Here is a 71766-nt window from a genome sequence, read left to right as displayed (position 1 = left end):
TTATAATAAAACTGTGGTTTTTAATGAAGCCATGTTGAAATGACTTCTTCCATGCTATTTCCAGAATAAAGAAAAACAGGCTTTGCCTGAGGGTTGAAGAGGAATCTCTGAGCTCAACATAAGGAGTAAGTATGAGTCCCTCTTTAAAAGATGGTTAGAAAGCTATGAAAACAGTTGTGTGAACATTCTGTGGAAGGCCTGCTTTGTAGGGAAGAAGGCTGGATTGTGGCTTCTGAGTCTATGCCAACTCTAAAATTCTATGCCTTCCTCATTCCCAACACTATCCCAACCTGACATGGTCAAGAAAAGCCAACTGCATTTTGTAATCAATGCATTTGTGGAGCTTAAGTCCTCTGTCCTCTCCTGCCTCTGAGTTGATCAGTTCACTATGTACATTGTATTTGTGGGCACTTTTGTGTACATGAGTGTCTGTGCATTTGAAAAGTTATCCACACATAAAATTTTAACCATTCCAGTTTAGTTTTAGACCATCATGGTAATATTACCAGTGGGAAAAATGAAGAGAGTAAGGAAAAAATAAAATAGTAATAAGTTGTGGGTAGGTGAATACAATGTTTAACATTTTAGAATGAAATATGAACAAAGCACAGTTCTAGTGTTTTCACAAATACTAACCCAGACAGCCTCGCTTTGAGGAACATTACTAGTTTTACAGAATGTACAGAGAACCTGACGTACAAACAGGTTATATAACTGCCCAAGGACACTTTACTTCCCACTACTTAGCTAGGATTTCACACCAAGCTCTGAGTCCAGAATCCTTGCACTTAAGCATTATGCTCAACTTAACTGACATCCTACCACATAAAGACTTCACAATCGTTAATTAAATGAAATTTCCATTTTTATATTGAGAAAAACTGTATCTCTGTATCAGACTACTTGGTAATCACAGTTCCTTCTTCATGATTATAAAATTTTCAAGTTCTACTAAAATGCTTGTAACAGTGATATACTGTAGGTAATTTTCCTTATTTTACTGTAACTGCAACAAATAAATTTAGTATTCTTTGGCTCCAAACACACTATGAATATAAAGTACTCTAGCCAAAGTCCATGTTCTAACATTATATGCATAAAAAATTTATAAGCCAAAAATTAAAACTAAAAAATATTGTAGGTTAATTCACTCATTATTCCATATATTTAATAATATGATAAAGTATACAGAAATAGTGAAATTTATGTATTATTTATTATTTTTCTGTATTATTTCAGAAGTTAAGTCAGATTTTACCTACAGAGTTCTGAAGAGACCAGAGAATTGATCCATATGATTGGTAAATTCCAAGGGGTAAACAACTCACTGATTGTTTAATGAACAGATTTTCATTCAAGTTACCTATCTTGCTAATCCTGCTGAATAGCCCAGTGAGTAGGAGCTAACATAGGTTTTTGATATGTATATGTGGTAACCAAATGTTTCTGGAATAGGCTCTTTTTAACTCTGTTACAAATTCTAAGGCTATTTAAGTGGTATAATAGCAGTCATAAAAGGTGCTCAAAGCAACACATAGCCTCTGTACATGTAAATAATTGTTAATAAAAGAGACAAATTTTTTCCTGGGACCAAACAAGAGCAGTATAGTGAGGAACACCAAAATTGATACAGAAATATCAATGTCTGCATGGCTGAATGGGAGTGAAAATATGAGGAAGAGGTTGGTGGTGATGGTGATGATAATGGCTGGAATACAGACATTTGGACATAAATGTGGAAAGTGATTCTGCTACCAAATGGTGCAGCTTATCCCAGCATAATAGGTTATTTAACTTTTTACCTCAAACTCCTCTCCTTTGATAAGGGAAAAATTTGTCATGTCAAGTGACCTAATGTCATAATTTGAAGAAGGAACAGCACTAAACATATCCTACTCTTAAATTATGTAATTAACTTTATGGATTTATTGCTTACCCAAAGTACAGAGAATCATAGGTGTCATAGCATATTAAGCCTTTTCAATTATTTACAATTCAGTGTGATTGGGTTTATCATATTATTTTTAGAACCACTCTGGTGATGAGTGAACATGCAGAAGCTATATTCACTGAATATAAGGGTGTTAAAAGAAATGTTCCAAAGGGAGAGAGCACACAAACAAGTGAATTTGGGACACTCATGGCAAACATCAGAGATCGTATTTCTACCTAAGGTGATGTTATTTTTTTTTTTTAATTACCAGGGTACTGTCTTCTAGACCTTCATGAGGAGTCATGAACAAAAACAATGGAAGTTCCATGACAGACTTCATCCTGCTGGGGTTTTCTGATCGGCCCCAATTAGAACACATCATCTCTGGGGTTGTCTTCATCTTCTATATTGTGACTCTGGTAGGAAACACAACCATCATCCTTGTATCTAACCTAGACAGCCAGCTCCATACTCCTATGTATTTCTTCCTATCCAATTTGTCTTTTCTGGACCTCTGTTATGCAACTAGCATTATCCCACAGATGCTGGTAAATCTATGGGGTCCAACAAAGTCTATTACCTACGGAGGGTGTGTGCTCCAATTCTTCTTTGCCCTTGACTTGGGAGCCACAGAATGTCTTCTCTTGGCCGTGATGGCCTATGATCGCTATGCCGCTGTCTGTCAACCTCTTCACTACACCGTAATAATGCACCCTCAGCTTTGCCAAAAGATGGTCCTTGTCGCCTGGTTAGGTGGTCTTGGCAGTGCCTTAATTCTTTGCTCCTTGACTCTGAAACTGCCAAGATGTGGGCACCGGGAGGTGGACAATTTTTTCTGTGAGATGCCAGCATTGCTCAAGATGGCTTGTGTCTACTCAAAAGTAATTGAGGTCGTTGTCTATGCTCTTGGAGTGATATTTCTTCTAGTACCTCTATTACTAATTCTAATCTCATACGCAGTTATCACTCAAGCTGTCATGAGGATCAAGTCAACAGCAAGGTGGAGTAGGGTCCTTAATACCTGTGGTTCCCACCTCACAGTAGTAACTCTGTTTTATGGAACACTCATTTATATGTACATGAAGCCACAGAATAGCACATCCCAAGATGAGGGGAAGTTCTTTACACTCTTTTACACAATTGTTACACCTACCCTTAACCCTCTGATCTACACTTTAAGAAACAAAGATGTAAAGAGTGCAGTAAACAGAATACTGTGTGCAGAAAAATGGTCAGCAAAGTCATGAGTTAGATGGATGAGAGTTAAAGAAATAACACTGACCTTTACCAAGAGAAGATGTAGCGATTCATTTATGTAAAGAGCATTTACTAGGTGTTTGCCATGTACCAAGAATTGTTGTAGGTAGTGACTTTCTAAAGAAGTAGGAAGCACAAAGAATTATAAGGAGATAGAGATGCAGTTTCATAAAGAAACTTCAATTTATACACTTAAAAGCCTTCAAGACGAATCAGGAACTACAGATAAGTAAACATAGAATTACGAAAAGTGGTTTAGTTTAGTAATAGATGCATGTACAAGATATTAAGAAAATATTTCACATGGAATTTTATTTTAATGTACGATTACAATGGACACTAATTTCTTCTTACCAGACTTACCACTTTATGCGAAATAATGTCCTCTTCATCCACCTGATATGTCATCAGGGATTTTGTGGTGCAGATCAACTCCCCACTATTATTCACCCAACTTCTGCCTCAATTTTTAATTGTTACAGAGCCATCATGTGGCATATCACATTTCTTAGACTGGCCTCCACTAACACAATGCCAAGAAATTCTGAGTAGCTCTATGCTGGAGAAAAAAACACTCCACTTCTTTACAAGTTGACCATTTCCAAGAGTGGAAATCCTCTTCATGTGAGAGTCCTCACATTACCATGCCCTTGCACCTTGTGATATGGTGGTGGAGTTAGCTGTCATCCACCTGGGGTATTTGGGTGGGGTACATGAGTTGTAAGGGTTAAAGGTATTTTCTCTCCCATCCTTAAACCTTCTAGTTCCCAGGTTTCCACAGTGAAAACATTATTTGAAGTTGTGATACTTTTGGGAATAACACTAAAATCACCAGTTTCATAGGTCTTGGTAAAAATAAAAATCTGAGAGAGGATGATGATACCAAAACATAGGAAGGCACAGAGAAAATATAAACTTCATAGTATTGTAAGGAATTTGAGAGGAGAACATATAGAATAGTGACAGTCTGGTCACTGGAAATGAATACCAACTTTTCTTTGTGAGAAAAGCTCATCCCAGTCTTGATAAACAAGTAATTTGTCATTTAAAAATCTCTTACTCAACTTTGCACTCAGTTGATATCTTGGCTCATGAGAAACATCATTACAAATCTCATATATCTGTCCTTTGAATTCCCTCCAAAACCTGCCCTTGTCACTACACTGGCATTATCTAATTTTTTTATTTGTTTGTATGTTTGTTTGATAAAAAGACATTGGTGAGCTTTTCAACACCATAGAAACTCTTATTCATATGAGATTTTGCTGTGTCTATAGTGGCTTATGATAAAATTACATATTGAGTATCTGTACAATTATTAAATGAATGAATCATTTTTAAATAAAATATATGAAAATTATATTATTCTACAGAAAATGATAAATGTATATGATAAATATATTTGATAAATGATAAATGATATGATATGATATGATATGATAAATAATAATGAATGCTGGAGCAACATCTTTAGGCTTTAATGTTTAGGACATTTTGCAACACCTAAGACCTAGGAGAAGGAAAAGATAGGATAATTTTTTCTTTTAAGTGCATACATTTATGGAATCCTTATAAGTGTGTATCAGGACATGAGGAAAACAGGAGAAATATAAGAAAACTTTCTCTTTATCTCATAACCTAGAAATGATGACTGCTAACTTTATAGTAGATTCCCTTTAATTTATTCCCATCCACACAAAAATTTGGGTCACACTAAGGACCTGACTTACTTACCAGTGTATGCATTCACATCACATATGTTACTCCCAAGGAAGAAAACCTTGGCTTCCAGAGAAGTGGAGAAACTCATAGCAAATACACTGATGGGTAGCCCTCCAAAAAGCCACAGTACATGAATAGACACAGAGTGTAACTGTGATGTGAAAACGTCACTGGGAGGGAGTTGCTGACAATGGCAAAAAGATTGAAAACCAATGTCTCAGTGTCATAGCACGTGCTTGTCCCTGACTGCAAAGATGACTGCGATCTCCCCTGGCCCAAATCGACTGAAAAGGCAGCATACCCAGGCTCTAGCACCTCAGGAAGGTATGAATGGTCTTCTAGGTTAGTGGCTGACACCTTGGATCCAAGGATAGCCTCCATTAATCAGGTTTAAATGCTGGAGATTCCCTGGAACTACAGAAAAATTTGACAACACCATGTGTTACCACAAATTTGGGGAAACAGTCATCTTACTCTTTCTGTATTAGTTATCTACTGCCTCATAAATATTGCTTTTAGAAACTAACGGGACTGCTACAAATGATACACATAGGTTGAAAATCTCAACCCCACCAGTCTAAGTCTAAAAAGGTTGTAAAACTAACAGTGTTCGTAATTCTATTGGCAGCAAACTTGTCCTAATTATATGAAGCTACTTCTACTCTTTGCTTTCAGTTCTGTTAAACAACGGCAGATCTGTGTCAAAAGAAAACAACTCCTTTTTGCTTTTTAGGGATACTTTTCAGAATATTATTAGCTACTTGTCATTTTTCAGAAACAGCAGCCACTTCTTAAGGAGGACACTCATTACTATCACTCCTTCATAAATCCGTACATTTTCTTTGGAGCTGAGGATTCAAGAGAAACTAGACTCTGCTTTAGGTTGCAGTGATAACATGAAAGGAAATACTCCCCGAGAGTAACTTAACTTTCACCTATTTCCTCTATGATGTTAAGCGCACATTTATAGCAGCCGTGTGAAAACTATGGGTCATGTTTTACCCCCTTGTTTGCCAACTAAAATATCAAAAGAAAACTTTCTGTCCGTTGTGTCATTGTATCTTACTGGGAAGAAATGTTCCATGAACTCTGAGTACAAATATATGGCCTATTGCTTTTCTTCGTTATCACTGTTTTCCAATGTGTTCATCAGTCGCCAATTGCAGCTTTAGCAGGACGTCCAGTGTTTCCATTTTGGGCTCCCCTTCCCCAGGTATAATCTCAAATTTTCTAATCTTCAGAGTACTTGCCTATCAGTGTGCTTGCCAACCAGTAAATACTCTATATTAACTGCACTACTGCCATTTCTGCTTCAAGCCACAGGTCCCATGCTACCTTTTGGGGGATGATGCCACAGGTGCCAAGGCACTACTGGGGGCTGATGGTCCTTCAGGCATAAACCCTGACCATCCCTATCATAAGGAGGACCAGTATTCCAGACTTCTGCCCCAGCCTCGCTGGGCCTTCCAAGGAGGCACACTCCCCTGCCCTCTTCTGCATGAGAAATGGGTCCCTGTGAGCCCTGCCTTCAGTCTTTGAATTGGCCTACACCACAAAATGCTCAAGGCCTATGTGACAAGCCCACAGCTCACATCATAGTCAATGGTGGATGTCCACCCTCACCACCTCTGTTCAACACAGTATTAGAAGTCAGAGCCAGAGCACCTAGGCAAGAAAAAGAAATACAGGCAAGCAAATAAGGAAGGAAGAAATAAAACTGTCTGCATATGCTGATGACATGATATCATATATAGAAAATCCTAAAGATTCCACCATAAAAGTGAGCTAGTGAACAATTCTTTAAAGTTGCAGGGTACAAAATCAATAAACAAAAATACATCATTTTTATAGAACAATTGCAAACTACTAGAAATGGAAATTAAGAATACTAACCTCATTTACCATCACCTCAAAGAGAATAAAATATCTAGGAATAAATTTCACCAAGGATGTGAAAGTCCTGTACACTGAAAAGTATAAGATTGATGCAAAAAGCTGAAGACACATAAATAAATGGAAAGGCATTTCATGCTTATTAATTGGAAGAATATTTTTAAAGTGTACATACTACCTAAAGCCAGCTACAGATTCAATACAATCTCTATAAAAAATCCAATTTTAGAAATAAAAAACAACCCTAACACTTGCATGGAACCACAAAAGAACCTGTATTGCACAAATAATCTTGAAATAACAGCAAAGTTGAAGTCATCATATTTCTTGATTTTATACCATATTAGAAAGCCATATTAATCAAAGGCATGTGGCTATAAATATAAACATATAGATCAATGGAACAAAGAGAAATCCTAGATTTAAATAATATCATACATATACAATTAATTTGATTATATTTAATAAAATATTAATATAATCAAATATTACTCATCCATGAATACGGACATCTGCTATTGTGACAACACGAATGAACTTTGAGGGCATTATGCTAAATGAGATAAGTCAGAGACAGACAAATACTACATGATATCACTATATGTGGAATATTTAAAAAAAATCAAACTTCTTGAAACAAAGTAGGGAAAATGGTTGACAGGGGCTGGGGTGGTGGGGCAATAGGGAAAGGTTGGTACAATGGCACAAACGTCAGCTAGAAGATGAATAAGGCATGAGGATCTCATGTAAAACAGTGACTACAGTTTCTAACACTGTATTTAATAATTGAAATCTGCTGACAGAGTAGAACTGAAATGTTCTCACCAAACCACAAAGATAAATATGTGAGGTTATGGATGTGTAAATTAACTAGATGGGAGAGGGTACACTTTCACAATGTATACAAATATCAAATCACCATGATGTACACATTAAATATCTTATAACTTTATGTCTCAGGTATACCTCAAGGATTAATTTTTTTTAAAAAAGCAAAGATAATGCAGAGATAGGGGAGAGTGATTGAAAGTGCTAGTTTAGAAGGGGTGGTCCAGGAGGGCTTTTGAGCAGAGAACTGAATAGAGCCAGGGGGTCAGTGCCAGGACATGTACGGGGAAGAGGGTTCCCAGGAAGCTTCAAGGGATAAGTTTGATGTGTTGGCTGAATAGTTAAAAACCATGCAGAGCAAGTGGAAGAATCCTAGAAAACCCTCTGGCAGCAGCAGCAGCAGCAGCAGCAGCAGCAGCAGCACGAAAATAGCTATCCATAAGAAGACCCATAGTTGATATGACTTTTATTCTAAAAGTGATAATTCAGTAAAAAAAAAATGCTGTAAATGAGGTGCAAAATAAACTAGAGGCGGTGACAGCAAGGATTGAAGAGGCAGAGGGGAGAATAAGTGAAATAGGAGATAAACTTAGGGAAAGAGATGAAGCTGTGAAAAAGAGATAAAAAAAATTCTAGACCAGCAGGGGAGAATTAGAGAACTAAGTGATTCAATGAAAGATTATAATATACATATCAAAGGAGTTCCAGAAGAAGAAGAGAGAGAGAAAGGGGTGGAGGGTGTATTTGAATAAATCATAGCTGAGAACTTCCTCGATCTGGGGAAGGAAAGAGGCATTGAAATCCACAAGAACAGAGAACTCCCTTCAGACATAACAGAAATTGATCTTCTGCATGACACATCATAGTGAAACTGGAAAAATACAAAGATAAAGAGAGAATTTTGAAAGCAGCTAGGGACAAATGGGCCTTAACCTACAAGGGTAGACACATAAGGGTAGTGGCAGACCTATCTACTGAAACTTGACAGGCCAGAAAGGGATGGCGGGAAATCTTCAATATGATGAGCAGGAAAAATATGCAGTCAAGGATCCTTTATCCAGCGAGCCTGTCATTCAAAATACAAGGAGAGATAAAAGTTTTCCCAGACACACAAAAACTAAAGGAGTTCATCAACACTAAACCAGCCCTACAAGAGATCCTAAGGGGGATTCTGTGAGTTGAGTGTTGCAAAGACCACAAAGGACCAGAGATATCACTACAAGCATGAAACCTAAAGATATCAAAATGACTCTAAACCCATATCTTTCAATAATAACACTGAATGTAAATGGACTAAATGCTACAATCCAAAGAAATAGGGTATCAGAATGGATACAAACAAACAAACAAACAAGACCCATCTATTTGCTATCTACAAGAGACCCATTTTAGACCTGAGGACACCTTCAGATTGAAAGTGAGGGAATGGACAACAATCTGTCATGCTACTGGAAGTCAAAAGAAAGCTGGAGTAGCCATACTTATAACAGACAAACTATATTTTAAACTGAAAACTGTAACAAGAGATGAAGAAGGGCATTATATCATAATTATGATATCTATCCAACAAGAAGAGCTAACAATTATAAATGTTTATGTCTCCAATTGGATGGTACTCATATTTATAAATCAATTAATCACAAATAAAAGCAATTTTATTGGTAAGAATGTGGTAAATGCAGGGAACTTTAATACTCCACTTTCAACAATGGACAGATCATCTAGAGAGAAAATCAATAAATAAACAACAGCCCTGAATGATACACTGGGTCAGACTGACTTGACAGATATATTCAGAGATTTTAATCCTAAAGCAACAGAATACACATCTTCTCTAGTGCACATGGAACATTTTCCAAGTAAGACTACATACTGGGTCACAAAACATCCCTCAATAAATATAAAACAATTGAGATCACACCATGCACGTTTTCAGATCATAATGCTATGAAACTTGAAATCAACCACAGGAAAAGGTTTGGAAAACCTCCAAAGGCAAAACATCCTTAAATAATGAATGGATCAACCAAGAAACTAAAGAAGAAATCTAAAAATATGTGAAAACAAATGAAAATGAAAAGACAACAATCCAAACCCTTTGGGATGTAGGAAACGCAGTCCTAAGAGGAAAATACATTGCAATCCAGGCCTATCTCAAGAAACAAGAAAAATCCCAAATGCAAAATCTAACAGCACACCTAAAGAACTAGAAGAAGAACAGCAAGGAAACCCCAAGGCCAGTAGAAGAAGAGAAATAATATAGATCAGAACATAAATAAACAGTATAGAATCAAAACGAAAGAAAAAAGAAGGAAGGAAGGAAGGAAGGAAGGAAGGAAGGAAGGAAGGAAAGAAGGAAGGAAGGAAGGAAGGAAAGAAAGAAAAAGAAAAAGCAGTAGAACAGATCAATGAAACTAAGAGCTGGTTTTTGATAAAATAAACAAATTTATAAACCCCTAGCCAGATATCTCAGAAAGAAAAGAGAGAGGACCCAAATATATAAAATCACAAACGAGCAAAGGAGAGACTAGAAAGACCAGAGGACCAGAGAACACCACCAGAAACCCCAACTCTACAATAAACATAATGACAATAAATTCATGTCCTTCAGTACTCTAAAAATCAATGGACTAAATTCTCTAATCAAAAGACAAAGGGTAACAGAATGGATAAGAAAACAAGATCCATCTATATGCTGTTTACAAGACACCCACTTTAGACATAAAAACACTTCAGATTGAATGTAAGGGGATGGAGAACCATCTATCATGCTAATGGTCAACAAAAGAAAGCCAGAGTAGCCATACTTATATCAGACGATCTAGACTTTAAAATAAAGACAGTAACAAGAGATGAAGAAGGGCATTATATCATAATTAAGGGGTTATCTACCAAGAAGGCATAACAATTGTAAACATTATTCTCCAAATGTGAAAGAAGCCAAATATATAAATCAATTAATCACAAACATAAAGAAACTCATTGATAATAATACCATAATAGTAGGAGATTCAACACCCCACTTCCATCAAAGAATAGATCATCTAAACAGAAAATCACAAGAAAACAATTGCCTTGAATGACACAGTGGACCATGTGGACTTAACAGATATATTCAGAACATTTCATCCTAAAGCAGAATATACATTCTTCTCCACTGTACATGAAATGTTCTCCAGAATAGACCATATACTGGGACACAAATCAGCCCGAATAAGTACAAAATGATCGAGATCATACCGTGCATATTTTCAGACCACAATGCTATGACACTGAAAATCAACCAGAAGAAAAAATTTGGAAAGGAAACAAATACTTGGAGACTGAAGAAATTAAAAATATATGGAAGCCAATGAAAATGGTAACATCACAACCCAAAACCTCTGGGACGAAGCAAAGGCGGTCATAAGAGGAAAGTATATAGCAATCCAGGACTTCCTAAAGAAGGAAGATCTCAGATACACAACCTAACCTTACGCTTTAAGGAGCTGGAAAAAGAACAGAAAATAGAATGCCAAACCAGCAGAGGACAGGAAATAATAAAGATTAGAGCAGAAATAAATGCTACCAAAACCAAAAAACAAAACAAAATAGAACAGATCAATGAAACCGGAAGCTGGTTATTTGAAAGAATTAACAAAATACATAAACCACTAGGCAGTTTGATCAAAAAGAAAAAGAAAACAAACCAAATAAATAAAATCAAGAATGAAAGAGGAGAGATCACAACCAAAACAGCAGAAATGAAAACAATCATAAGAGAATATTATGAGCAATTATATGCCAATACAATAGGCAATCTTAAAGAAATGGACAAATTCCTAGAAATATATACACTACCAAAACTGAAATAGGAAGATATAGAAAATTTGAACAGACCCATAATGAATAAGGAAATAGGATTAGTAATCAAAAATCTGCCAAAAAAAAAAAAAGAGTCCAGGGCCACATGGCTTTCCAGGGGAATTCTACCAAAAATTTTAAGGAAGAGTTACCACCCATTCTCTTGAAGGTGTTCCAAAAAATAGAAATGGAAGGAAAACTTCCAAACTCTAAGAAGCCAGCATTACCTTGATTCCAAAACCAGACAGAGCCCCCACTAAGAAGGAGAACTATAGACCAATTTTCCTGATGATCATGGATGAAAAATCCTCAACAAGATATTAGCCAACAGGATCCAACAATACATTAAAAATATTATTCACCATGACCAAGAGGGATTTATACCTGGGATGCAGGGCTGGTTCAATATCCACAACACAATCAATGTGATTATCCCAACAATAAAATAAAGGACAAGAACTACATGATCCTTACAACAGATGCAGAGTAAGCATTTGACAGCATACTTTCTTGATTAAAACCCTCAAGAAAGTAGGGATAGAAGGAGCATACCTTGAGATCATAAAAGCCATATATGAATGACCCAACACTAATATCATCCTCAATGGGGAAAATCTGAAAGCTTTTCCCCTAAGGTCAGGAACCAGACAGGGATGTCCACTCTCACCACTGTTATTCAACATAGTATTGGAAATCTTCGCCTCTGTAATCAGACAACACAAAGAAATAAAAGGCATCCAAATCAGCCTGGAGGAGGTCAAACATTCACTCTTCACAGATGGCATGATAATCTATAAGGAAAACCCTAAAGATTCCACTAAAAAACTGCTAGAACTTATTCATGAATTCAACAAAGTTACACGATATAAAATCAATGCACAGAAATAATTTGCATTTATATACACCAACAATGAAGTGACAGAAAGAGAAACCAAAGAATCGATCCCATTTATAGTTGCACACACACACAAAAAAAACATAAAATACCTAGGAATAAATCTAACAAAAGAGGTGAAAAATCTATACACTGAAAACTATAGAAAGCTTATGAAAGAAATTGAAGAAGACACAAAAAAATGGAAAAAGATTCCATGCTCCTGGATAGAAAGAACAAATATTATGAAAATGTCAATACTACCCAATGCAATCTACATATTGAATGAAATCCCTATCAAAATAACACCAGCATTCTTCACAGAGCTAAAATAATCCTAAAATTTGTATGGAATCAGAAAAGCCCCTGAATAGCCAAAGCAATCTTGAAAAAGAAAATGAAAGCAGGGGGCATCACCATACCAGATTTCAAGCTATACTGTATTACAATGTTATAATAATGAAGACAGTGAATTTTCCGTTTGAAGATGGTGGTGTAAGAGGATGCTGGGTTCACCGCTTCCTGCTGATCACTTAGATTCAACCCATATCTGCCTAAATAACCCAGAAAACTGCCAGAAGACAAGCAGAACGGACTCTCCAGAACCAAGCATAGACAAAGGCCCACAGAAGAGGGTAGGATGGGTGGAGAGGCGGTGCACATTACACGGACTGGCAGGAGGGAGCCAGGGCAGTGGAGGGGCAGCCTGCCCAGCAAGGCAGAGCCCCAGAGTCTGGTTTGCAAAAGTGGAGGGACTGGACTCCGTGAGTTCTGACAGCTAGTGGAACTTAACACCTGGAATGTTAAAAGTGAACATCTCTGCTCTTGGAGAATGTGGAGCGGGAGAGGACACCGGGAGGGAGAGTTTTTGAGCCCCGAGATACAGAGCTCAGCTCAGCAGGGAACAAAGGTGCTGGCAAGTGCCATCTCCCTCTCCCATCCTCCAGCAAAATCCCAAAGGGAAACAGTTTCTGTCACCGAACTTGCTTGAACCTCGCAAATACCCAACATCGTGCTTCTGTGGATCCATTCTTCTGATGGGTCTGCCTCCCTCCTAGTGCTGCAGGGCCCTTCCCACAGGGGACCACCAATGGCAAAGGGAGCTAAGCATGCCCCTTCCAGCCCTGTGTACCTTGCTGATCTACCCTGGCTAAAACCCAGATAACATTGAAGCAGCACCACAAATCTGGCAGTGTGCAAATAGCCCAGACAGGGGCCACCCCACTCCACAGTGAGTCCTGCCCCTGGAAGAAGGGAAGATAAGGTACACACCAGTCTGACTGTGGCCCCAGTGGTGGGCTGGGGACAGTCATCAGGTCTGACTGTGGCCCTGCCCACCAACACAAGTTACTCTGGACAGTACAGGGAAAGTGCCCTGCAGTTGGGAGCCACCCCAGGGAATACCCAAAATGATGAAATGGAAGAATTCTCCTCTAAAAAAATTCCAGGAAGTAGCGACAGCTAACGAATTGATCAAAAATGATTTAAGCAATATAACGGGACAAGAATTTAGAATAATAGTCATAAAATTAATCGCTGGGCTTGAAAAATGTATAGAGGAGAGCAGAGAATCTATTGATACAGAGATCAAGGAAATAGGATATAGTCATGAGGAGCTAAAAAATGCTATAAATGAGGTGCAAAATAAAGTGGAGGCGACCACAGCTCGGATTGAACAGGCAGAGGAGAGAATAGGTGAATTAGAAGATAAAATTATGGAAAAACAGGAAGATGATAAAAAGAGAAATGAAAAATAATCCAGGAGTATGAGGGTAGAATTAGAGAATTATGTGATACAATCAAATGGAACAATATCCTTATAATAGGGATTCAAAGGAGGAAAAGAGAGAGAAAGGGGCTGAAGGTGGACTTGAACAAATCATAGTTGAGAACTTCCCTGATCTGGGGAAGGAAAAAGACATTGAAATCCAAGAGGCACAAAAAACTCCCTTCAGATGTAACTTGAATCAATCTTCTGCACGACATATCATAGTGAAACTGGCAAAATACAAGGATAAAGAGAAAATTCTGAAAGCATCTAGGGATAAACATGCTCTAACATATAAAGGGAGACCAATAAGAATAGTGATGGATCTATCTCCTGAAATTTGGCAGGCCAGAAAAAATGGCAGGAAATCTTCAATGTGATTAACAGAAAAAATATGCAGCCGAAAATCCTTTATCCAGCAAGCCTATCATTCAAAATACAAGGAGAGATAAAGGTCTTCCCAAACAAACAGGAACTGAAGGAATTCATCACCACTAAACCAGGCCTAAAAGAGATCCTAAGGGGGATTCTGTGAGTGAAATGTTTCAAGGACCACAAAGTACCAGAGACATCACTACAAGCATGAAACCTACGGACATCACAATGACTCTAAACCCATATCTTTCTATAATAACACTGAATGTAAATGGACTAAATGCACCAACCAGAAGACATAGGGTATCAGAATGGATAAAAAAATGAGACCCATCTATTTGCTATCTACAAGAGATTCATTTAAGACCTGAGGACGCCTTCAGATTGAGAGTGAGGGGATGGAGAACTATCTATCATGTTACTGGAAGTCAAAAGAAAGCTGGAGTAGCCATACTTATATCAGACAAACTAGACTTTAAATTAAAGGCTGTATCAAGAGAAAAGAAGGGCATTAGATAATCATTAGAGGGTCTATCCATCAGGAAGAGCTAACAATTATAAATGTCTATGCACTGAATACGGGAGCCCCCAAATATATAAAACAGTTAATCACAAACATAAGCAACCTTATTGATAAGAATGTGGTAATTGCAGGGGACTTTCATACTCCACTTACAACAATGGATAGATCATCTAGACACGGGATCAATACAGAAACAAGGCCCCTGAATGATACATTGGATCAGATGGACTTGACAGATATATTTAGAACTCTTCATCCCAAAGCAACAGAATATACTTTCTTCTCGAGTGCACATGGAACATTCTCCAAGATAGATCATATACTGGGCCACAAAACAGCCCTTCATAAGTATACAAGAATTGAAGTCATACCATGCATACTTTCAGACCACAATGCTATGAAGCTTGAAATCAACCACAGGAAAAAGTCTGGAAAACCTCCAAAAGCATGGAGGTTAAAGAACACCCTACTAAAGAATGAGTGGGTCAACCAGGCAATTAGAGAAGAAATCAAAAAATATATGGAAACAAACGAAAATGAAAATACAACAATCCAAACGCTTTAGGATGCAGCGAAGGCAGTCCTGAGAGGAAAATACATTGCAATCCAGGCCTATCTCAAGAAACAAGAAAAATCCCAAATACAAAATCTAACAGCACATCTAAAGGAAATAGAAGCAGAACAGCAAAGACACCCCAAACCCAGCAGAAGAAGAGAAATATTAAGGATCAGAGCAGAAATAAGCAATATAGAATCTAAAAAAACTGTAGAGCAGATCAATGAAACCAAGAGTTGGTTTTTTGAAAAAATAAACAAAATTGATAAACCTCTAGCCAGGCTTCTCAAAAAGAAAAGGAAGAGGACCCAAATAGATAAAATCATGAATGAAAATGGAATTACTACAACCAATCCCTCAGAAATACAAGCAATTATCAGGGAATACTATGAAAAATTATATACCAACAAATTGGACAACCTGGAAGAAATGGACAAATTCCTAAGCACCCACACACTTCCAAAACTCAAACAGGAAGAAACAGAAAACTTGAACAGATCCATAACCAGCAAAGAAATTCAATCAGTTATCAAAAATTTTCCAACAAATAAGAGTCCAGGACCAGATGGCTTCCCTGGGGAATTCTATCAGACATTTAAAGCAGAGATAATACTTATCCTTCTCAAGTGTTCCAAAAAATAGAAGGAAAGGAAAAGTTCCAGACTCATCCTATGAAGCCAGCATTACTTTGATTCTCAAACCAGACAGAGACCCAGCAAAAAGAGAGAACTACAGGCCAATATTCCTGATGAATATCAATGCAAAAATTCTCAACAAGATACTAGCCAATCGAATTCAACAGCATATAAAAAGAATTATTCACCATGATCAAGTGGGATTCATTCCTGGGCTACAGGGCTGGTTCAACATTTGCAAATCAATCAATGTGATACATCACATTAATAAAAGAAAAGAAAAAAACCATATGATCCTTTCAATTGTTGCAGAAAAACATGTGACAAAATTCAACAACGTTTCGTAATAAAAAACCCTCAAGAAAGTGGGGATAGAAGGAACATACTTAAACATCATAAAAGCCATTTATGAAAAACCCACAGCTAATATCATCCTCAGTGGGGAAAAACTGAGAGCTTTCTTCCTGAGATCAGGAACACGACAGGGATATCCACTCTCACTGCTGTTGTTTAACATAGTGTTGGAAATTCTGGCATCAGCAATCAGACAACAAAGGAAATCAAAGACATAAAATTGGCAAAGATGAAGTCAAGCTTTCACTTTTTGCAGATGACATATTATACATAGAAAACCCGATAGACAACATAAAGTCTACTAGAACTGATACATGAATTCAGCAAAGTCATAGGATACAAAATCAATGAACAGAAATCAGTTGCATTTTTATACATAATAATAAAGCAAGAAAAACAAATACATAAACAGACCTCATTCACAATTGCACCAAGAATCATAAAATACCTAGGAATAAACCTAACCAAAGATGTAAAAGATCTGTATGCTGAAAAATATAGAAAGCTTATGAAGGAAATTGAAGAATATGGAAAGAAATGGAAAAACATTCCATGCTCATGGATTGGAAGAATAAATATCGTCAAAATGTCAATACCACCCAAAGCTATCTACACATTCAATGCAATCCCAATCAAAATTGCACCAGCAGTCTTCTCAAATCTAGAACAAGCAATCCTAAAATTTGTATGGAACCACAAAAGACCCCAAATAGCCAAAGTAATATTGGAGAAGAAGCCCAAAGTGGGAGGCATCACAATCCCAGACTTTAGCTTCTACTACAAAGATGTAATCATCAAGACAGCATGATATTGGCACAAAAAACATAGACCAATGGAATAGAATAGAAACCCCAGAACTAGACCCACAACAGTATGGCCAAGTAATCTTTGACAAAGCAGGAAAGAATATCTAATGGAAAAAAGACAGTCTCTTTAACAAACGGTGCTGGCAGAACTAGACAGCAACATGCAGAAGAATAAAACTAGACCACTTTCTTACACCATTCACAAAAATAAACTCAAAATGGATGAAGGACCTGAATGTGAGACAGGAAACATTCAAAACCCCAGAGGAGAAAGCAGGAAAGAACCTCTCTGACCTCAGCTGCAGCAATTTTTTACTTGACTCATCTCCAAAGGCAAGGGAATTAAAAGCAAAAATGAACTATTGGGACCTCATGAAGATAAAACGCTTCTGCACTACAAAGGAAACAATCAACAAAACTAAAAGGCAACCAACGGAATGGGAAAAGATATTTGCAAATGACATATCGGGCAAAGGGCTAGTATCCAAAATCAATAAAGAAGTCACCAAACGCCATACCTGAAAAACAAAAAATCCAGTGAAGAAATGGGCAGGAAACGTGAATAGTCACTTTTCTAAAGAAGACTTCCAGATGGCCAACAGGCACATGAAAAGATGCTCAACGTCGCTCCTCATCAGGGAAATACAAATCGAAACCACACTCAGATAGTACCCCACGTCAGTCAGAGTGGCTAAAATTAACAAATCAGGAGACTATAGATGCTGGAGAGGATGTGGAGAAACGGGAACCCTCTTGCACTGTTGGTGGGAATGCAAATTGGTGCAGCCACTCTGGAAAGCAGTGTGGAGCTTTCTCAAAAAATTAAAAATAGATCTACCCTATGACCCAGCAATAGTACTGCTAGGAATTTACCTAAGGGATACAGGAGTGCTGATGCATAGGGGCACTTGTACCCCAATGTTTATAGCAGCACTTTCAACAATAGCCAAATTATGGAAAGGGCCTAAATGTCCATCAACTGATGAATGGATAAAGAAATTGTGGTTTATATACACAATGGAATACTACATGGCAATGAGAAAGAATGAAATACGGCATTTTGTAGCAACGTGGATGGAAATGGAGAGTGTGATGCTAAGTGAAATAAGCCATGCAGAGAAAGACAGATACCATATGTTTTCACTCCTGTGTGGATCCTGAGAAACTTAACAGAAGACCATAGGGGGAGGGGAAGAAAAAAAAGAGGTTAAAGAGGGAGAGAGCCAAAGCATAAGAGACTGTTAAAAACTGAGAACAAACTGAGGGTTGATTGGGGGGAGGGAGGGAGGGGAGGGTGGGCGATGGGTATTGAGGAGGGCACCTTTTGGGATGAGCACTGGGTGTTGTATGGAAACCAATTTGACAATTTCAAATTAAGAAGAAAAGATGCTCAAAATCACTTATCATCAGGGAAATGCAAATCAAAACCATGATGAGATACCACCCCACACCTGTCAGAATGGCTAAAATTAACCACTGAGGCAGCAATAAATGTTGGTGAGGATGTGGAGAAAGGGGAACCCTCTTGCACTGTTGGTGGGAATGCAAACTGGTGCAGGCACTCTGAGGAACAGTACATACATTCCTCAAAAAGTTACAAATAGAACTACACAACAATTAAGCAATTGCTCTGCCTGGTATTTACCCAAAGGATAAAAAAATACAGATTTGAAGGGGCACAGGCACCCCAGTATTTACAGCAGCATTATCAACACTAGCCAACTATGTAAACAGCCCAAGTGTCTGTCAACTAATGAATGGAGAAAGAAGTGATATCTATATATAATGGAATATTACTCAGGAATCAAAAAGAAAGAAATCTTGTTATTTGCAACGACATGGATGGAGCTAGAGAGTATAATGCTAAGTGAAATAAGCCAGTCTATGAAAGACAAATACCATATGATTTCATTCATATGTGGAATTTAAGAAACAAAAAAAAATGAATTTAAGGGGGGGAAAAAGAGAGGAAAACCAAGAAGCAGCCTCTTAACTATAGAGACCAACCTATTGGTTACCAGGGGGAGGTGGTGGGAAGGATGGATGAAATAGGAAAAGGGGATTAAGAAGACAATGATCCTGGGGCACCTGGGTGGCTCAATCGGTTAAGCGTCCCACTTCAGCTCAGGTCGTGACCTCACAGTTTGTGAGTTCGAGCCCCGCATCAGGCTCTGTGCTGCCAGCTCACAGCCTGGAGCCTGCTTCAGATTCTGTGTCTCCCTCTCTCTCTGACCCTCCTCCATTCACACTCTGTCTCTGTCTCTCTCTCGAGAATAAGTAAACATTAAAAGAAATTTAAAAAAAAAAGAATACAATGATCCCGCAGAGTGCTTAGTAATGTACAGAATTATTGAATTACTATATTATACACCTGAAATGCATATAAGAGTATATGCCAACTGTGCTGGTTTAATATTTAATGAAAAAGAAACTCTTATAATATAAATGATTATATTCTCTATATATGATTTTATAATTCATAAAATGCGTTATACACAAAATAAAAATAAGTGAAAATAAATATAGTAAAATCCTAGCAAGTGATTTTAGGGTATATCTAAGCTGGTGCTCAATCCAATTTCAGTTTTCTTTATTTTTCCAAAATCTTAGGTGGGCACATATTAAATTATTAATTGGAGAAATCAACTTATCCTCAAAATCTATTCTGTTGCAACCCCCCATCATTTCTACTAGCTCTGCCCTGGTGGATTCATGCCAACCTTAAACTTCAAGATGAAAATTTACATGTGTTGAATTTGTTTGATACAATTATTTAAGCTGCATATCCCTAGCAGGTGTAGTCTAAACACCTGCATACAAATTTCAAGGAACAATAGGAACACTTCTTCCCATAAACACTAAGTGTGGGCTCACTCTTTGACCATGAGACCATTTAACGGAATTTGGGCTATAAGTTCTTTTAGCCTTGTGCTATCCTGAGTAAACATCTCTAAACTCATTATTCGTGGTTTAAGTTTCATGCCTAGCATCTTCCCCCTAGCCTTAACATTTGTGAACCACCTGTGTGCCTGTGTTACCCTGCCAGTGCAGTTGGGAATAGAGTTCATTATTTCCTCTCTGGACACAATGACCAATTAAACTGGAGGGACCCTGGAATCCCTAGGGCCAAGATAGAGGACAAGGCAATGTGGGAATAGGTAGCCCTTTCTTAAAGGGCTCTGCTGATGTTGTAGATATCTATGAAATCAGCTTCCCACTGTAAACTCTGCTAGGAATGTGGTGAGCAGAGCCAGTGTCAATCAAACATATACCCCAGTGACTGAACACATACTATAATCTATTTTTATTTCATCCTAAGGAATGTTCTCTGTTCATTGTGCAGCCCAGGTTCCGTGCTAATATCATTCCAATCTGTGGGGAACAGGTCATTGAATAAGAATGTCACAAGGGTTGACAGCTTAAAGAGGCTCTGCATTTATCAACCTTCTCTGAAACATGCACACAGAAAGACAGGGGTATCTCTCTGACACTTGGAAGGAAGGTGAGTGTCGAGTGCAGCAGGACTCTAAGTGATGTCCCTTGCTCACTTCACCCATGTCCTTGTCTCTGGCTAAGTAATCACTGTTCAGTTTGTTTCCTAGGAATCTTAAAATAGATGTCACCTATTTTCAGTGATTCAAACAACCTTGGTTATCATTTCATCCTTCAGAATGCACCTTTGACCATCTTTTTTTTTTTAATTTTTTTTTCAATGTTTTTATTTATTTTTGGGACAGAGAGAGACAGAGCATGAACGGGGGAGGGGCAGAGAGAGAGGGAGACACAGAATCGGAAACAGGCTCCAGGCTCCGAGCCATCAGCCCAGAGCCCGACGCGGGGCTCGAACTCACGGACCGCGAGATCGTGACCTGGCTGAAGTCGGACGCTTAACCGACTGCGCCACCCAGGCGCCCCTAGAATGCACCTTTGGCCATCTTATCTCCATGCATTAGAACTGTCAGTAGGATGTTTTTAAGCGAAAGAAAGAAAGAAAGAAAGAAAGAAAGAAAGAAAGAAAGAAAGAAAGAAAGAAAGAAAGAAAGAAAGAAAGAAAGAAAGAATTAGTGGCATTTAAGGTTTCTCTTGATTACTGCAGGATATATGAATAGGAAAGAGGTAAGATGACCGCAAAATGAATGTGTGCTTGTCAAGAGGTGAGTCCATTTTTCTGATAACAGAAAAGAGAAATTGGAATGAGCAGATCACAATGACATATGACACGTGGGTAGAGCAGAACACGTGAAAATTGGAGAAAATACAGCTGCTGAGTAGAGTCCTCTTATGGCCCATACCCTTCAGGTAAGCCAGTACCTGCTATTAACCATTGACTTGACTTCCATTTACTGGAAACCATGTTCTCAGTATTATGGTAGAAGCAAAGAAAAAGTGACATATATGTTTAATAATTTCACATTATAAAATTATGAACTTACAATAAGCATTGGCACAACCAACAGTAATTTGGTTGTCTGTTCTTCTGCTATCCTCACCAAGCCGAGACAATGGCCCATCATGACGTTAATGATTAGTGTTAATGATGGATTTCAGTGATACTCCAAGTGATGAGAAACTCACACTCAGTGAAGCTTGCTGTCCCCAGCACCGTCCTGACTTCTGACGTGTGGACTGCCTCATTTGACTTCACAGGACCTCTTACTATCAGTAGAGCGATTTGTTCTAAATGGGGCGCAAGGATGTTCACACTGCACTCATAATCACACAGCTCAGAATAAATGCAGGCAGGTGGTACATCCAGAGACTGTGTTCTTAACAGCTAACTTTTAAAGGTGATTTTTTTCTAACTTTACCAAATGATTAGACATGTGACATTTCCTGGTTATTTTTATTTCTGTTTCTTATTGATAGAAAAATCATATATCTTTTCTCTTTTTAAATTTGCTTTATTTTTTTTCTTCCTCAATTGCTCACTTAAGTCAATTGCTCACTTTTAATTGGATTTCTGGTCTTGTCTCATAATTATTATATAACAATTTTGTATGTTTTAAGATAGTCATCATTTTTGCCATAATCACCACACATTTTTTCCATCTTTCATTTATATTTTATCTTTATGTATCACAATTTTTCCTGTGAAAAATTCAAATTTGCATGTAAACCAAAGCCATATCTCATTTCCTCTGCATTTTTCCACAAAGGTGTATTGCTGTTAATTGTCAAGCAATAATGTGCATCTGTAGCTAAAACGCTGAAATTTAACCCACATATAATGGAAGGAGTTAAATTCTTCACACCTTCTCTCCTCAAGCTGCTGCAGGTGCACAGTGGCCGTGCTTCTCCTACTGTAAAAGCTGTTCCACCCAGTCTGAGGTAGGTCTCTCCTTCCCACGTTACCCTCCTTTACAGTGCCCTGTTCTCTGTCTAGCAGCACTATGTTTATGCTTATAAATTTCAATGCTGTAAGTCCTATTAAAGACCCTGCATTTAAAAACACAGGGTGGATTGAGAAACTTAGGTGCACTTGGATTGTATCACTACTTAACTGATAACCTCCACACACTGAGGAAAATCAACTTGACTATTTCATTCTTGCTGTTCTGTTGGCATATAAGCACTGCCATGTGGTCTTCAATCAGTCTTGCTGTGTTCTCTGTATACTCGGGGGGATATACAGCATAGAAAAAAGAATGGCCTTCAGGTCCTGACTTTGAGTCTTGGTTTCACCACTACTGGGTATGCAGAGTAGTCATGCTCACTGAGTCATAACAGCAATAAAATGTGGATTTTCTCGTGTCTGCCACATGTCAGTGAAGCAATGATTAATCAGGTGATAATCTGATATGGGGACTAAGGAGTGCACCTGTTTTGATGAGCTCATGTGTGGAAGTGTCAATCACTATATTGTACAACAGAATATAATGGACACCTGAAGATACTTTGTGTACACGTAACAAAACAGAGAAAAATTGAAATGTCTTAGGCATTTACAATTGTCTGTGCTCCATGTACATAAGTTTATATACTTTGTCATTCAAAAGTAATGATTTACTTCATAAAGTAAGTTAAACATAGCTGCTAAGATAGACAATATGCTAAACACAACAATATGTTTATATTTATATATATTTTACTATATATATGTATAATTTATTGTTAATTGGCTTTCATACTACACCCAGTGCTCACACCAAGTGCCCTCCCAATGCCCATCACCCACTTTTCCCTCTCCCCAAACCCCCATCAACCCTCAGTTTGCTCACTGTATTTGAGAGTCTTTTATGGTTTGCCTCCCTCCCTCTCTGTTTGTAACTTTCCCCCCTCTTCCCTTTCCCCATAGTCTTCTATTAAGTTTCTCAGGATCCACATAGGAGTGAAAACATATGGTATCTGTCTTTCTCCGCCTGACTTATTTCACTTAGCATAATACCCTCCAGTTCCATCCACATTGCTACAAATGGCCAGATTTCATTCTTTCTCATTGCCATTGTATATATAAACCACGTCTTCTTTATCCATTCATCAGTTGATGGACATTCAGGCTCTTTCCATAATTTGGCTATTGTTGAAGGTGCTGCTATAAACATTGGTGTATATGTGCCCCTATGCATCAGTACTCCTGTATCCCTTGGGTAAATTCCTAGCAGTGCTATTGCTGGGTCATAGGGTAGTTCTATTTTTAATTTAAGAGAATCATATTATATTTCACAAACTATAAATTTATAGTAGCTTATGATTACTATCAATTATGTTTGGTGTTGAATCATTCATTATAATTAACCTAAGTTATTTCAGTTTCAATAAGAGTATTCAATAATTATCTACTACTTCTCTTTTTTATATTTTTAGGAAGAAATATAAATGAGTCATCATGAATTGGGCTAATGAGAGCTCCGCAAGAGAGTTTATACTACTTGGCTTCTCAGACAGGCCCTGGCTACAAATGCCCCTGTTTGTGCTTCTATTAATATCATATACATTCACCATCTTTGGCAATGTGTCCATCATGATGGTGTGCATTCTGGATCCCAAACTTCATACACCCATGTATTTCTTCCTCACTAATCTCTCCATCTTAGATCTGTGCTATACCACAAGCACAGTCCCTCATATGTTGACAAATATTTGTCGCAACAAAAAGACCATCAGCTACGGTGGCTGTGTGGCACAGCTCATCATCTTCCTGGCCCTGGGAGCTACTGAGTGTCTCCTCCTGGCTGTCATGTCCTTTGACAGATATGTGGCAGTCTGCAAACCCCTGCACTATGTAGTTATTATGAATCATTGGTTCTGCTTAAGGGTGGTAGCCTTCTCGTGGTTCACTGGCTTTGGTAATTCAGTGTTGCAGTCTTCCTTGACCCTTAACATGCCACGCTGTGGTCGCCAGGAAGTGGACCACTTTTTCTGTGAGGTGCCTGCCCTTCTCAAGTTGTCGTGTGCTGACACAAAGCCTATTGAGTCTGAGCTCTTTTTCTTTAGTGTATTAATTCTGCTAATTCCAGTGACATTGATCCTCATTTCCTATGGCTTTATAGCTCAAGCAGTATTGAGAATCAGGTCAGCAGAAGGACGACGAAAAGCTTTTGGGACATGTGGGTCCCACATGGTTGTAGTGTCTCTCTTTTTTGGTACAGGCATCTACATGTATCTACAACCACCTTCATCCACCTCTAAGGACTGGGGAAAGATGGTTTCCCTCTTCTATGGGATCATTACACCCATGTTGAACCCCCTTATCTACAGTCTTAGAAATAAAGATATGAAGGAGGCCTTCAAGAGGGTGATGCCAAAAATCTTTTTCTGTAAGAAGTAAGTAGCCCATTGTGATGAGAGTCCTCTGAATTTCTATCCTTGCAAGTGGTGATAACGTTTGAACTGATTTTCCTACTTTCCAGGCTCTTGTGATTTCATTGAATTCTCCCCACAGTTAGAAATGTCCTCCTCTGTTCAAAGGCAACACTGAGATACCTTTTCTAAGTTAAAAATTTCATTGCTTTCCAGAAGTTCCCCCAATGCACTCTGTTCCTTGAGGATACTTGGATGGTTGATCTTCCTGTTTATATACGATCTGTTCTAGTATCACTTTGTCTACCATCTTACTGTACCATCTTAGTTTGTGATTTCTACACCTTTATCATTAAATAGACTATGATCTCAAGCCAAAAATTTCCCATCAGCACGAAGGCCTCAGTCACTTCACCCTCACACCCCTTGATAAATCCATTGTGTGCTCCTTCCAGAGCTGCTTGCTGTGTGTAGACTGCCTCCAATCTAGTGGGCTCCAACTAGTTAGGTGTGCACATCTCATATTAGAGACTTGAAATATCAGCTGAGCTTCATTTCCTGCTCTATTCTTTTTTTTTAGTGGTTATTTATTTTTGAGAGAGAGAGAGAGAGAGAGAGAGAAAGAGAAAGCGAGCACAAGTGAGGGAGGGGCAGGGAGGGAAACACAGAATCTGAAGCAGGCTCCAGGCTCTGAGCTGGCAGCATAGAGACTGAGGTGGGGCTCAAGACATTGTGCTCAAATCCACTAATCGTGAGATTATGACCTGAGCCGAAGGTGGATGCTTAACCGACTGAGACACCCAGGCACCCCTTTCCTGCTCCATTTTTAATTCATCCTTCTATTCCCCAGCAATAGAATTTCTCTTTTTTTTCTCCTTTGTTCAAATCCTGATTTGTCTCAAGTTCTGCCATAAGCATGAGGGAACTTCTCTAAATTATCATGCTAATTATTTGTAGAAATCTTAACAGTAATCTTTTTTCTAACAGTGATCTGAATTAATTCATTCCTTGGGCTGTCACTCAATAAATGTTTATTTTCATTAGATAGCTCTAGACCATAGGAAAAATGATCAACATTTCCTCCTGAAAAAATATTCTATTGAAGAAAATGCCCTTAAAGTCAGATAATATTTTCATATTAAATAAATTTAGTTTAATAGTATTAAAATATGGAGTAAAAAAAACACAACCATAAATTGAACCTGGAAATGTTGTCTGAAAAGTTTAGGGTGTATCCAGTTAGCAAATCAGAATAATTTTAGCATAGAAGGTGCAGCATCAGTCGAAAATAACTGCAAACATATGTACAGAATATGGCTCTTATATAATGTTTATGTGGCATTTCAAATAAATGGGAAAGGGAACAACTTTAAATCTATGGTGTTTAAAAAGTTGCTTTTCTCAAAAAAAAAAGAAGAAATTTAATATCGAAAGAGAAATGAAAACAATTACATTTGTCATACATGTACCTTTTTAAAATTTCCAAACCACCATATCCATTGTCTTCTATTGTTGAGTATGTGATAAGTATTTCCAACGCAACACATCTAGGGCAAACATCTTCTCTTCTGTTGCGACAAAGACCTCTTCTAAAGCTCACTATTTTACTGAAGGCAGTCACCTATTGTCTACGTGTGCAAATCAGAAACCATGGATCCTATCGTACACCATAGCCTCCATCATTTTCCATATAGAAACCATTACTAAGACATCCAATCATTTCTCTTTGCTACCTTCCATCTCTCCATGGCTTCCTTTTTCACACTTCTACTATCACCATCCTTCACCTAGGCTTGCTGATTATCCAATTCACCTGTATAGATTCCTCCTGATGCTCTATAATGCACTTTAGAAAATATAGCCACCAACAGTGCAAGAAGGTTCCCCTTTCTCCACATCCTCGCCAACACCTGTTGTTTCTTGTGTTGTTGATTTTCACCATTCTGACAGCTGTGAGGTGATAGCTCATTGTAGTTTTGATTTTTAATTCCCTGAGAAATGTATTCAGAATACACACACACACATACATACAGGATGTTATACATACATACATACATACATACATACATACATACATATATTCGTACATATTTATGTATATATATACATATATATGTACGAATATATATGTGTGTGTATATATATATATGTAATTGAGTCTGAGCTCTTTTTCTTTAGTGTATTAATTCTGCTAATTCCAGTGACATTGATTCTCATTTTATATGGCTTTATAGCTCAAGCAGTATTGATCACACACACACACACACACACACACACACAGAGCAATATTACTCATCCACAAAAAAGAATATCTTGCTATTTGCAGTGACAAGAATGGAGCAAGAGGTTATGCTAAGCAAAATAAGTCAATTAGAGAAAGACAAATAACATGATCATTCATATGTGGAATTTAAGAAATAAATGAGCAAAGGGACACAAAGAGAGACAGAGGCAAACCAAGAAGCTGACTCTTAACTATAGAGAACACACTGGTGGTTACTAGAGAGGAGGTGGAGGGATGGGCTCAATACATAATGGGGATTAAGGAGGGCAATTACTTTTATGAGAACTGGGTATTGCATGGAAGTGTCAATTCACTGTATTTGACACCTGAAACTGATATTACACTGTATGTTAACTAACTGCAGATTAAATTAAAACTTAAAAAAAAAAAGAAAATTCAGCCAGAGTGCTCATTCCAAGTGCAAATACAATTATTCCACTCTCCCCACTTGCACTATAGATCATCAGTGGCTTTCTGTTGCTCACTAGATAGAGACAAATGTTCACTCCCTGCCTTGCAGACCGCTCTGTCCCTTGCAGTTATCCTATTTCTGTAAAGCACAGGACATCTGAACATACCAATTCTTCTACATGGAATACTCTTCCCACAGATCTTTACCTAGCTCCTAATTGTTCAGACCTCACCCTTTATCTAGGGAATCTTTTTTTTTTATATCCCTGAGTCAGTCAAATATCCACAAATTTACTCATCATGTGCCTCTCCTGCTTGTGGCATTTTTACTTTTTAGTGATCACGTAATGATGTCTGCACCTACTGCTAACCTGTAAGCTCCATGAGAGTAAGAACAAAGTTTGGTTTGCTCAACAAAACATTCACAGCACTTAGTTCTGAAGGCAGAAAATTAAAACACCAAGTTATCAAAACCTGGGTAATTTCAACTTATATGCAATTTTCACTTATTCTGTAAAGAGAATTTTCAGAGATGTGAAGTCCTCTAGGGCCAGGGACCCTGGTTGTAAAAAAGTCCATGGTGGGATATAGGCGTAAATTCTCAAAGCCTAAAGCAATTGTGTTTCCCTGTAAAAATGAAAATGAAATTACCCACATATGCTCATTAATAGTCTTTTCTATTTTAAAAATAAATGCATTGCCTATAGTTTAGTAAAAGTGGTTTTATGGGGGAAAAATCCATCCTTAAATTTACGGTATATAAAGCTCATCTTTCTTGGTGTATTACTTTATTCCTCTTTCCTATTAATGGAGATTTATATTTTTTCTTATTTTTTAAAATTTTTAAAAATATTTATTTTTGTGAAAGAGAGAGAGAGAGAGAGAGAGAGAGAGAGAGAGAACAAGCAGGGAAGGGGCAGAGAGAGATGGGGACACAGAATCCGAAGAAGGCTCCAGGCTCTGAGCTGTCAGCACAGAGCCTAACATGAGGCTCAAAGTCACAAACTATGAAATCATGACCTGAGCTGAAGCTGGACACTAAACAACTGAGTCACACAGGTGCCCCTTCTTTTTCTTATTTTCATGTGCTTTGTATCCCAAGACTATACCAGGATTCTATAAAATATAACTTAAATACCTGCACAGTGAATTTCACAATGGAGGCATGTTAAAATGAATTTAACCTTTTCTCTATTGTTGAACATTTGTATTTTGATCACTCTAAATACTACTACAAGGAATTCTACACTTTCTGCACAAGAAATATGTGTCCATATGTCAGCTTAGAAATAGAATTTCTATTTTGAGTATTATTGAGTCAAATTACAAATTACTTAGAAGACCCAAGAATTAATAGATATTGCCAAAGTTCCCTACAGAAATTTTATAGCATTCCATTTTCCCACTTGCATTGTATTTAGTAAATGAAAATAATTGCTTCATGACCTTTTGCTAAATCGGGGAATTTTTATCTTTTTAGACATTTGCCAATTTTAGAGGCAGAAATATTATCAAGTTATCGTTTTTTAATTCCTTGAATATTTCAGAAATATTTTTCATACATGATATAAACTAGAGATGCTCATATATATTTGATTTCCTCCCACCCTCTTGGCAAATGGTAAAATTGTACCTCCCAGTTCTTTGAATGTAGTTCAGGATTTTTAATTTGCTTTACCAATAAAATGTGAGTAGAAATTATGTGAGTCACTTTCTGATGATGACTTTAAGATATGGTGCACACCCTGCCATAACCTCCATCCTCCTGCCAATCACAACAAGGAATGTTCCAGAGAGAGTTTTCTGTCTGTTATATTCTAGATTGAGGGGACAATATGGATACCCATCTAGATTGAGGGGATAATACTTTGTCTCAAGACAAAGTAGCATGAATGAGAAATAAACCTTTGTTATTTAATAGCAGTGAGATCTCTGAGTTTCTTGTTTCTACATTATAATGTAGCTTATCCTGAGTATAGAAATTGACACCAGTAATGGGGTTTTGATGTTAAGGGGGAAAAAATGAAAATAGGAAACATTAGCATAAAGTTCAGGTGGCAGATGGTGAAGGCACTGTTACTAAAGATTGGAACCACAGTGGTTCATGTTATAGAGTAAAAAAAAAAAAGAAAAAAGAAATGGTGAAAGTATCACCTGCAATAATTTGAAAGGTGGATAAGGAATGCAATGATTGTAATTCTAAAAAGGGTGAAAAGCATTATTTATTACTATTGGATACATTTGACAAGATATTCCTGAAAAAACTCAGAAACAATATTTGTTTTCATGTGAAAATAAGATAATTAACAATTCAAGAACTTGATAGGTTAGAAAAGACAAATAACCTTTTAGTGCCAGATAGTAATATATAATGTGAAGACATTCTTTGAGAAACAAAGTCCAATTAATTTCTTTAATGTTTATTTATTTTTGAGAGAGAGACAGAGTGCAAGGCAGGAGGGGCAGAGAGAGGAGAAGCAGACTCTGAAACAGGCTCCAGGCTCTGAGCTGTCAGCACAGAGCCCGATGTGGGGCTTGAACTCACAAACTGCAAGATCATGACCTGAACCAAAGTTGAACACTTAACTGACTGAGCCACCCAGGCACCCCACAACGTCCGCTTGAAATATAATCTCTAGTGATAATAACTGATTTAAGAATGTAGCAAGTAGCTGTTATTAAACTTTCTGAGTGTATTAAAATAGCTCCAAATATACCCTTTCAGTTGAAATAACTGGCTCCAGGAAAGGAGACTAAGGGGAAAGTGAAAAGAGAATAAGTTTATCCCAATGAAGTCTAACAGGCTCCATATGCCTATGACTAGATATACAGAGAAAGCCATGTCTTGACTACAACTGCAGATGTGGCCATTGGAGCGTGGAACACACTGAAATCAAATACATGAAAATCTGACTACATTTTAGAGAGATTTATATCACCAAGTAAAGCATGAATATGGATTCAAGAAGCTTCTGACTGTTTGAGACTTAAAATAATCCCTGGACTCCAACCTTCATTAAGTGGGAAGTAGGCTGAAATTCTCAGTTGTTCTCTTCAGATTTATACACAGGATAAGGGACCTCAGAAAGAGTAGAGCCAACAGTTACGAAGAACATATGCAAACATTTCCCTACTGATGGGTGGAACTCTTCACAACTGCCCAGTAGTTTTCAGAATTTCTAGACTTGTGAATTCTATCTCTGAATTTTCTCTTTCTGAATGGAAGTGTTTATACTGGGCACCTTCTTCCAGTTCTACCTATTAAATTTTGAGCATGTGGAGAACACACAATTATCTATTCAGTTCGCAGATCTCTGAGGCAAGAGACTTTAAGCCTGACCACAAATTTTTGGTTTCCTTCTTCCTTCTGGCCATTTGTTAGAATTACAGTTTTCTCATACAGTGGACTAGGTTATGGTCTGTGACTAGCTTTGGTAATAAGTGTGAGTTAAACCAATTTCTAAAATTCTGGGAAGAAATTTGAAGAGCTACTGTGTGTTTTGCAAAATTTATTTCTTTTTATCACAACAATTTAGAATATTTTGCATAGTGTCTAATCTAACAACTTGGATCCCTAATGGAGAACAAAGCCCACAGCCAGTATTCAAGGGGCTTCAAACAAGAGCAAAGATGTAAATCTTTATTGGTTTTAGCCAAAGTAATTTTGAGCTTCTTTATTAATATGTTATTGGCCATTTCTTTTCCATAATAACGTTATGGAAGAATGCTTGCAGGTAGGCAGCAGGAAAAGTCAGAAAATAAACCTATATTGGGAATGTGACCCTCATGTTTTATATACCTACATATGTAATAAAGTACTAGAAATAAAATCACTAACAAGTTTGTTTGTTAAGATACATGGTAGGATATCAGGACATTTGTATTCTAGTATTCATATTTTTTCTGCATTTTTATTTAATTATTCAATTTATTTTTTGGTATTTCAGTTAGTTAATATAAAGTGCAATATTGGTTTCAGAAGTAGAATTCAAGGGATTCATCACTTACATACAACACCCAGGGTTCATAACAGGTGCCCTCCTTAATACCCATCATCCATATATTCCATTCCACCACCCACTTCCCTCCATCAGCCCTCAGTTTGTTCTTTATCATTAGGAGACTCTTATTGTTTATTTCCCTTTCTTCTCTTCTCCACTTCCCATATAGTTATCATTCTTGTTTCTTAAATTCCACAAATGAGTGAAATTATATATTTGTCTTTCTCTGATTGGTTTTGCCTAGCATTGTATATTCTAGTTCTAGTCACATCATTCAAATGGCAAGTTTTCTTTTTTTCTCTTTATTGATGGCTGATTAATATTCCACTGTGTGTGTATATGTATTTGTGTGTGTGTGTGTATATATATATATATATATATATATATGCGTGTGTGTGTGCGTGTATCTCACATCTTCTTTATCCATTCATGGACATTTGGGCTCTTTCCATAGTTGGGCTATTTTTAAATTGCACCATATATTTACTTGACTGTCAGAAAAAAAGTCTAATAATAAAAAACTAGTGTTGTTTCTTTTCTCCTTGAAGATTTTTCCATTGATGTTTAATTGTTCCCTACCAATACTATCTTAGAATCATAATAGTCTAAATTTGAATCATATTTTAAACAATTGATAGGGAAATAACTATTAGACTTACATAAATGTAAATTCTGCAATTAATACCAGGGAATTGAATGAAAGTGGTCAAAAGATACAAACTTTTAGTTATAAGATAAATAACTACTTGCCGTGTAATGTACAACATGGTGACTACAGTTAACACTGTTGTGTAGTATATTTGAGAGTTATGAAGAGAATACATCCTAAAAGTTCTCATTACAAGTAAAAAGCTTTTAGTTTGTTTTTTTGTTTAATATATATGAGATGATGGATGTTAACTAAACTTACTGTGGTAATTATTTTGCAATATATGTAAGTGAAGTTATAATGCCATATACCTTAAACTTATGAAATACTGTAAATTAATTATATCTCAATAAAACTAGAATAAAAAATATCACACACACTGCCTTAATGACACCTAAAATTTGTCTGCTTTCCTGGGATAAGTGCACATCAAAAATCAGGATGTTATAGGGCTTTATTTTCCTAACATATATCAATCATCTACTATAAAAATGGATTTTGATAATTACTGAGTAGTAATTAGTGAAAAAATAGGCACAGTTTCTGCTTTCACAGAATTTATTGTCTAGTGTGGGAAGAAGAACAATCATACTAAACATGTAATATAAGAAATCCATAAAACTAGGTTGGAGAGCTAACATGGCAGCATAGTAGGAGGACCCTACTCATCTTATCCCTTAAACACAACTATATAACTATCAAATCATTCTGAATATTCAGGAATTGACCTGAGGACTGAGAAAAAAAACTCCACAGCTAGACGGAGAGAAGAGGTCACATGGAGGAAGGTAAGAAGTGCGGAGCGATTTTTTGTGGGAGAAATGGATCATGGATGCTGCATAAGGGAGGGAGCCATGGTTTGGGATAAAGGTGAGAGGGAGAGGAGCACATGAAGAGAACACTTCCCCAAATCCATTGGCTGGGAAAATGAGATGGACTGATTTTTGTATTTGCAAACAGTGGGATTTGAATTGAAGTTTTAAAGGTCAGCAGGCTTGACTGTAATAGAGCCCTGAAGGTGCTGCCCTAGGCGTGGACAGAAGTGGGACAAACATAAGACCACCTGGGGCACAGAAGTGGGGGGATTATTCTCTCTACTTAGAGTAGTGTACCTGAGAGGTAGCATTTGTGGACATGTCTCTCTGGGAACGAAGGAGATAGTGGGTACCATTTCCTTCCCTCAACCCTCAGCATAAAGTAGCATCTGTCAACAGCACAGCACTGAGACTGGCTGCCTAACCTTCTTACACAAAGTCCTGAACCCCCATTCTCTGCCTGTATTACCCTACTCAGGCAAGTGTATCTCAGTCCCAGTGTAGCAGGACCTTTCCCCAGAAGACCAGCAGAACTCCTGACCCATTCCACATCTCCTGTCCAGAGACTTGTGCAAGACCTCATTTCTACTGAAAGTAGCATCAAGTCTCAATTAACAGATATAGACCAGAGCAAACCTAGTTAAAACTCATTACACTCTGACCAAGGACCAAATGCTGCCCATAGCAGGCAAGGAGAGCCTCTGCTGACTACTGACCTGAGGGACAGAGAAGCCAAAACACAGCAAGCAGAGTGCACAGAACACATACCAGAGACACTTGCTGAAGTACAGGCCCTGGACACTATATGACCTCTTCTTCATAAAGCCATTACTTTCAGGAGCAGGAAACATAATGGGCTTTTCTAACAGAGAAGACAGAGACTTAGGCAAAGTGCCAATAGGGAGGAATTCATCCCAAACGAAAGAGGAAGATAATGCTACAGCCGAAGATCTAAGTGAAACCGATATACGCAACATGTCTGATGAAACATTTAAAGCGACAATCATAAGGATACTCACTGGGCTTGAGGAAAGAATGGAGGACTTCAGGATGTCTTACTGCAGAGATAAAAGAGTTGAAAGAACAATCAGTCAGAAATGAATAATTCAATAAATGAGATTCAAAGCAGACCTGATGTAATGACCACGAGAATGGAAGAAGCAGAGGGATGAATATGTGGCAAGGAAGACAGAATAATGGAAAACAACCTGAACAAATGGGAGAAAGAATAATTATGGAAGACATGAGTAGACTTAGGAAACATAGTCCAACAAACTTATTTGTGTAATAGAAGCCCCAGGAGAAGAAGAGAGAAAAAGAGGGAAAGAAAATTTATCTGAAGAAAGAATAGCTGAAAATTTCCCTAATCTGATGAATAAAACAGACATCTAGATCCAGAAGTCACAGAGAACTACCATAAAAATCAATAAAATCAGGCCAAAATGAATATATATTGTAATTAAATTTGCAAAATATGCCAATAATGAAAAAAATCTTAAAAGCATCATGTTTGATATTAAAAGCATCAAGACAACTAAAGTCCCTAACTTACAAGGGAAGACCCATGAGTCTGGCTGCAGATTTCTCAACAGAAACCTGGCAGGCCAGAAGTCACTGGTATAATACATTCAATGTGTTAGTAGGGAAAAATCTGCAGCCAGGAATACTCTAGAGAGCAAGGCTGTCATTCAGACTAGGACAGAAAAAGACTTTCCCACACCAAGAAAAACTAAAGTAGTTTGTGACCACTGAACCAGACTTAAAAAAACATTAAAGGGAACTCTTTCAACGGAAAGGAAAGACCAAACGGGACAAAGACAAGAAAAGAAAAGAGCCAATCACCAGAAACAATGAAAAAAAACAAGTAATGAAATGGTACTAAATACATAACAATAATTACTTTCATGCAAATAGACTAAACACTCCAATCAAAAGACATTCTGACAGAGTTTCAGAATGAATAAAAAAATAAGACCCGTCTATATCCTCCCTACAAGAGATTCATTATCTATATCCTCCCTACAAGAGATTCATTTTATTTTACTATTTTATTTTATTTTATTTTATTTTATTTTTATTTTAAGATTATTTTTAAATAATCCCTACACCCAATGTGGAGTTCAAACCCAAAGCCCTGAGATCAAGAGTTACATGCTCCACTGACTGAGCCAGCAAGGTGTCCCACAAGAGATTCATTTTAGACCTAAACAGACCTTCAGATTGAAACTAAGGGGACAGAGAAAAATTTATCATGCAAATGGATATCAAAAGAAAACTGGAGTAGCAATACTTATATCAGACAAACTATATTTCAAACCAAAAACTATAAGAGATGAAGAAGGGCACTATATCATAAAAAGGGAACTACCCAACAAGAAGGTATAACAATTGTAAATATTTATGCCCCCCAACTTTCCCAAATATGTAAGTCAATAAATAACAAACATAAAGGAACTCATTGCTAATAATACAGTAATAGTAGGGGACTTCAACACCCCACTTACATCAATGCACATCGTCTAAGAGCAGAAAATAAACAAGAAAACAATGGTTTTGATTGACACATTGGATGAGATGGACTAAACAGATATATTCAGAACATTTCATCTTAAAGCACCAGAATACACATTCTTTTCAAGTGAAATTGGAATATTCTCCATAATGGATCACATACCGGGTCACAAATAAGCCCTCAACAAGCACCAAAAATTGAGATCATACCATGCATGGTTTCTGACTACATCACTCTGAAACTTGAAGTCAACCACAAGAAAAAAATTGTGAAGGCCACAAATCCATGGAGGTTACACAACAGGCTACTAAATAATGAATGGGTCACCCAGGAAATCAAAGAAATTTAATGAATCCATGCACCACAGATGCTGGTTGGAAATGGTTGCTGCCAGCAAGGGGAACAGAGGACCCAGGGCTGCCTGGAAGGTGGGATGCAGGCAGTGAGAGCACCTCTTGGGCACCCAAGTTTTGTGCAGGCAGTGGAGGTTCATCCCTGAACAGGAAGCTGGTTGGACTCCTAGTAACAGTGGCACCAGTTGGGGCCCCAAGCAGCTGGGGGCATTGTCGCAGAAGCAGCTTGTGGTTGGGTTTGTCCAATAAATAAGATACTGTGGTTGTTTTATTGTGAAAAACACATGGCCCAAAAAACTGCTGGAACTAATACACGAATTAAGTAAAGTCACAGTATGCAAAATCAAAGTATAGAAATCTGTTGCATTTCTATACACCAATGATGAAGTAGCAGAAAGACAAATTAAGGAGTCAATACGATTTACAACTACACCAAAAACAATAAGACACCTAGGAATAAACCTAATCAAAGAAGTGAAAGACCTGTACTCTGAAAACTATAAAACTGATGAAAGAAATTCAAGATGACACAAGGAAATGGAAATACATTCCATGCTCATGGATTGGAAAAACAAATATTGTTAAAATGTCTATACTACACAAAGCAATCCACATATTTAAAGCAATCTCTATCAGAAAGAATACCAATGGAATTTTTCACAGAGCTAGAACAATCCTGAAATTGGTATGCAACCCCAAAAGACCCTGAATAGCCAAAGTAATGTTGAAGGAGAAAAGTAAAGCTGGCAGCATCACAATTCTAACTTCAAGTTCTACTACAAAACAATATGGGTCTGGCACTAAAATAGACATATAGATAAATGGAACAGAATAGAAAACCCAGCAAAGGACCCACTACTATATGGTTAATGAATCTTCCACAAAGCAGTAAAGAATATCCAATGTGAAAAAGACAGTCTCTTTAAAAAATGGTGTTGGCAAAACTGGAACTTACAGAAAAACTTGGAGGGGTGTCTGAGTGGCTCAGTTGGTTAAGTACCCAATCCTTGATTTTGGCTCAGGTCATGATCTCACATTTTGTGAGATCAAGCCCTATGTCAGGCTCTGCACTGACAGCATGGAGCCTATTTGGGATTCTCTCTCTCTCTCTCTCTCTCTCTCTCTCTCTCTCTCTCCCTCCCTCCCTCCCTCCCTCCCCTCTCTCTCTCTTAAAATAAATACATACATACATACACAAACAAACAAACATGAAAAAAGTTCTAAATAAAAATTTGGAAAGAAAAACATTATAAAACAGAATAGCAAAAAACAGTCATCTGATTTTAAATTGTGCAAAGTATCTAAATAGACTTTTTAAGTTTCTGTTTTTTAAATTTAAATTATAATTAGGTAACACACAATGTAATGTTATGTTCAGGTCTACAATAAATATAGTGATTTGACACTTCCATACAGCACTTGGTGCTCATCAAAACAAAGACACTCCTCAATCCCAATCACCTATTTCACTCATCCCCACACACACCTCCCCTCTGGTAACCATCAGTTTGTTCTCTATAGTTGAGAGTCTGTTTCCTAGTTAGCCTCTCTATTTTTATTCCCTTTGCTTATTGTTTTGTTTTTTAAATTCCACCTATGAGTGAAATCATATACTTGTCTTTATCTCATTGATTTTTTCTGCTTAGCATAAGACATTGTAGCTCCATCCATGTCACTGCAAATCACAATATTTCATTCTTTTTGATGGCCAAGTGTTATTCCATTGTATATGTGTACCACATCTTCTTTATCCATTCATCAGTGGATGGACATCTGGGCTCTATCCATAGTTCGGCTATTGTTGATAATGCTACTATAAACATTGGCATGCATCTGCTCCTTTGAATCTGTATTTTGTAAACTTTGAGTAAATAACCTAGTAGTGCAATTGCTGGGTCATAAGGTAGTTCTATTTTTAATTTTTTGAGGAATCCCACACTGTTTTCCAGAGTGGCTGCACAAGTTTGCATTCCCACCAACAGTGCAAGAGGGTTCCTCTTTCTCTACATGCTCACCACAATCTTGTTTAATGAGTTGTAAAGTTTAGCCATTCTGACAGGTGTGAAGTAGTATCTCATGTAGTTTTGATTTGTATTTCCCTGATGATGAGTGATGTTGAGGATCTTTTTATGTGTCTCTTAACCACCTGGATGTTTTCTTTGGAAACATGTCTATTCATGTCTTCTGCCCATTTCATAACTGGGGTTTTTTTAGGTTTATTTAATTATTTTGAAAGAGAGAGAGAGAGCAAGTATGAGCAGGAGAGGGGCAGAGAGAGATGGAGAGAGAGAGACTCCCAAGCAGGCTCTGCACCACCAGCATGGAGCCCAACATGGGACTCGAACTCATGAACCATGAGATCATGACCTGAGTTGAAACCATTAGTCAGTTGTCCAACCGACTGAGCCACTCAGGCGCCCCTTATTTGTTTTTTTGGGTGTTGAGTTTGGAAATTTCCTTATAGATTTTGGATATTAACGCCTTATCAGATATGTCATTTCCAAATATCTTCTCCTATTCCGAAGGTTGCCTTTTAGTTTTGTTGATTGTTTCTTTTGCTGTGCTGAAGTTTTTTTCATTTTGAAGTAGTCCCAATGTTTATTTTTGCCTTTGTTTACCTTTCTCGGAGAGATATCTGGAAAATGTTGCTATGGCTGAAAAATACGTTGCTGCCTGTGTTCTTCTCTAGGATTTTTATGGTTTCAGGTCTCACATTTAGGTCTTTAATCCATTTTGAGTTTGTGTTTGGTAAAAGCAAATTGTGCAGTTTTATTCTTGTGCATGTAGCTGACCAGTTTTCCTAACACCATTTGTTAATAAGACCATTTATTAATTTGAAGTTCAGAATTGTGATGCCACCAGGTTTACTTTTGTTTTTCAAGATTGGGCTATTTGGGATCTTTTGTGGTCTCATGCCAATTTTAGGACTGTTTATTCTAGCCCTGTGAAAAATGCTGGTGGTATTTTAATAGGGATTACATTAAATGTGTAGATTGCTTTAGGTCATATAGACATTTTAACAATGCTTGTTCTAAATTATGGAAAGAGCCTAAATGTCCATCAACTGATGAATGGATAAAGAAATTGTGGTTTATATACACAATGGAATACTACGTGGCAATGAGAAAAAATGAAATATGGCCTTTTGTAGCAACGTGGATGGAACTGGAGAGTGTGATGCTAAGTGAAATAAGCCATACAGAGAAAGACAGATACCATATGGTTTCACTCTTATGTGGATCCTGAGAAACTTAACAGGAACCCATGGGGGAGGGGAAGGTAAAAAAAAAAAAAAAAGGACGTTAGAGTGGGAGAGAGCCAAAGCATAAGAGACTGTTAAAAACTGAGAACAAACTGAGGGTTGATGGGGGGTGGGAAGGAGGGGCGGGTGGGTGATGGGTATTGAGGAGGGCACCTTTTGGGATGAGCACTGGGTGTTGTATGGAAACCAATTTGTCAATAAACTTCATATAAAAAAAAAAAAAACAATGCTTGTTCTTCCAATCCATGAGCGTGGAATATTTTTCCATTTCTTTGTGTCCTCTTCAATTTCTTTCATCAATGTTTTATAGTTTTCAAAGTATAATTCTTTTCCCTCTTTGGTTAGGTTTACTCATAGGTGTCATATGGTTTTTGGTATAATTGTAAATGGGCTGGATTCCTTCATTCCTTTCTGCTGCTTCATTATTGGTGTATGTGGAGGTATGTTCCCTCCAACCCTACTTTGTTGGTGACTTTTTTTCATGAGTGGATATCGTACTTTGTCAAATTATGCATATACTGAGAGGATCATATGGTTCTTATAACTTCTTTTATTAATGTGGTACATCACATTGATTGATTGTTGAATATTGAACCACCTTTGCCACCGAGGAATAAATCCAACTTGATCATGGTGAATTATTCCTTTAATGTACTGTTGGATTCAGTTTGCTAGTATTTTAATGAGAATTTTTGCATCAGTGTTCATCAGTGACACTTGCCTGTAGTTGTATTTTTTAGCGGGTCTTTGGTTTTGGAATCAAGGTAATGCTGGGCTCAAATGAATGAATTTGGTAGTGTTCCTTCCATTTTCCTTTTTGGGGATAGTTAGAGAAGTATAGGTATTAACTCTTCTTTAAATGTTTTATAGAATTTGCCTGTGAAGCCATCTGGTCCTGGACTTTTGTGTGTTGGGATATTTTTGATTACTGACTCAGTTCTTTTTCTGGTTATGGGTCTGTTTGAGTTTTATATTTTTCTTGTTTCAGTTTTGGTAGTGTATATATTTTTTAAAATGTATCCGTTTCTTCCAGGTTGTCCAAATTATTGGTGTAAAATTATTCATAATATTCTCTCAAAGTTGTTTTTCTGTGGTGTTGATTGTTATTTCTCTTCTCCTGTTTGTGATTTTATTTATTTGGTTCCTTTCTGTCTTCTTTTTTATAAGTATGGCTAGGGTTTCTTAAATTTTATTAAATTTTTTAAAGAACCAGTTCCTGGTTTTATTGATCTATTTTTTTCTATATCATTTATTTTTGCTCTAATGTTCAATATTTCCCTTCTTCTGCTGGCTTTATGCTTTTTTGTTGTTATTTTCTACCTCCTTTAGGTGCAAGTTTAGGTTGATTATATGAGTTTCTCTTGCTTCTTAATGTAGGCATATATTGCTATCTACTTCCCTCTTAGACTACTTTTGATGTATCCCATTGGTTTGGGACCATCGTGTTTTGATTTTGTTTCCCATGCATTTTTATTTCCTCTTTGATTTCCTGGTTGATCCGTTCATTGTTAGGTAGCATGTTGTTTAAAACTCCATGTATTTGTGGTCTCTCATTTTTTTTTTTTTTTTTTGTGGCTGGAAAAGATGCATGGTATGATCTCGATCTTCTTGTACTTGTTGAAGGCTGATATGTGACCCAATATTTGATCTATTCTGGAAAATGCTCCAGGTGCACTGAATGAGGATGTGTATTCTCCTGCTTTAGGATGAAATGTTCTTTTAAAAGATATAATGATATTTACTCTTTTTGGGAGAGCACAAGTGAGGGAGGGGGAAAGAGAGTGCCACAGATCATCCAAAGCAGGCTGTGTGCTGACAGACTGACAGCAGTGATCCTGATATAGAGCTCAAACTCATGAATCACACAATCATGACCTGAGCTGAAGTTGGACACTCAACTGACTGAGCCACCCAGGTGCCCTAGGATGAAATGTTCTGAATATATCTATCATCTCCATCTGGTCCAGTGTGTCACTCAAAGCAATTGTTTCCTTGTTGATTTTTCAGCTTAGATGATCTGTTTATTTTTGTAAGTGGGGGTGTTCACGTCTCCTACTCTTATTGTATCATTATCAATGAGTTCCTTCATTTTTATTATTAATTCTGTTATATATGTGTGTCCTTCCATGTTGGAGACATAAATATTTACAATTATTAGATCTTCCTGTTGGATAGTCCCTTTTATTAATGATATAGTGCCCCTCTTCACTGTTACATTCTTTGGTTTAAAAATCTAGTTTGTCTGATATAGAGAATGCTACCCTTGCTATCTTTTGCCTTCCATCTGCATGATAACTGTTTCTCCATCATCTCACTTTTAATCTGCAGGGGTCTTTAGATCTAAAATGAGCTTCTTGTTGGCACCATTGGAGGGTTTCATTGTTTGTTTTTTATCCATTCTGACACCGAATGTATTTTGATTGGAATATTTAGTCCATTTATAGTCAGAGTCATTATTTCTAGATATTAAGTGCCATTTTGTTACCTGTTTTTTCATTGTTTCTGGAGACTTTCTCTATTCCTTTCTTGTCTTTATCACTTTTGGTCTTCCCACTGAAAGTGTGCTCTTTAATATTTCTTTCAGCCTTATTTAGTGGTCATGAGCTCCTTCAGGTTTTGTTTATTATGGGAAAGCCTTTTTCTCTCCTTTTCTGAATGATAGATTTACCAGATACAGTATTCCTGGTTGCAGACTTTTCCCCATTCAACATGTTTAGTATATCATTCCAATTCTTTCTCCCTTGCCAAGTTTCTGTGGAGAGATCTGCAGCCAGCCTTATGGGTTTTCCCTTTTAAGTTAGGGACTTCATTTGTCTTGTTACTTTTAGGACTTTGTCTTTATTGCTATATTTTACAAATTTAATTACAATATGTATTAATGTTAGCCTTTTTATGTTGTTTTTTATTGGATTTCTCTGTGCTTCCTGGATTTGGATGTGTGTTTCCTTCCCCAGATTAGCGAAGTTTTTAACTATTATTTCCTTAAATAAATTTCTCTGTCTCTTTTTCTCTCTTTTCTTCCTCTGGGACTCCTGTAATACAAATGTTATTACTAAGTCTATTGTCATGTTGCATAATTATTCTTTCTTTTCTTCAGCTTCCTTATTTTCCATTATTTTGTCTTCTAGGTCATGTATTTATTCCACTGCTTCTTCAATCCTGTGTTGGTTGCATCACTTCTGTTTGAAATCTCAGTTATTGAAGTTTTCATTTCTGGCTGCTTGTTTTTTTTTTATCTCTGCAGCAAAGGACTCCCTGTAGTCTTCCATTCCTTTCTCGATCCCAGTGAGTATCCTTATGATAATTGCCATAAATTTTCCATTAGGAATATTATATCTTTTCACTAGGATCTCTGGCCATGACATTATCTTGTTCTTTCACTTGGGATCACACACCTTGTTGTGGCATTTTTCCTAGATCTTTGTCTTTTTCTGTGTTAGTAAAGCCTGTTATATTTTCTGTTCCTGAAAGTAATGGCCCTATGAAGAAGAGGCTGTATAATGTCCAGAGCCTGGGGCTTTCGGACATGTCTCCAGTATATGCTGCATACAGTCTGCTTTTTTGTTCTGGATGCTCTGTCATTCAGGTTAGTCATCTGCAGAGGCTCTCTGCCTGCAGAGGGAAGTTTCTGCTCCCTGGCCTGAATGTGGTGAGTTTTAATGAGTGAGCTCTGGTCTGACTATGAAATGAAATCTGTCACACCTCCACCAGGTCTGGGCTCTGTAGAACTCTTGGTCAGCAGACATTATGTGGGCAGGGTTTGTGCTGGTCTTCTGGGCGAGGGTCTCACTGCACTTGGACTGAGGCAAGTGTGAATGAGAAGAGCAGTCCCACCAGAGTACAGCAGTGTGGGGGGTTGGTGTATGCAAGATAGGCTGCCAGTGTGAATAGACTTTTTTTTACAGAAAGATGTACAGATGGCCAACAGATACATGTAAAGATGATAAAAGTCACTAGTCATCAGTGAAAAGCAAGTCAAAACCAAAATGAGGTATCACTTTACAACTGTTACAATGGCTAAAATCAAAAAGACAAGAAATAAGCATTGCCAAGAATATAGAGGAAAAGGAACATTCCTCCACTGCTGGCGGGAATGTAAATTGGTGCAGGCACTGTGGAAAACAGTATGGAGTTTCCTCAAACTATTAAAAATAGAAATAGCATATGATCCAATAATTCCACTCCTATGTATTTACCTAAGACAATGAAAACAGTAATTCCAAAAGACACATGTACCTAATGTATATTGTACCATTATATACAATAGCCAAGGTATGGAAGCAACTTAAGTGTCCAGACAAATGTACAAGGAAGATACAGTATGTATATACATTTATTATTCAGTCATGAAAAAGATGATATCTTGCCCTCTGTGACAACATGGATGGACATAAAGGGTATTATACTAAGTGAAATAAGTGACACTGAAAAAGACAAATACCATATGATCTCACTTATGTGTGCAACCTGAAAAAAAGGGATGAACAAACATCAGACCCATAAATACAGAGAACAGACTTATGGTTGCCAGAGTGAGGAGGTTGGGGATGGAAATGTGGATGAAGTGGTGATGGAGGTATAGGCTTCCAGTTATGGAATGAATAACTCATGAGAATAAAAGGTACAGCACAGAGAATATAGTCAATGATAGTGTAATAGCGTTTTACAGTGATGGATGATGACTACAATTGTGGCAAACATACATTCATGTATAGAGATGGTGACTCACTATGTTGTACACCTGAAACTAATGTAACATTGTGTATCAGTGTTAGTTAAAATAAAACAATAATCTTGCAAAGCTTAAATTTTCTACACATGAGTTTGCAGCATTATAAATTTTGGCATGAGTGTTTCAATTATTCTGAAGTCAAATCCCCTGAGACACTGACAATAAGCACAAATATAGTATTTCTCTATTACAAAAAAGTTTCATTTAAGCAAATTTTTATGACATTGTCCACTATTATATTTTGAAGCATCAAGAAAAGTGACTGACATATAGTGGGCACTCAACAAATTTTTACTGACTGAATGAATAAATAAACAAAATAACATATGTTAACTTTTCCTTGCCATAATGATTTATTGTTTAACCCAAATGAGGGACTATTTTTTATATAGTCCATGTTAGGTGAGGTAAAAAGTCATTACTGTGCTAGGTTATTTTGGAAGAAATATATGGAGACAAAAGTCCTTTGGTTTCTTAAAAATCAAATTGAAAGGTGACCACTGCTTCTTTCTCTGTATAGAACTAGAAACATTCCCACTTTTATTATGGCAAGAATATAAACAATAGCCTGAAGAAAATATAAATAAAAGAAAATTCTCTCTTGACAACAAAAATACTTGTCTGAAATTTTCACTGATATATAAGGAAGTTTTCTATGAAATTGTTGAGGTAGATGAGTTTTCTAGAATTATTTTAGTTCTGAGTCCATTTTCCACAATAAGAGAAATTCCAAAAATTATCCTTCCATGTTAATATGGCAACAAGTGGTATTCCCACTAGGGAGTTTGTACAGTGTTTCTTGCCAAGAGATGTCCACTGAGGTTCATTATCTTTGTGAAGGAAATGTTGCACAGCTTTATATAAAGAGAAGGAACTATTCCTTAACAAATGTTATTTGTGTCCACATATAAACATACTCAGGGGCTTTCAAATCAAAAGGACAAATTGTATTAGGGACCTAGGATATAATGTGAAGCCACTGAACACAGACAGAATATTCAATCCTCATCTCTAATTAACGTTTAGTTCCTTTGGAAAGAAAAGATCAAGTCAATTTTGCAAGAACAGAGAGCACGACCATTAAATAGCAGCAATGATGTAAGGTAGGTGTTGTATATGGGTGGAAGTGATCTATTCAGCTTCATGATTTTATCTTTTTCAATTCCATGTGTTTTGTGTCCTCTCTATGCAAGTTCTGTACTAAAATACGTGTAAATAAATCAAAACCTTTAATAACGCAACATCATAACATAAAACATTAAAATATGTCTCCTTTAATGAAGAAAGATATAGGGATACTGCTTGCATTTGTGGGCATTTCAATGAATTAAAATATACGTGTACTTGTATAAAAATCTTAACATCATGAACCCTGGATTCAAGCCACATGATAGGAGTGATTTGGGGAATGAAAGGGAACAAAATGCAAATTTTGTGAGTCTTTTGGTGAGGTAAGTACACTACTAATATTTGGATGCAACCAGACCAAGGATTAATGAAAAGATATGGACTTTTAATCACACTGGACACTACACTTCCTAAAAGTAACTACCCCAACATTAAGCATTATACTTAATGAAGCATAGTCACAGATACTGGATTAATCAATCCTCACAACACAGGTGGTACATAAGCAATGCATACAATGTCTATGTTTTGGGGCACCTGGGTGGCCCAGTTGGTTAAGCATCCAATTTTCGAACATGGCTTAGGTAGTGATCTCACAGTACATGAGATCAAGCCACACATCGAGCTCTGCACTAACACCATGGAGCCTGCTTGAGATTCTCTCTCTCCCTCTTTCTGCCCCTCCCCTGCACATCCTCTCTCCCTCTCAAAAATAAATAAATAAACATTAATTTTTTAATTAAAAAAGAGAAAAGGTCTATGTGTTAACTATCCCAGTCGACAGGATCCACGTTCTCTGACTTCATATCCTCTTTTCTTTTCTACTACAAGTGTTTTTTCGAACTTCTTACCAGTGCCAATAGCAAGATATACAATTCATTTTATAATCCACATCACACATATACACATACACTCACACATGTGATGGAAACAAATATAGTAAATCCACAAAGAAGCATTGAACTGCCAAATTTGTGATAGATTTCAACTTCTGGTGTGACAAGCATGAACCCACATCACATTGTACTTTTAAGCACTGATGCCTTGAATGGCTCATATCACCAAGCAGTACTATCAATTACTTTTTCTCTTGTTCTTCAAGTATGGAACCTGTGGAAAGGAACCATATCCTTTAAGCTGCATGTTTCCTGTTATGACAAAAGGTTTGTGCTGCAAAAGTCAGTTTAGGATTTGGGGCATAGGCCCAAGGAACAGTGATGTATCTTGTTTCTATGCATTCAGATTGATTCTGTTGGAGCTCAGAACATCCTGAACTTCCCTAAATCACATCATGAATTCAGGCAGAGTGGTCTAGGGCCAGCAGATGATGGATGAAAGAAATGAAGCCATGTGGTACATCAGCATGGCTTGTTCCTGGGAACCACTCCTCTGTTTTATTCTTTTTCCCCAAGAACAATGGTGACTTTCCCCCTTCCCTAATCATTTTTCTAATAAAATTTTCTCTATTGCATTTCTTAGGCAAATGCACAGATTTGTTGCCCTTTCTTTTAGACACACTACAAAATAATAATGTTTGGCATTGAGACTCATACTTTTTCATGATTACAAGTATAACAATTTCACTGGAGTTACACCACAAAGAAAATCCCTGCATAATTCACTCTATCCAAATGAATAAACTGACCCTCAGGAAACCCCATACTGAAATACGTGTCCTCACTTTCACTTGAATCCACCAACAAGAGAAATGGCAGTCATGAATCTGGGCAATGCAAGCATTCCAAAGTTCTTCATCCTATTGGGTTTCTCTGACCATCCCTGGTTGGAAAAGCCACTCTTCATAATGGTGCTTGTGGCTTACATCTGCACACTAGTGGGAAACATCTCCATTATTGTTGTGTCCAAGGTGGACCCTCATCTTGACAGCCCTATGTACTTCTTCCTTTCCAACCTCTCCTTTCTGGACCTGTGTTTTACCACAACCACCATCCCTCAGCTGCTGGTGAACCTCTGGGGCCAAGATAAGTCCATCAGCTATGGAGGCTGTGTGGCCCAGTTCTATGTGTTTCACTTCCTGGGGGCCACGGAATGCATCATCTTGGTGGTCATGTCCTTGGATCGGTACATAGCCATCTGCAAGCCCTTGAGGTACCCAGCTATCATGCATCAGAGACTCTGTGTCTTCCTAGTGTCTGTGGCATGGATAAGTGGTTTGACTAACTCCTTGCTTCAGGCATCTCTCACTGTCCAACTGCCACTTTGTGGTAACAACAAGGTGGATGACTTCCTGTGTGAAATTCCAGTGATGATCAAGATGTCCTGTGTTGACACTGCTTTCAATGTAACTATGCTCTCTGTTGTGGGTACATTCTTTACCCTGGTCCCCTTGTCTCTTATCCTTGTCTCCTATGGGTTCATTGTAACTACAGTGCTCAGAATTCGTTCATCAATGGGAAAGAAGAAGGCCTTCAACACCTGTGGCTCCCATGTTATTGTTGTCTCTCTCTTCTACGGGCCAGTAATATGCATGTATGTGCAACCTTCTGGTACTAACTCCCAGGACAAGAACAAACTCATGGCCCTGTTCTACAGTCTGCTGACTCCTATGCTTAACCCTTTTATTTATACTTTGAGGAACAAGGACATGAAAGGGGCAATAAGGAGACTTCTCCTCCCATTGAGCTATCAGGGAAGAGAATAAGCACTGCTATTTCATACTCCACACATGTAGGACTCCAAAGAGGCCCTGCTCTACCTCTCAAATTACCCTCCTCCAAAATCATTAGCATCCTCAGTAACTACCCAATCTACATGTACGTTTATTCACCACAGTATTATAATTTATTGGCCTGCATTTTGCAATGTGAACCTTAATCCCAATTTTCCTACAATTTGTGTGACAGTGAATCTCTGTCATAAAGTCCTCTGAGTCCATCTTTGAGTAGGAATCTGAAAAGTGAGCAGTAAATAAATGCTCATTACCTGACTCATTCACCATTAGCCAAAAACATCAAGCACTATCATTTTATGTGTAATGTTACAAATATAATGTAAGTAATAAAGACCACAGTTTACCATCTTGCTATTATGGATATGATTTTATGGGTATAGTTTGCCAATCAACTCTTTTTATTTTTATTTGTATTGAAGTATAATTGATATACAATGCTGTATTTGTTTCAAATATACAACATAGCGATTTTTAAAAAACATATACCTTATCAAATGTTCACCATGGTAAGTGTAGTCACCATCTGTCACCCTAGAATATTATTACCATATTATTGACAGTGTTCCCTATGCTATACTCTTCATCATTTTGACTTGCTTATTTTATAACTAGAAGTTTGTGCCTGTTAATCTCCTTCATTTAATTTGTCTGCCCCCCTACCCAACCTGCACCCCTCTGGCAACTACCATTTTATTCTCTGTATTTATGAGTCTATTTCTTGTTTTGTTGCTGCTTGTTTGTTCACTAGTTTTGTTTTTTAGCTTCTACTTATAAGTGAAATCATGTGGTATTTGTCTTTTTCTGCCTAACTTACGTCACTTAGCATAATACCCTCTAAGTCCATCTATGTTGTTGTAACTGGAAAGATGTCTCCTTTTTATGGCTAAGTAATAACCCCTTGTATATGCATACTTCTTCTTCTTTATCGACTCATCTATTGATAAACACTTGTGTTGCATCCATGTCATAGCTATTGTAAATAATGCTGCAATACAGATTAAAGATAGGGGTGCATATATCTTTTTGAATTAGTGGGGTTTTTTTCTTTAGGTAAATACCTATAATTGGAACTACTGGGTTGTAAAGTATTTCTACTTTTTAATTAAAAACATTGTTGTCTATAGTGGCTGCACCAATTTATATTGCCACCAACAGTGTCAATCAACTCTTTTTAGGAATTACCATCAAGAACAAATGGGATAATATTACCTGACCTTCTCAACCACACATTCACTGTTTGATCCTTTATAAATAACATAATTAAAAAAATAATATTGGACTCTTACTTTCCTATATGTCTCCATGGAATTCTTTCCTTTTGAAGTATTTGACTGAATTAACCATTTCCAGGTTTCTAAAGGGAAATGTTGAGGACTCAAATCTTGAGAGACTTCTGTGCAGCCTCCTGGTGCTGAGAGTCATGTAGCCCTCACTGGGGGGTTAATTTACCTAGCATGAGAATATTAGGTGTATTTGGTAGGTACTCAAAGATGAACTAGTTAAATAACTTAGGAATCAGAATATTAGACGTTAAGAAGAAAGAAAATGGGGAAGATGGAGGATAATGTGGGTGGGATAGAAAATAAATTGGCTACCACATCATCAATTCTTAGATAGAAGTGATGAAGCAGAAAGATATATGATGTGGGAGGGGGAATTCTATTGATTTTATCAGTAATATTAATTCATTATAAGCCTGTCGTTTTTCATACTGCTTTACTCCCTGCCCTTACAAAACTCTCATCTTTTAAATTATATTTTAGGTAAATATGTAATTATTTTTCTAATAACTAAGTACTTTTATGTAAGGTATTCATACATGTGTCCATCCTGATGCCATTGTGTGTTTCCACTATTCCCTTTCAAACGGCAAGAATAAATCCACTGACTCATATTGTACAAGCCTCTAATACAGAAATATATAATGATTACAATCACTAATTAATCATAATGAACTGATTCACTATTTAATTTCTGTTCTTTGCATTGCCACAAACTTTTCTTTGTAGACCTGAATGGAAGGATACTATGATTCTGCTGTTGTTGGAGACAAGGAAATACACTCTTTTGGAATCAGGCTGATTCCCTGGCATGACCACTTGTCTGTTAAGAACAAGGTCTTCTGTGTCACTATGTGGACCTCTTTCATAGTACTGACCACTTGAAACTTTACATTACTTAGGATGACTACTTCTTTCCCCACAAAACAATAATAATAATAATAAATAATAATAATAATAATAAATAATAATAAAGAAAAAGAAAAAGAAAAAAAAAATTTTTAAAAGAAATAAACCAATGTGTTCCTTTTATCTCCCTTGGTAGCCCTAAGGAGTCAGCACAATAGGAGCTAAGGAATAGGCTCCTAATACATGTTTTTAAATTAATGAAAAGTATTACCCATGGTTAAAACCTACATCACAGGCTCATGTAAAAGTGTATCATGACTAAATGATGAGTTTAACAGATGTGATTAGTAGCTGATGTTTAAGACAATGTTTTTCAAACTATCTTCTGGCACTGCTCCAGTAGATCTTAACAGCAGTTAGAAACAGTAATCCATATTTAAACAAATTTGGGAAACCCAAATATTATTCTTGGAATTTCGGAGTGTTTGGAGGAAAGTTAACAGATTAAATGTGTGACAACTCCAAAATACAGTGTTAACTATGTTTAACACTTCTCAAACACTTTCCTTCTGATTTTACTGGCTTGTTTTTAAGAGCAAATAACATATAGAACAATTTGAGAAATAACTCAGTGGAAAACTCTGAATCCCAGAATAGGAACATAGGTCATAAAGGAGTTGAAAAAGCAGAAAATATCACTGTTGGGCTGTATGAATAAATACCTTTTACAAAATGTTTGTGAGGTTTTGAAATAAAGCTGCCCATAACAGTCCCACTATACCTTCCAAAATATCTGAAATCTCAACACGAGTTATTCCTTAGGTGGGATACACTTTTAGCAGTGAATTACAACATTTTCAACTTGAAATCACTATACAGAAGGCTAGTTATTTCCTCTTGATTATAGTATAAATATAATAATAGCTACTACATAGGACATAACTTAGTTATTGTACTGTAGTTTAACATTAAAGTAAAAAAGCTTCCTTTTTTACTAAATATATTTCACCTAAAAATGGAGCATTTCAACATGTAGCTATCATAATGAATAAAATATTCAGATGGTGCATATTTTTAGATAATCTAAAAATATTACTATCTATACCTATATAAACTGTTTTTTAGCAAGCATATCAAAAGACATTTCTATGACAGCTATATAAATGTATCTCCATGTGACATGTTCAGGCACATTTGATATAATTAGTCTAACCTCCTGGAGGGTTGCTGTTCAACCTTGAGACACATCAGAATCTTATCAAGCTTTTAAAAATCACAAACTTTGACTCCAGTGCAGGCTTCCTGTATTTTGAGCAATCATGTCCATAAAACTATTTTGAAAAACGTTTCCAAGAATAAAAAAAATTCAGTAGAGCTTTATGTGCACCCAAAGTTAGTGAATGCTATCACAGAGAAGATATTTGAGATATACTCTAGAGACAGAAGTCAGACTGGATGTGACTAATTGGGGCAGTATAGCTCAGACAAGAATCAGACATAATTCTTGCCAAAGGAGTGAAGAATTCTACATGCCCCAAGCTTATAAAGAGAGATAGAAACTCGTAAGCAGCAAAAATAAAGAATATAACTCTAAGCAAATTCAAAGGCAAATGCAACAAGACCGAGCTGGCCAATTAGAAAAGTCTGATTCTTCTGAAGTAACTGTTATTTGAGAGTCATGTAAGTACTTCAGTCAGTAGTGGAACTTACACTTATGTGCCAAAATAGGCAAAAACAATGGTTTTCTAAAACATACACTACAAAAGAAAAAGAACTGAGAAATGAATACTTATTGTTGAGTTGATAACTGAAGTATCAGTTTGGGCAAGCCATTATAAGAAATACTTTAATTTTTTAGGCTTATTTATTTATTCTGAGAGAGAGAATACAAGCGGGGGGTGAGGGAGAGAGAGAAAGAGAGAGAATCCCAAGCAGGTTCTGCACCATCAGCATGAACCCTGATGTGGGGCTCAAACCCATGAACCATGAGATCATGACTTGAGCTAAAATCAGGTGCTTAACCATCTGAACCACTCAGGTGTCCAAAGAAATACCTTAAAACTGTGATTTTGCAGTTTTGGGGTAAATACCCAGAAGTGTGATTGCTGGATCATAGAGTGGGTCTATTTTTAACTTTCTGAGAAACCTCCATACTATTTTCCACAGTGGCTGCATCAGTTATATTCTGACCAACAGTACATAAAGGTTCCATTTTCTCTACATCCTGGCCAACACTTGTTATTTCTTGGAATTTTCTTTTTCTTTTCTTTTTTAATTTTTTTAGTGTTTATTTACTCTTGAGAGAGGACTCTTACTCAAGAGAGTACTCTTGAGAGAGACAGAGCGTGAGCGGGGGAGGAGCAGAGCGAGAGGGAGACACAGAATCCAAAGCAGGGTCCAGGCTCTAAGCTGTCAACACAGAGCCTGACGTGGGCTTGAACCCACAAACTGTGAGATCATGACCTGAGCCAAAGTCGGACACTCAACTGACTGAGCCACCCAGGCGCCCCATTTTGGGATTTTCATTTTAGCCATTCTCACAAATGTGAGGTGATATTTCATTGTAGTTTTTATTTGTATTTCTCTGGTGATGAGTGATGTTGAGCATCTTTTCATGTTATCTTTTGGCCATCTGGAAATCTTCTTTAGAGAAATATCTTATCATTTCTTCTGCCCACTTTTTTATTTGGATTATTTGTGTTGTAGGTGTAGGGTTATGCAATTTCTTTATATATTTTGGATACCAGCCCTTAATTGGAAATGTCACTTTCAAACATCTTCTCCCATTACATGCATTGCCTTTTAGTCTTGCTGATTGTTCCTTTGCTGTGCAGAAGCTTTTTACTTTGATGTAATTCCAAAAGTTTATTTTCAATTTTACTTCCCTTGACTCGGGAGACATATCTAGAAAGGTGTTGTTACAGATGGTGTCAGAGAAATTACAACTTGTGCTAATTAAAAGGGATACTTGCACCCCTATGTGTATAGCAGCATTATCCACAATAGCCAAGTTATGGAATCAGCCCAAGTGTCTGTTAGTAGATGTGTGGATAAAGAAGATGCAGTATATATACACCATGGAATACTATTCAGCCATTTAACAAAATGAAATGTCACCATTTTCAATGACATGGATGGAGCTAGAGATTATAAATGCTGAGGGAAATAAGTCAGTCTGAAAAAGAAAAATACCATATAATTTCATTCATATATGGAATTTAAGAAACAAAACAAATGAGCAAGGGACAAAATAATAGAAAGAGAGGCAATCAAAGACAGACTCTTAACTAGAGAACAACTGGTAGTTACCAGAGGAGTGGTGTGGGGGAGACTGGTTAAATATGTGATGGATATTAAGGAATGCACTTGTCTTCATGAGCACTGGGTGTTGCGTGTAAGTGCTGAATCACTAAACTGTACACCTGAAACTAAAAGTACACTGATGTTATCAAACTGGAATTTAAATAAAAACTTTTAGAATATGAAGAGAAGAATGTTAGAGTAGGAATAAATGAAGGTAAAATAAAATTTCTTATTCTTCTGATTCTTTTTTTTATTTTTTTATATATATGAAATTTATTGACAAATTGGTTTCCATAAACACCCAGTGCTCATCCCAAAAGGTGCCCTCCTCAATACCCATCACCCACCCTCCCCTCCCTCCCACCCCCCATCAACCCTCAGTTTGTTCTCAGTTTTTAACAGTCTCTTATGCTTTGGCTCTCTCCCACTCTAACGTCTTTTTTTTGTCCTTCCCCTCCCCCATGGGTTCCTGTTAAGTTTCTCAGGATCCACATAAGAGTGAAACCATATGGTATCTGTCTTTCTCTGTATGGCTTATTTCACTTAGCATCACACTCTCCAGTTCCATCCACGTGGCTACAAAAGGCCATATTTCATTTTTTCTCATTGCCACATAGTATTCCACCGTGTATATATACCACAATTTCTTTATCCATTCATCAGTTGATGGACATTTAGGCTCCTTCCACAATTTGGCTATTGTTGAGAGTGCTGCTATGAACATTGGGGTACAAGTGCCCCTATGCATCAGTACTCCTGTATCCCTTGGGTAAATTCCTAGCAGTGCTATTGCTGGGTCATAGGGTAGGTCTATTTTTAATTTTCTGAGGAACCTCCACACTGCTTTCCAGAGCGGCTGCACCAATTTGCATTCCCACCAACAGTGCAAGAGGGTTCCCGTTTCTCCACATCCTCTCCAGCATCTATAGTCTCCTGATTTGTTCATTTTGGCCACTCTGACTGGCGTGAGGTGATACCTGAGTGTGGTTTTGATTAGTATTTCCCTGATAAGGAGCGACATTGATCATCTTTTCATGTGCCTGTTGGCCATCTGGATGTCTTCTTTAGAGAAGTGTCTATTCATGTTTTCTGCCCATTTCTTCACTGGGTTATTTGTTTTTCGGGTGTGGAGTTTGGTGAGCTCTTTATAGATTTTAGATACTAGCCCTTTGTCCGATAGGTCATTTGCAAATATCTTTTCCCATTCCGTTGGTTGCCTTTTAGTTTTGTTGGTTGTTTCCTTTGCTGTGCAGAAGCTTTTTATCTTCATAAGGTCCCAGTAATTCACTTTTGCTTTTAATTCCCTTGCCTTTGGGGATGTGTCGAGTAAGAGATTGCTACGGCTGAGGTCAGAGAGGTCTTTTCCTGCTTTCTCCTCTAAGGTTTTGATGGTTTCCTGTCTCACATTCAGGTCCTTTATCCATTTTGAGTTTATTTTTGTGAATGGTGTGAGAAAGTGGTCTAGTTTCAACCTTCTGCATGTTGCTGTCCTGTTCTCCCAACACCATTTGTTAAAGAGGCTGTCTTTTTTCCATTGGATGTTCTTTCCTGCTTTGTCAAAGATGAGTTGGCCATAATTTGTGGGTCTAGTTCTGGGGTTTCTATTCTATTCCATTGGTCTGTGTGCCTGTTTTTGTGCCAATACCATGCTGTCTTGATGATTAAAGCTTTGTAGTAGAGGCTAAAGTCTGGGATTGTGATGCCTCCTGCTTTGGTCTTCTTCAAAATTCCTTTGGCTATTCGGGGCCTTTTGTGATTCCATATGAATTTTAGGATTGCTTGTTCTAGTTGTGAGAAGAATGTTGGTGCAATTTTGATTGGGATTGCATTGAATGTATAGATAGCTTTGGGTAGTATTGACATTTTGACAATATTTATTTTTCCAATCCATGAGCAGGGAATGTCTTTCCATTTCTTTAAATCTTCTTCAATTACCTTCATAAGCTTTCTATAGTTTTCAGCATACAGATCCTTTACATCTTTGGTTAGATTTATTCCTAGGTATTTTATGCTTCTTGGTGCAATTGTGAATGGGATCAGTTTCTTTATTTGTCTTTCTGTTGCTTCATTGTTAGTGTATAAGAATGCAACTGATTTCTGCGTGGCAATGAGAAAAAATGAAATATGGCCCTTTGTAGCAACGTGGATGGAACTGGAGAGTGTAATGCTAAGTAAAATAAGCCATACAGAGAAAGACAGATACCATATGGTTTCACTCTTATGTGGATCCTGAGAAACTTAACAGGAACCCATGGGGGAGGGGAAGGAAAAAAAAAAAGAGGTTAGAGTGGGAGAGAGCCAAAGCATAAGAGACTGTTAAAAACTGAGAACAAACTGAGGGTTGATGGGGGGTGGGAGGGAGGGGAGGGTGGGTGATGGGTATTGAGGAGGGCACCTTTTGGGATGAGCACTGGGTGTTGTATGGAAACCAATATGTCAATAAATTTCATATATATAAAAAAAAAAGAATGCAACTGATTTCTGTACATTGATTTTGTATCCTGCAACTTTGCTGAATTCATGTATCAGTTCTAGCAGACTTTTGGTGGAGTCTATCGGATTTTCCATGTATAATATCATGTCATCTGCAAAAAGCGAAAGCTTGACTTCCTCTTTGCCCATTTTGATGCCTTTGATTTCCTTTTGTTGTCTGATTGCTGATGCTAGAACTTCCAGCACTATGTTAAACAACAGCGGTGAGAGTGGGCATCCCTGTCGTGTTCCTGATCTCAGGGAAAAAGCTCTCAGTTTTTCCCCGTTGAGGATGATGTTAGCTGTGGGCTTTTCATAAATGGCTTTTATGATCTTTAAGTATGTTCTTTCTATCCCGACTTTCTCACGGGTTTTTATTAGGAAAGGGTGCTGGATTTTGTCAAAGGCCTTTTCTGCATCATTGACAGGATCATATGGTTCTTCTCTTTTTTGTTGTTAATGTGATGTATCACGTTGATTGATTTGCGAATGTTGAACCAGCCCTGCATGCCAGGAATGAATCCCACTTGATCATGGTGAATAATTCTTTTTATATGCTGTTGAATTCGATTGGCTAGTATCTTATTGAGAATGTTTGCATCCATATTAATCAGGGATATTGGCCTGTAGTTCTCTTTTTTTACTGGGTCTCTGTCTGGTTTAGGAATCAAAGTAATACTGGCTTCATAGAATGAGTCCGGAAGTTTTCCTTCCCTTTCTATTTCTTGGAATAGCTTGAGAAGGATAGGTATTATCTCTGCTTTAAACGTCTGGTAGAACTCCCCTGGGAAGCCATCTGGTCCTGGACTCTTATTTGTTGGGAGATTTTTGATAACCGATTCAATTTCTTCGCTGGTTATGGGTCTGTTCAAGCTTTCTCTTTCCTCCTGATTGAGTTTTGGATGAGTGTGGGTGTTCAGGAATTTGTCCATTTCTTCCAGGTTGTCCAATTTGTTGGCATATAATTTTTCATAGTATTCCCTGATAATTGTTTGTATCTCTGAGGGATTGGTTGTAATAATTCCATTTTCATTCATGATTTTATCTATTTGGGTCATCTCCCTTTTCTTTTTGAGAAGCCTGGCTAGAGGTTTGTCAATTTTGTTTATTTTTTCAAAAAAACCAACTCTTGGTTTCGTTGATCTGCTCTACAGTTTTTTTAGATTCTATATTGTTTATTTCTATTCTGATCTCTATTATTTCTCTTCTTCTGCTGGGTTTAGGCTGCCTTTGCTGTCTGCTTCTATTTCCTTTAGGTGTGCTGTTAGATTTTGTATTTGGGATTTTTCTTGTTTCTTGAGATAGGCCTGGATTGCAATGTATTTTCCTCTCAGGACTGCCTTCGCTGCATCCCAAAGCGTTTGGATTGTTGTATTTTCATTTTCGTTTGTTTCCATATATTTTTTTTTAATTTTTTTTTCAACGTTTTTATTTATTTTGGGGACAGAGAGAGACAGAGCATGAACGGGGGAGGGGCAGAGAGAGAGGGAGACACAGAATCAGAAACAGGCTCCAGGCTCCGAGCCATCAGCCCAGAGCCTGACGCGGGGCTCGAACTCACGGACCGCGAGATCGTGACCTGGCTGAAGTCGGCCGCCTAACCGACTGCGCCACCCAGGCGCCCCTGTTTCCATATATTTTTTGATTTCTTCTCTAATTGCCTGGTTGACCCACTCATTCGTTAGTAGGGTGTTCTTTAACCTCCATGCTTTTGGAGGTTTTCCAGACTTTTTCCTGTGGTTGATTTCAAGCTTCATAGCATTGTGGTCTGAAAGTATGCATGGTATAATTTCAATTCTTGTAAACTTATGAAGGGCTGTTTTGTGACCCAGTATATGATCTATCTTGGAGAATGTTCCATGTGCACTCGAGAAGAAAGTATATTCTGTTGCTTTGGGATGCAGAGTTCTAAATACATCTGTCAAGTCCATCTGATCCAATGTCTCATTCAGGGCCCTTGTTTCTTTATTGACCGTGTGTCTAGATGATCTATCCATTTCTGTAAGTGGGGTGTTAAAGTCCCCTGCAATTACCACATTCTTATCAATAAGGTTGCTTATGTTTATGAGTAATTGTTTTATATATATTCGGGGGCTCCGGTATTCGGCGCATAGACATTTATAATTGTTAGCTCTTCCTGATGGATAGACCCTGTAACTATTATATAATGTCCTTCTTCATCTCTTGTTACAGCCTTTAATTTAAAGTCTAGTTTGTCTGATATAAGTATGGCTACTCCAGCTTTCTTTTGGCTTCCAGTAGCATGATAAATAGTTCTCCATCCCCTCACTCTCAATCTAAAGGTGTCCTCAGGTCTAAAATGAGTCTCTTGTAGACAGCAAATAGATGGGTCTTGTTTTTTTATCCATTCTGATACCCTATGTCTTTTGGTTGGCGCATTTAATCCATTTACATTCAGTGTTATTATAGAAAGATACGGGTTTAGAGTCATTGTGATGTCTGCATGTTTTATGCTTGTAGTGATGTCTCTGGTACTTTGTCTCACAGGGTCCCCCTTAGGATCTCTTGTAGGGCTGGTTTAGTGGTGACAAATTCCTTCAGTTTTTGTTTGTTTGGGAAGACCTTTATCTCTCCTTCTATTCTAAATGACAGACTTGCTGGATAAAGGATTCTCGGCTGCATATTTTTTCTGTCTAGCACACTGAAAATCTCGTGCCAATTCTTTCTGGCCTGCCAAGTTTCAAAAGAGAGATCAGTCACGAGTCTTATAGGTCTCCCTTTATATGTGAGGGCACGTTTACCCCTTGCTGCTTTCAGAATTTTCTCTTTATCCTTGTATTTTGCCAGTTTCACTATGATATGTCGTGCAGAAGATCGATTCAAGTTACGTCTGAAGGGAGTTCTCTGTGCCTCTTGGATTTCAATGCCTTTTTCCTTCCCCAGTTCAGGGAAGTTCTCAGCTATTATTTCTTCAAGTATCCCTTCAGCACCTTTCCCTCTCTCTTCCTCCTCTGGGATACCAATTATGCGTATATTATTTCTTTTTAGTGTATCACTTAGTTCTCTAATTTTCCCCTCATACTCCTGGATTTTTTTATCTCTCTTTTTCTCAGCTTCCTCTTTTTCCATAACTTTATCTTCTAGTTCACCTATTCTCTCCTCTGCCTCTTCCATCCGAGCCGTGGTGGTTTCCATTTTGTTTTGCATTTCATTTAAAGCATTTTTCAGCTCCTCGTGACTGGTCCTTAGTCCCTTGATCTCTGTAGCAAGAGATTCTCTGCTGTCCTGTATACTGTTTTCAAGCCCAGCGATTAATTTTATGACTATTATTCTAAATTCACTTTCTGTTATATTATTTAAATCCTTTTTGATCAGCTCATTAGCTGTTGTTATTTCCTGGAGATTCTTCTGAGGGGAATTCTTCTGCTTGGTCATTTTGGATAGTCCCTGGCGTGGTGAGGACCTGCAGGGCACTTCCCCTGTGCTGTGGTGTATAACTGGAGTTGGTGGGCGGGGCCGCAGTCCTACCTGATGTCTGCCCCAGCCCACTGCTGGGCCACAGTCAGAGTGGTGTGTGCCTTCTCTTCCCCTCTCCTAGGGGCGGGATTCACTGTGGGGTGGCGTGGCCTGTCTGGGCTACTTGCACACTGCCAGGCTTGTGATGCTGGGGATCTGGCGTATTAGCTGGGGTGGGTAGGCAAGGTGCACGGCGGCAGGGGGGCAGGCTTAGCTCACTTCTCCTTAGGTGATCCACTTCAGGAGGGGCCCTGTGGCAGCCGGAGGGAGTCAGATCCGCTGCCGGAGGTTTGGCTCCGCAGAAGCACAGCGTTGGGTGTTTGCGCGGAGCGAGCAATTTCCCTGGCAGGAACCGGTTCCCTTTGGGATTTTGGCTGGGGGATGGGCGGGGGAGATGGCGCTGGCGGGCGCCTTTGTTCCCCACCAAACTGAGCTCTGTCGTCTGGGGGTTCAGCAGCTCTCCCTCCCTTTGTCCTCCAGCCTTGCCGCTTTCTGAGCAGAGCTGTTAACTTATGACCTTTCAGACGCTAAGTCGCGCTTGCTGTAAGAACACAGTCCGTCAGGCCCCTCCGCTTTTGCAAGCCAGACTCAGGGACTCTGCTTGGCCGGCGAGCTGCCCCTCTGCCCCGGCTCCCTCCCACCAGTCCGTGGAGCGCGCACCGCCTTGCCGCCCTTCCTACCCTCTTCCGTGGGCCTCTCGTCTGCGCTTGGGTGTGGCGACTCCATTCTGCTAATCCTCTGGCTGTTTTCTGGGTTATTTAGGCAAGTGTAGGTGGAATCTAAGTGATCATCAGGACGCGGGGTGAGCCCAGCGTCCTCCTACGCCGCCATCTTCCCTCCTGCCCTTCTGATTCTTAATTGATGTAACAGATACTCTTTTCTTCAAAATACTAATGGCAAGAATGTATTCAGTAATTATAGTTTTGGGACAAGTAAAATAAATGACAACAATGTTATGAGGTAGAATGGAGCAACTGGGAATACTCTGCCATATGGTATCTGTACTACCAATGAAGTGGTAGAGTGTGATTTGGAAGTCGACATACATTAATTCTAAATGCATCTTGCAAAATATAAAGCAACCAGAAAAAAATTGGAAAGAAAATAATTGATATGCAAAATGGGAGAAAAAATACTAGCACTAAATAGCCAGTCAATATCAGAAGAAGCAAAGAAAAAAAAAGTGTGCAAGGGAAAAAAATAAAGAAGACCAGTGAATGGAAAACAGTAATGAATACGCTAAATATTAATCTAGCTATATCAATAATCACTTTAAATGTCAATGGCCTAAACACACCAATTAAAAGAGAAAGATTCCCCAAGAAGATATAAAAACAAGACCATAATGGAAGGGAAACAAAAATAACATAAAAACGGGAAGGGGGACAAAACAGAAGAGACTCATAAATATGGAGAACAAACTGAGGGTTACTGGAGGGAGTGTGGGAGGGGGGATGGGCTAAATGGGTAAGGGAAACTAAGAAATCTACTCCTGAAATCATTGTTGCACTTTATGCTAAACAATTTAGATGTAAATTTTCAAAAAATAAAAAATAAAAGTAAAAAAAAAAGACCAAAATATAAATTGTCTATAAGAAACACACTTCAAATATAAAGACTCAACTTCATTAAAGATAAATGAATCAAAAAATATACCAGGCTAAACTAATCAAAAGATAGCTGGAGTAGCTATATTAATTTCAAACAAACTGACTGGATTTCATAGGACAGACCAGGGACAAAAATTAGCAGGGATTAAGAATGGCACAAAATAATGATAAATCAAAAAGATATAACAATCTTTAATATGTACACACCTAACGGGGTGTCAAAATATGTGAAGCAAAAAATAAAAAATAAAGCCCTTATAGAAGTGCAAGGAGAGCTAGATGAAGTCATTATCAACTGGACAGATCCAGTTGGCAGTCACTAAGGACACAGTCAAACTGAACACCACTGTCAATCAACTGGATCTAATTGACATTTACAAAATACCAGCAATAGCAGAACACACATTCTTCTCAAGCTCACACAGAACATATACCAATACAGATCATGTGCAGGAACATAATATACACCATAACAAATTTAAAAGAATAGAAATCACACAAAGTGTGCTCTCAGGCTACAGTAGACTTAAACTAGAAATCAATAATAGAAATCAATAACATAATAAAAGCAAGATGTTAATAATAGGAGAAACTGTGTAGGGGAAGGGGATATATAGGAACTCTTTCTTACTTTCTCCTCAACTTTTCTGTAAGCCTAAAACTTCTGAAAAGAGTTAGCTCTTAATTCACAAAAAAAGAAGAGATTTACAGAATGGATTAAAAAACCATTAACTGACTACATACTGTGTTTAAGAGGTCCACTTTAGATTCAAAGAAACCTAAAATATAGAGAAAGATGCTCCATTCAAACAGAAACCAAACGAGAGAACTAATGGCTATGCTAGGATCAGACAATATGCACATAGAGACACGATTACTATAGACAAATAAAAAACAATTTACAATGCTAAAATTGGTTAACCCATCAATCATATATAACAATCATAAACATATATGCGCACAATAGCAGACTCCCAAAATACATGAAGTACAAACTAACAGAACTGATTGGAGAAACAGATAATTCCATAATAATGTTTGAACTTCAGGGACCCACTTTCAAGAATGGAAGAACAACTAGACAGAAGATCATTCAGCATTCTGGTAATAGAATATTTGAATGACACTCTGAACAAACCAAGCCCAACAGTAATCTATAAAACACTCCACCCCACAATGGTGGGATACACGTATTTCTCAGTATTCACACAACTTCCATACGACAGGCCATAAACTAGACCATAAAACAATACACAATAAATTTAAAGTGACTGAAGTCATGTACAGCACATACATCCCCTAATCAAAATAGCATCGAATTAGAAATCAATAATAAAAATACTGTGAAAAACACAAGTATATAGACATTAAACAATGCAAATTAAACCCTTAAACAATAAATGGTCAGAAAAAAATCCCAATGAAATTAGTAAATAATGTGAGAAGAATGAAACAGAAGCACAACATAATGCTAAATGCTGCAAAAATATATTACATAGAGATGTACTTTTTAAAAAAAAACTTCCAATTTCCTGCCATGAAAAACTGTGTGTGTGTTAATAAAAATAAAGTGACATAAAGTGTACAAGATAACTGTCTTTTTTGAACACTAATAATCATTATATTTTCATAATTAGTAAAAGTTAGTTAATGGAAAGTTATATCAGCTATAATCCCAGGAGAAAATATGTGGGATACTCCAACTGGGAAAATGAGGGAAGCTTAACAAAAGAAGGACTTACAAAGGTGTGGGAGGACTGAGAAACACCAGCAAGGGATCTCTATATGTGTGTTATACATGCGCTTGAACTAGCAAAGTGGGGGAGGTTGTACTGGAAACAGGAGAGATCCTGTGAGCACATGGCTACCACCAGGAGTTGTAGCCTTTTGTCGAGAAACGCAGGCAGCCTGGTTGCTCCAGTTGAGAAGGGTGGGTGTTCCAAACCAGCTGTTCTCTCTCTCCAATGCTCAAACAGTGGCTCCCACTGGCTAATGCCAAACAGTAGCCGGGTATCAAGGAACCCTATTGATTCAATCCCTCAAGGTACAGCACAGAATAGAAACAACATTCGGGATAAACAGTAGATAGGAGTCAGAGGAGAGGGTTGAAAAATATCCATTGCATGTGTAACATGGAGCACCACACATCCATATAATCCTGGTGGCTTAGGGAAAAGAGTGGGATTGTGAGCCACAGGAGAGTTTGTCAAAGGGAAACCATTCCATTTCTAAGTGATAGTGAACTTGAATTTGTTTCTCAAAATGATTCACTGATGAATTATGTGTGAGATATTTTTTAACTTAATATTTATCTACATATCTAATATTATGTGACAGAGAGAGAAACAGAAAGATTGACATGTAGTCTTTTTGTTCTAACGTCATAACAATTTAGAACTTTTTATCTTAAACATCATGGATTACTTGTCATTAGAAAGACCAATTATTGTATTTTTCATCTCTTTCAAAACCACCTGTGCTCCGGTGTTGTTAGGCTTAGAAATAATTAAATCTTATTAGAGCGAGAGAGAGAGAGGGAGGGAGGGAGGGAAGAGAAGAGAAGATAGCAGCATGGTAAGAGAACCCTGGGCTTGCCCCATCCCTCAAACACAGCCAGATAAATATCAACTCATTCTAAACACCCAACAAATTGACTTGAGGACTGGGAGAACAAACTGCACAACTAGAGGGAAAGAAGAGGCCACATCAAAGAAGGTAGGAAATGTGGAGACATGGTTTATAGGAGAAACAGATTGTGTATGCTGTGAAAAGAGGGAGCCCTAGTCTCAGAGAAAGGCAAAAAGGAGAAAAGCACACAGGAATAAGCACAAGGAGAAGCCGTTCTCAAAAGTCACTGTTTTGGAAAATAAGAGGGGCTGATTTCCATGACTTTTTGCATGCAGTTGCTCTCAAAGACTAGAGTTTTAAATGTCAATGCACTTGGCTGGGGTAGAGCCCTAAAGGTGCTGCCTTACTTCTGGAAAGAAGGCAGGCAAAGAACTCAGGGGCAAACAGCATGATCTGTGGATTGCCTGAGGCACATGAGGAGAGACTGTTCATTCTTCTTCAAGTGCCATCTGTGAAAGGTGGGCATTCTCAGAGCTGCCTTTCCAGAAAAAACAAAGCTGATGGACATCATTTCCCTCTCCCACCCCTCAGCACAGGTGCAGAGACACCTGCTGAGGGTGGCTGACCTGGACACTGGCTGTTCAGCCTCCATGCTCCAAATCCCATGCCCCTATGCAAATGCTCTTCTAGGTCAAAATTGCATCCATCCCAATAGGGTAAGACTCTTCCCCAGAGTACCAGTGTATGTCCTTGTCACACCAGATCCCTAAAGTTTGGAGTTGTAGAAGTCAGCAGTCTTGGCAGGGATAATGCCTAAGGTGCATTGTACTTCTCAAGGCAGGCAAGCAACCTGAGACCGATGATGGGAGAAAAGCGATCTGAAAAGTGCCTGTGACACACAAGAGGAAATCATTAATTCTTCTGTGAGTACTTCCTTGAGAGCAGCAAGCACAGACTCTCCTATCAAGGGATAAATGAGATGGATAACACCATTTCTCTTCCCTGCCCCCAGTATAAACACAGAAACACTGCCTACATAGGCTGCCTAACCTGCTTAAACTGAGTACCACTCCCTTCCACACTGTTGATACTGCTTTCCCTGGAAAGTGTGCCTAAAGCTTTGCACAGAGGACCCCTTCCCAAGAAGACCAGCAGAAAACCCTGTACAGATCATGTGACCCAACCATAGTTCTGCAAGACTTTCGTTCTAGGGAAAATAGCATCAGGTCTCATTAAGAAGCAGATCAAGTTGAAACTCACAAGTCTCTGGCCATGGACCAAACAGTGCACACTTCAGGCAAGGAGAGCCTCATCAGATTACTGGCCTGAAGGATAGAGCACCAAAACACAACAGCAGAGTGCACACAGCACACAACAGAGACACTTGCTGAAGTTCCAGGTCCTGGACACTACATAACTTCTCTTCAAAAATATGTCACTCTCAGGTGCAGGACACATAACTGGACTTTCTTTTTTTCAAATTTTATTAATGTTTATTTATTTTTGAGAGAGAGAGGGAGAGACAGAGTGTGAGAGAGGAAAGGGGCAGAGAGAGAGAGAGGGAGACACAGGGTCCGAAGCAGGCTCCAGGCTCTGAGCTGTCAGCACAGAGCCCGATGTGGGGCTCAAACTCACAAACTGCAAGATCATTACATGAGCTGAAGTCAGACACTTCACTGACTGATCCACCCAGGTGCCCCTAACTAGATGTTCTAAAACACAGAAGACAGACAAAATGCCAAGACGGAGGAATTCATCACAAAATAAAAAACAACAAAAGGTCATGACAAGAAATCTGATCAAAACAGATATAAGTAATATGCCTGATGGAGAATTTAAAGCAACAATCATAAGGGTATCACTTGGCTTGAGGAAAATCACATAGGACTTCAGCGAGGCCCTTACTGCTGAGATAAAAGAGTTAAAATTTTAAGTCAGAAATGAAAAATGAAATAAGTGAGATCCAAAACTTACTGGATATAATGACCGCAACAATGGAAGAAGTAGAGGAATGAATAAGTGATGTAGAAGATAGAATAATGGAAAATAAAGAAGCTGAACAAAAAAGAGGAAGAACTATAGATTATGACAAGAGACATAGGGAACTCAGTCATTCCATCAATGTAATAAAATTTGTAACACATAGAGTCCCGGAAGATGAAGAGAGAGAATAGGGAGCAGAAGGCTTAAATGAAGAAATAATTGCTTAAAAATTTCCTAATCTGGGGAAGAAAATAGATATCCAGAGCCCAGAAGATCACATAAAAATCAAACAAAGAAAACCAGGAACAAGATATATTATAGTTAAATTTCCCAAATAAAGAGTTAAAGAAAAAAAATTATGAAAGCAGCAAGACAAAAGAAGTCTGTAACCTACAAAGGAAGACACATAGGACAGCTTCAGATCTCTCCACAGAAACTTGATAGACCAGAAGGTAGTGACATGATATATCCAATGTGCTGAGTGGGAAATATCTGCAGCCAAGAGTCCTCTATCGAGCAAGGCTATAATTCAGAACAGAAGGAGAGATAAAGAGTTTCCCAGACAATCAAAAACTAAAAGAGTGTGACCCTAAATCATCCTTACAAGAAATATTTATTTTTATTTTTTTATGTTTACTTCAGTTTTGAGACAGAGAAAGACAGAGCATGAGCAGGGGAGAGGCAGAGAGAGAGGGAAACATAGAATCCAAAACAGGCTCCAGACTCTGAGCTGTCAGAACAGAGCCTGAGGTGATGCTAGAACTCATGAATCACCAAATCATGACCTGAGCAAAAGTTGGATGCTTAACCAACTGAGACACACAGGTGCCCCAACTAAAGGGGATTAATTGAGTGTGAAGGAAAGATCAAAATTGACAAAGATTAGAAAGGAACAGAGAAAAATCTCCAGAAAAAAAAAACTGGTAATAACATGACACTAAATTCATATCTATCAATAATTACACTGAATGTAAATGAACTAAATGCTCCACTCAAAAGATGTAGGATGTCAGAATAGATAAAAAACAAGTTCCGTCTATATGCTGTCTACAAGAGACCCATTTTAGAACTAAAGACACCTACAGATTGAAAGTGAGGGGATGAAGAAACATTTATTAGGCAAATGAACATCAAAAGAAAGTCTGAGTAGCAATCCTTATATCAGACAAACTAGATTTTAAGACAAAGAATATAACAAGAGGAGCACTATATCATAATAAAAAGAACTATCCAACAATTGTAAATATATATGCCACCAACTTGGGAGATCTCAAACGTATAACACAATTGATAACAATGTACAACAAATTAATAATTATAGAGGAACTTATTTAAAATAATATAATAATAGTAGGGGAGTTTAACACCCCACTTATATCAATGAACATATCATCTATGCAGAAAATCAACAAGGAAATAGTGGCTGAAAATGACACACTGAACCAGATGGGCTTAACAGGTATATTCAGAACATTTCATCCTAAAGCAGCAGAACACACATTCTTCTCGAGTGCACATGGGACCTTCTCCAGCATAGATCACATACTGGCTCACAAATAAGGCTTCAAAAAGTACAAAAGACTGAGACTGTGCCATATATATTTTCTGAACACAATGTTCCAAAGCTTGAAGTCAAACACATGAAAAAATTTGGAAAGACCACAAGTACATGGAGATTAAACAATATACTAATAAAGAAAGAATGAGTCAACCAGAAAAATCGAAGAAGAAAATTTAAATTGCATGGAAATAAATGAAAATAAAAATACGATAGTCCAAAACTTTTGGAATGCAGCAAAACTGGTCATAATAGGGAAGTATACAGCAATACAGGCCTACCTCAAGAAGAAAGAACAACTTCAAATAAACAACCTAACCTTACAACTAAAGGAGCTAGGGGAAAATAACACTACACAAAGTCTAAATCCAGCAGAAGAAGGGAAATCATCAAGATTACAGCAGGGTAAATCCTCAGGAGCAGGTAGAGTGCTTTGGAGGCCCATGTGTCACACAGGAAGAAGCAGTCCTCCTGTTTGGAGTGCATTTAGTAGATGCGAAACAGCCTCCCCATGGGCAAAACTCCTGGCAGACCCCAGAGAACTGACACATTTACTGATATTGGAACCAAAACACCAGAGTGCAGCAAAACCTGGTGCCAGCTGTGTGCTCTGATTTACCATAAATTCTGAGCCTCTGCTGCTGCATGACTGCATGAATGCTTTTCTGGGAGATGTCTAACCTTGCCATTGCTTGGTGAGACCATCTCCCAGAGAATCAGCATGGGTGCAAGCCAGGGGTTCTCTGAAGTGTGGTGTTTTGAAACACAACCCTGTGTGAGAAAAAACCCTGGAGGGAGGCACTATGGGGCAGTCAGACAGCTTGGACAAGGTAAATGCGGGAATAGACAGGAGGCTGAGACAAAGGAGGGGTGATTGGTAGCGTGTCTGTGAGGGCACAAAATTCCCACACTGGAGACCAGAGTGGGGTGAAGCCATTTTCACCTCTAGCAAGTGCACCCCCCCACACACAGGGATGGATCGTAGGGAGCTAAGCAGCACCAAGTGGAGAACAGAGCCATTACACCAAGCCCCAACCCCAACTGCACCCTCTAGGCACATCCCACAGAGGACCACGAACCCTTTATTCCCCCTTAGTCTACAGACCATAGTGTGCAGCAAAGTTTCAGTTCTAGGGGAAACTGGATATAGCTTCATTTGGGTTTCATTCTCATGTTCGTTTGTTCCTTTTCTTTACTTCTAGAAGTTTTTGCTTATGTTGGTTTCTTTTTTCTTTCCTTTCTTTTTCTTTCTTGAATAAAGAGAAAATGTTTTGTTATATTTTCTTTTGTACTATGTTTGTTTAAAATAATTTTAATTTTTAATTTTTTTAACTTATTTTTTCCTTTCTCTTTTTTCTTTTTTCTGTCAAACATTTCTCAACAAGCAGACAGAAACACACCAAGGAGCTAGCTTCTTTTATTCGATGTGTTTGATTTGGTTTGGTTTGATTTTGGTTGTAATTTTTTAATTTTTAATTTATACTTTATTATTGTTTTTCTTCCTCCAAAATGACAAGATGGAGTAATTCACCCCAAAAGAAAAACAGGAATAAATGATGGCTAAGGATTTAATCAACACAGATATAAGTAAGATATCTAAACTAGAATTTAATCCATGATTATAGGAATACTAGCTAGGTTTGAAAAAAACATACAAGATACCAGAGAATCCCTTTCTGCAGAGATAGAAGAACTAAAATCTAGTCAGGCCAAAATTTAAAACACTATATCTGAGAGGCAATCTCAAATGGATACCATGACAGCAAGGGTGAACAAATCAGAGCAGGAAATCAGTAATATAGAAGATACAATTCTGGATAATAATGAAGCAGAAAAAAAAAGAGGTAAACAAAGGCAAAACATCCCAATACAAGACTTAGAGAACTCTGTGACTTACTAAAAAGGAATAACATCTGAATTATAGGAGTACCAGAAGATGAAGAGAGAGAAAAGAAGCACAAGGTTTATGTGAGTAAATTATAGAAGGAAACGTTCTTAATCTGTGGAAGGACACAGATATCAAAATCCAGGAAGCATAGAGGACTCCCATTAGATTCAACAAAAATAAACCATCACCAAGGTATATCAGAGTCAATTCAAAAAATACACAGACAAGGAAAGAATCAAGAAAGTAGTAGGGGAGAAAAGTTTCCTCACCTACAAGGGAAGACAGATCAGATTTGCAGTAGGCCTATCCACAGAAACATGGCAGGCCAGAAAGGAGTGTCAGGATATATTCAAGGCGCTGCATTGGGAAAATATGCAGCCAAGATTTTTTTACCCAGCAAGGATGTCATTCAGATTAGAAAGAGAGATAAAGACTTTCCCAGGCAAGCAAAAACTAAAAGAGTTCATGACCACTAAACCAGCCCTGCAAGAAATTTTAAGGGGAACTCTAAATAGAAACAAAACAAAAGAAAAAATTAAAAAGACCAAAAAAAAAACAAAGATTAGAAAGCACCAGAGAACATCACCAGATACACCAACTCTACAGGCAACACAATGGAACTAAATTCATATCTTTCAATAATCACTCTGAATAAAAGTGGACTAAATGCTCCAATCAAAAGACATAAGGTATAAGAAAGGATGGGGGAAAAAAAACAAGATCCATCTATATGCTGTCTACAAGAGGCTCATTTTAGACCTAATGACACCAGTAGATTGAAAGTAAGGGGATGGAAAACCATCTATCATGCTAATGAATGCCAAAAGAAAGTCATAGTGGTCATACTTATCAGACAACTAGATTTTAAAACAAAGACTGCAACAAGAGATGAAGGGCATTATAAATAAGGGGTCTATATATGAAGATTTAACAATTATAAGTATTTATGCCCCCAACATGAAAGAAGTCAAATATACAGATCAATTAATCACAAACATAAATAAAATCATTGACAACAAAGCCTTAATAGTAGGAGACTTCAACACCCCACTTACAACAATGAACAGATAATCTAAACAGAAAATCAACAAAGAAATAATGCCTTTGAATGACACACTGGACCATATGGATTTAACAGATATATTCAGAGCATTTCACCCTAATGCAGCAGAATACACATTCTTCTCAAGTGTATGTGGAACATTCTTCAAAATAGATCAAATACTGTGACACAAATCAGCCCTCAACAAGCACAAAAAGATCAAGATCCTACCCTGAATATTATTTGGACCACAATGCTATGAAATTTGAAATCAACCACAAGAAAAAACTGGAAATATGTGATGCTTAAAGGACATCTTGCTAAAGAATTACTGGGTTAACCAAGAAATGAAAGAGGAAATAAAAAGTACATGGAAGCCAATGAAAATGAAAACATGACAGTCCAAACACTCTGGTATGCAGCAAATATAGTCACAAGAGGAAGTGTATAACAATCCAGGCTTTCCTAAAGAAGGAAGAAATGTCTCAAATACATGACTGAACCTTACACCTAACGGAGATGGAAAAAGAATAGCACATGGAAGCCAAAACCAGCAGATGAAGGGATATAATAAAGATTAGAAATCAATGATATATAAATCAATGGTAGAGTTATCAAAAAAAAAAAACACAGTAGACAGAGCAACAAAACTAGGACTTGGTTCTTTGAAAGAATTAACAAAATTGATGAACACCTAGCCAGATTTATCAAAAAGAAAAGGGAAAGGACCCCAAAAAATAAAATCACAAGTGAAAGAGGAGAGATCACAACACCACTGAAATACAAACAATAATAACAGAATAGTATGAGCAATTATATGTCAAAGAATTGGGCAATCTGTAAGAAATGGTTAAATTCCTAGAAACATACAAGTTACCAAAATTGAAAGAGAAAGAAATGAAAAATTTGAATAGACCCATAATCGGCAAAGAAATTGAATTGTTAGCCAAAATACTCCTAGAAAAAAAACCATAAAAACAAAAAACAACAGTTCAGGGCCCAATGACGTCCCAGAGGAATTCAACCAAACACTTAAATAAGATGTAATACCAATTATTTTGAAGCTGTTCCAAAAACAGAAATTAACAGAAAATTTACAAACTGAGTCTACAAGGCCACCATGACTTTGATTCCAAAACCAGACAAAGACCCCACCAAAAAGGAGAATTACAGACCAATTTCCCTGATGAACACGGATGCGAATATCCTCAACAAGACACTAGCAAATCGAATACAGAAGTACATTAAAAGACTTATTCACAATGATCAGGTGATATTTATTACTGGGCTGCAGGGGTGGTTGAGTATTCACAAATTAATCAACGTGATACATCACATCAGAACAAGAACCACCTGATCCTCTCAATATATGCAGAAAAAGCATTTGACAAAACAGTATCCCTTCTTGATTTAAAAAAAAAACTCAAGATTGGAGGGAAGATGGTGGCCTAGGAGGATGCTGGGCTCACCGCGCGTCCTGCTGATCACTTAGATTCCACCTACACCTGCCTAAATAACCCAGAAAACAGCCAGAGGATTAGCAGAACGGAGTCGCCAGACCCAAGTGCAGACGAGAGGCCCACAGAAGAGGGTAGGAAGGGCGGCGAGGCGGTGCGCGCTCCACGGACTGGCGGGAGGGAGCCGGGGCGGAGGGGCGGCTCGCCAGCCAAGCAGAGCCCCCGAGTCCGGCTTGCAAAAGCAGAGGAGCCTGACGGACTGTGTTCCGACAGCAAGCACAACTTAGCGTCTGGGAGGTCATAAGTTAACAGCTCTGCTCAGAAAGCGGCAAG

At 37.8% G+C, this 71766-nt stretch overlaps 3 protein-coding genes across 3 annotated transcripts; all 3 read left to right on the top strand.

Annotated features, from left to right (window-relative positions):
• The first annotated feature begins 2235 nt into the window (after positions 1-2235).
• Positions 2236-3180, top strand: LOC124529322 (olfactory receptor 2W1-like). Its single transcript, XM_047103179.1, has one exon. It carries the CDS (start codon positions 2236-2238, stop codon positions 3178-3180), a length of 945 nt encoding a protein of 314 aa, XP_046959135.1.
• A 21013-nt stretch (positions 3181-24193) lies between these two features.
• Positions 24194-25135, top strand: LOC124527928 (putative olfactory receptor 2B3). The gene has a single exon (XM_047101214.1). It carries the CDS (start codon positions 24194-24196, stop codon positions 25133-25135), a length of 942 nt encoding a protein of 313 aa, XP_046957170.1.
• A 21836-nt stretch (positions 25136-46971) lies between these two features.
• LOC124529248 (olfactory receptor 2B11-like) lies at positions 46972-47916 on the top strand. The gene has a single exon (XM_047103079.1). It carries the CDS (start codon positions 46972-46974, stop codon positions 47914-47916), a length of 945 nt encoding a protein of 314 aa, XP_046959035.1.
• Positions 47917-71766: the final 23850 nt, after the last annotated feature.

This window comes from Lynx rufus, unplaced genomic scaffold (assembly GCF_022079265.1).
Source record: "Lynx rufus isolate CCGP_SWC_20201006 ecotype Redwood Valley unplaced genomic scaffold, mLynRuf1.p SCAF_6, whole genome shotgun sequence".
Classification (NCBI taxonomy): domain Eukaryota; kingdom Metazoa; phylum Chordata; class Mammalia; order Carnivora; family Felidae; genus Lynx; species Lynx rufus.
This window is presented reverse-complemented; position numbering and strand designations above follow the sequence as displayed.

Bases quoted from the DNA above. Each gene is read 5' to 3' on its own strand.
- LOC124529322 (XM_047103179.1), top strand. From the start codon at position 2,236: ATGAACAAAAACAATGGAAGTTCCATGACAGACTTCATCCTGCTGGGG.
- LOC124527928 (XM_047101214.1), top strand. From the start codon at position 24,194: ATGAATTGGGCTAATGAGAGCTCCGCAAGAGAGTTTATACTACTTGGC.
- LOC124529248 (XM_047103079.1), top strand. From the start codon at position 46,972: ATGAATCTGGGCAATGCAAGCATTCCAAAGTTCTTCATCCTATTGGGT.